Source organism: Strix aluco, chromosome 2 (assembly GCF_031877795.1).
Source record: "Strix aluco isolate bStrAlu1 chromosome 2, bStrAlu1.hap1, whole genome shotgun sequence".
NCBI lineage: Eukaryota > Metazoa > Chordata > Aves > Strigiformes > Strigidae > Strix > Strix aluco.
In genome coordinates, this window is record NC_133932.1 from 101,743,053 (window position 1) to 101,815,141 (window position 72,089).

Sequence of the window (72,089 nt, forward strand, 5' to 3'; positions counted from 1 at the left end):
TACCAGGCAAGAAGACTATCCTTGCTGAAAATTGAAGAATTAATTTTCTAGTTCTGTATCTCAGGATTAGCGCTACTTTTTATACAAAATGTAAAATGCATTGATTTTCCAGACAATAAAGTTTCAAATCCAGTGCTTATGCTTCCAGGAGAAGGTTGAATGCTTTCCTGACTTCTCTCATTCTGACACATAGGGGAAATGATCACAGACATTGGGGACCATGTGTTTTTTTACTTTGATCGTGCCAGTGAGGTGGAAAACCTTGAGGAGGAATGAACAGGTCCTGCGGGTCGACATCTGGTTGTTGGACTGGTGTTGATAACAGGGGTTGGCTTTTACAATCAAGGACCCCTCTTTGAGAATAAAGAACTACTTAGAATAGGTGGGATTTACTTTACAAAAGTGTAAAGGGTCTTCCAAATTAACAGGCAAAGACACAATAAGAGGAAGAAGGTCTATTGGTCATTGTTTGTCCCTTCCTTAAAAAAAGAAATGTGTATTGGTTTTGAAAAAAGACTGATTCTGGAAAGTGTGCTGGTCCTGTTACACAGGAAGTTCACTGGATAACAAAGTGCCTCCTTCTCTCCTCAGAAGCTGCTAACTCTATAAATGTTTCCCTGTGGTTTTCTAGGACAGCTTCAGAAACATAAGTTGAAAGAATTCATTTGAAAAATAAACTTGCATGAACTCATTTTGGCAAACTGTGTGTCCCTACATCTGTGGGAGTTGGAGTTTTCCAGAGAATGGCAATCCCAGAGTGAATGTTTATCAAAGAAGCATTTCAGAAGACCTCCTTTTCACTGTAAAGAAACATGAATAACTATGAAATGTTTTAAATATATTAATTATATTAAATATTTTTAACAACTTGTCTGTAAGTAAATTTAAAAAAGAAATTCACTGCTTTACAAACTACACATAATCCAACATACAGCAAAGACATTTTAAAATGTTTTTTAAAAAGTCGTAACTGTGAGTTGATTATTAAATGATTTGAAGGGCTGAAAGAGGGAACTTGGAGGTTTGGCATTACCAAGCCTCCAAATCAACCTTCTGGTGGAATTCCAGCAGGTTAATTTCACCCTTACATTTTATTATAATCTTTTCAGATGGGTAATTAAAACCTAAAATAGAATAATTCTATTAAACAGAACCAATTCAAACCACCTGTTGACGAATGGAAGAGTTTCACATTTTGTCTGAAGTCAGGACACTTTATACAATGTATTGAAAAAATATAAAGTCATGATTTCAGATGGAAAATTATCATTCATTTTATAAATCAGCACTGTATGTTAATGAAGACCAGATTAATGATCCTATGTCCTATTTTTTCCCTCTGAAAGACACAAAAAGTGATTCTTCTTCTATGTTGTTTTATACTGTTTGCTTACCTGTGGTTGCACTGAGTAAATAAATAAATAATAATAAAAAAAACACAACAAAAAGACAATGAACTTTCCTGTTCTAGATCAGATACAGAAGTGTGTAAACCACTCATTTTTATTTACCAGAAAGTACATTAAATCTCCTTTTGCTTACCCAAGACTTAGGTTGATTATGTCATACAATAGTGATAAAATATTTTATAAGGGATTGTAGTAAAAAGTTCTTATTGTTGTTGCTGCAGTTAATGTTGATTATGTTACACACTGTAGATTTAAATAAATCTGAAGACAATACAAGTACAGAGATTAATTTCATTATGATTAATTTTTAAATGATGTTGTGCTTTTTTCTGTAAACTAGTGAATCACCACAGTTTTTGGTAGAGTTTATGGATTTTTTATGGACTCTGGTCTTCATTACGTGTGAAATTCTATAAAGTTCCTTTTTTTTTTTTTTTTTTCTATAAATGTACAACACTGTATCTTTTATGTTCTATTCTTCACAGCTTTTCATGGTTTTTTATTTTTTGTTCCTTTTCTTTACAGCACCATTTTTAAAACACCACCACCACCATTCCCATAATTTTTAAGTAGTTTGCTTTTGTGAGAATTAGGCGGGAAAAAGATATAAATACTATACACAAACCTGATATGTTTTCTTATGGCCATGACTAACTATGGTATACAAGTGAAAATGTTCACTTAAAAATTTCCCACCATGCATCCCCATGACAAATGCCTAGGTACATATGAGTAAGATCCTGATTTTTTGATGCTGAGTAAACCTTAACACAGGTCCATTGGATAGTTATTAGTACTAGGCACGCAGGTAACTTCAGGTAGTAAGGCTTATAAGTTCCTTCTGAAACAAGGTGGTGATTTGCTACAATTTATGCAATTATTTAATTTAAATAAAGGTATCCCATGTACAAATATTTAAAAACTGTAATGACTGAAATTGGTACTTCTGGGAAACAGTACCTCTTTAGAATACTGGTACCTACAAATAAATCTTGGTTAATTTACAGAATCACACAATCACAGAATCATTCAGGTTGGAAAAGACCCTTGGTATCATCGAGTCCAACCATCAGCCCTACTCTACAAAGTTCTCCCCTACACCATATCCCCCAACATCTCATCTAAATGACCCTTAAACACATCCAGGGATGGTGACTCCACCACCTCCCTGGGCAGCCTATTCCAAAGTCTGACCACTCTTTCTGTGAAAATTTTTTTCCTAACGTCCAGTCTGAACCTCCCCTGTTGCAGTTTAAAGCCATTCCCTCTTGTTTTGTCACTAATTACCTGTGAGAAGAGACCAGCAGTAACCTCCCTACTTACGCACCAGACTCTATGCATTCAAATAAATCACATTACAATACCTTGCAGGGAATCTCAAGGCCAAATAACATTTGAAGGTGGGGGCTGTCAGGAACTGCAGGAAGAGGAGTCAGATGTGAACTTCCACACTCTTCATTCACATGTATGCTTTGTTAAAATAGACTTTTTTCTACAAGTAACCTACAATTTCTGTGAATGAAAACATGGAATGAACCAAATAAACGGAGTGTAAAGTCTGTAGAAAAGGTATTAGAACTATCAGTAGTGTTTTGATCTTTGTGTTACTATTAGGAAACTTATATTTTCTTCAGCTTACTGTGTGGAACAGATTAGGGATGGTAACTATCAATATACTTGATTAGAATCCAATTAATAATTTCAGTCAAAATATTGGAGATATTGGAGTTCAGCATCCAAAATCGATGGTACATTTTATTTCCAAAATTTTATAACAAATATTGTAGAAACACCAATTTGTTCACCTTACAAAAATGTCAGGTTTTCTCTTTACCTTAAATATTTTTCATTTTCAGATTCATCTATATTTGAGCAAAAAAGATCCCAAACTGAAAAATTTAAGTATCCAAAAAACTTAGACAATTTCATATTGAATAGGAGGAGATGTTTAAAATACATATGTTTGCATTTCTTTCTGTTTCTTTATGGTCAAAATCCTGATATATTTCTATTTCAGTTCTCCTGGCCAGTTTCTTTATTTTACATAGCCTAAGCACTAAATTTAAAAAGAATCCATTGTTTACACCACTCTATCCTGGATTCCAAACATTAACTTTCACACTTTTTGCTTGTTATGAAAGTTTATTACAGGTTATTTTCTTTGCTACAGTCATATTGCCTTTCATTTCCTAAGATTTATAGGAAGATTTCTTTTTTTAAGTATTCACAAATACTGCAGTTGTAATCACACCTGATTAGTTAGTTGAGTGCCAACCACTTTATGTGGGAACAACTGTATAATGTGAGAGCAATTAAGTGATTAGTTTATTCCTTCTAAGCTTAAGCAATATCAAGAGACCAAAAACTACAGGTTATGAAGTAACTGTTTTTTTCAGCAACTTCATATGTTGTCACCACGTGATATTAACTGTTTTACCAAGTTATTAATAAATTGTGCTGGATTCTGAAATAGAAGTATAATTTTTGCAATGGTATAATTGTTTTTTTCTGATGTGCTGGCCTTAGGGTAAATCCTATGACTACCTATACTACAAGTGGTGCAGAGATTTCCCAATTTATTAGAGAAAGGATAAGCTGTAGATCTGTAATCAATATAGTCATTTTAGTAGAGCTGCAACTAGTTAATTCCTCCTACCTTTGAGATAATTTCTTATAATGCTGTATAAGGCGAACAATTCAATACTGTTTCAGGATCTGAGCTAGCATCCTCCTTTTTGACAGTGTGTCATTTCAGATAGAGATTCAAGATTGCTGAAGAGCTAGTTTGGGATCTTCCACACTGTGTTGCATTATGCAGTGTATTCATGATCATACATGATTTTTTATCAGTTTCATTAATATTTTATAGTGGCTGTATGCAAACTGGTGTCAGTGAAAGTTTTGGTAAAGACTACTTAAAAATTGATTATTGACTTTAAGATATGATAATATATTACTTTTTTTTTTTTTTTTTTGTTTACATTCACCAAGTAACTTTACTGGATACAAAGAACCCTCTGCACTGAAAAAAGCCCAGGGGACTGCACAAGTGATTCTCCATGTTTCTGTGTCACTGTGCCCGAAAATGATAAAAAGAAATAGTTTCAGCTCCATAAAAAGTGGACAGATTTTCAGAATTTACTCATATAGGTTAATTATAACTGAACTCTTGAAAAATCAATTATTTGGTTGTTGAAATGGGAGCTATCAAGAGCTAACTCAAATTTGCCAGTTTTACTTTAGTGTCCATTTCTAAAAGCCAGAAATACTTTGCATTATTGCTGAGTGGTTGAGACACTTCTTCCAGTCAAAAAAACCACCCCAACTGGTTTTTTGCTCAGATTTAGTGGCAAATGCATACTTCAAGTATATAACCATGCTGAATGTCTTACTGTTCTGAATTAACAAGGCTCATACTATTTTCACAGAATATATAAATAGCACAGGAATGCTCTTTCGGGTCAATATAGAAACAATTTTGGTATAGTAAATGATACAACTACCAGTCATAATGTGCTGCTCTGCTTTCATTCCTGTTATTTTCTATCCACGTTGCTGACATTAGCAATTTCATTAGATGCAACTGAACAAACTTTCATGAATTTTATTGACAAGATGGGGAAGTAATTTTATCTTAAGTCTGTAGTACTGCTATCACAAAAAGGAGGAGATAGCCAAACATAAGCCTCTCTATTCCATGACTACTCCATGAAAAAGATAAAAAATTAGGTTGTTTGAAATACTATTTGATAATCTTTCCTTCACTAACACATTTGAAACATTTTGACAGTTATCTTGCAAGGAACAGGTCCAAACATACTCAAGGTTCAATAAAATAAGACTAATAGACACTGAAAGCCAGGGAAAAACCTCTGTTTATTGCAATGTCTAGTAAAACAGTGATCACATAATCTTACTCAGTATATGAATAAATCCTTAATTAGCATAAACCAGCATAGTAACAATGACTTCAACGCATGCTAAAGATTCATCTCAGCTCTTGATTAGTCTATAATATTTGTAGTTATTTATTCATGTATTGTGTTTATTTCCTTTTATTTCTATCAACTTTAGTCACAGTAAATGGATTTAAAAGCATAAATATTAATAAAATTATGTAACCATGCATGATTCATCTGCTCTGATTCTGGGGTCCAAAATTCATATCTAAGAATGAGTTATTCATCTTTTAAGGTAATTATAAATTATGGAAGGAAATACATACAGCCATTCTAATATGAGAGTCTAAGGATGCAAACTTTTTTTTTTCCTTTGTCTATAATTTTTTCTATATATTTGCAATATAAAAAGAAAGGATACCTAGAATATTTGCCTATTCAGAGTCATTTGCTGCAGATTAAGTAAAGCCTAGACTAGACTGACAGAAAGAAAGTGAATACAGACTAAGAATGTTTATAAAATATTACCAGAGACGAACACATAAAGCAAATATTATATATTTCATACCTGGCCTTCACTCTTAGCCTTAGTTTAAAATTATTTCAGGTTTTCCACTGAGTTCCATTCCACAGGTTTGAATTATACCAAGGAACAACTCCACATTTGATTGACCAAGATGATCTAAAAGATTATTTTTATATCTCTTCTGAGAAAATGTCTGATCTTAAAATATGGTGGTTATATGAACTTTCTGAAAATGATAGCTTTTCTAACAAAGTTAGGGTTCAAAAAACTTCTCGTCATATCACTTCACTGGCTTTTATTTAAGTTTTCTTTAAGTCAAATTATATGAATAAACCTTCAGATGGTTTTGAAGTTTTTATTCCAGTGATATATATGTGTGTGTGTGTATTTGTACATTTAAATATATGTACAGATAATATCTTTGCAGGTATTTATGCTCTTCAAAGACAAATAGATTCCATTCCAAAGATCTTCCTGTAAATATTATAAATGAGAAATCATATGTTGCAATACAGTTTTGACTATAGTTCATCTGTATGATTTCCTGGCAACTGTGCTCTTTGCATATAGGTTCAATTAGCTCAGGAGTTCTGGCATATCCGAAAGGCATTAGCTTCTCTAAGGGAGAATTTTTTCTTTTTGTTTATTTTTGAACATATTTCAGTGGTTCATTTAATTTTATTTTTGAATGGTTTGTGTATAGCTGCATTTTCTCTTGCTTGCCTTCCAAATCAGTGTTTTCTAGACTTAGTAAGAATGCAAGACTAAGAGAAGACATAATGAGGTGAACAGCACGGGCAAACAGGGTGTGGAGCATCAGAAGGTTGTGGCACATCAGTTTGCACAGCATTTTGCGCAGACAGGGTGAGCGGACAGGGCGCAGAGCATCTGGGTCTAGAACTTACCTGAGCTAGTTTCATCTTATTGTCCTCCACGAGTAGAATGAACCATGGTCTCAACTCGCATCAAAACCACCACCAGAAAGAATGTGGCAACCCAGATGGAGCTTCCATGCAAACATGCAGCGGTCCGGGTCCCAGGCTGCAGGGAGTGCCTGAGCCTGTGAATCCTGTCAGAGAGCAGCAGTGACAACACCTGTGTGCGCTGTGATCAGCTGGATGACCTGCTCAGCCTGGTGGCGGAACTCAAAGAAGAGGTCAAAAGGTTAAGAAGTATTAGAAAGTGTGAAAGGGAAAGTGGTTGGTGGAGTGGCAACTTGGTACCCCTGAAGCAACAGGACCAAATGGAGGCTCCAAATGAGGCAGGCAATCCCTCATCCTCTTGCTACCAGGCAGAAGGAGGGAACCTAAGAGATGGGGGAGGCTGGAAACAGGTCCCTGCTCATGGAGGTAGGAAAATCCTCTCCTGGCCTCCCTCACCCTCCATGGTATCCCTTCACAATAGATACGGGGCCCTGGAACTTTAGAGTGAAGAAGAGAAGGAGGAAGAAAATGAGACAAACAAGGAGGAAGAGCAACGTCCACCAAGGCTGGATCATTCTACAGCAGGTATTAAAACCAGATGTAAAAAGAACCCCAGAAGAGTCATTGTAGTGGGTGACTCCATTCTGAGGGTTGTTGAAGGCCCAATATGCAGACCGGACCGGCTTCATAGGGAAGTCTGCTCCCTCCCTGGGGCCTGGGTCAAGGACCTCACGGCAAAACTCCCTGCTCTAGGGAGACCCAAGGAATACTACCCTCTCCTGGTTTTTCACGTAGGTAGCGATGACATTACCAGGAGAAGTCCTAAAACAATGAAGAGAGATTTCAGGGCCTTGGGGAAACTGGTTAAGGGGTCAGGGGCACAAATTGTGTTTTCCTCCATCCCTTCAGTTGGGGGGATGGATGAAAAAGAATACAGGAGAACTCAACACATGAACTTGTGGCTCCAAGACCGGTGTTACTGTCATAACTTCAGATTTTTCAATTGTGGGTTGGTATACAGGGCACCAGACATTTTGGCTTTAGATGGAATGCACCTGTCCCAGAGGGGGAAGAGGATCTTGGGGCAGGAGTTAGCTGGGCTCATTGACAGAGCTTTAAATGCGATTTGAAGGGGGAAGGGGGCAAAACATCAGCCCATCTGAAGTGCATGTATACCAATGCACACAGCATGGGTAACAAACAGCAGGAGCTTGAAGCCATGATGCAATAGGAAAATTATGATATAGTGGCTATTACAGAAACATGGTGGGATGTCTCCCATGACTGGAGTGTGCCAATTGATGGCTACAAGCTCTTTAGGAGGGACAGAAAAGGAAGGAGAGGTGGTGGGGTGGCGTTGTATGATAGAGACTGTTATGATTGGTTTGAGTACAAGTATAGTGAAGACAGGGTGGAGTGTCTTTGTGTTAGAATCTGGGGGAAGCAAAACAGGGCAGATGTTGCAGTAGGAGTCTACTATAGGCCACCCAACCAGGACAGAGAGGTGGATGAAATATTCTATAGGCACTTAGGAGAAATCTCACGATTGCTTGCCCTTGTTCTTGTGGGAGACTTCAACTTCCCAGACATCTGCTGAAAATACAGCACAGCAGAGCGGGACCAGTCCCTGAGATTCCCTGGAATGTGTGGGAGATAACTTCCTGACGCAGCTGGTGAGAGAACCGACCAGAGAAGGTGCCCTGCTGGATCTCCTCTTTGTGAATAGAGAAGGACTGGTGGATGATGTGGTGGTTGGAGGCTGACTTGGGCACAACAATCATGAAATAATAGAGTTCTCTGTTCTTAGAGAGGCCAGGAGAGGGGGCAGCAGAACTGACATCCTGGGCTTCCAAAGGGCTGAATTTGTTTGGGCACCTGCTTGACAGGATCCCCTGGGAGATGGTCCTGAAGGGTATAGGGGTCCGGGAAGGCTGGGCACTCTTTAATAAGAAAGTCTTAATGGCTCAGGAGCAGGCTGTCCCCAGGTGCTGTAAGAGAAGCCGGTGACAGAGAAGACCACCCTGGCTAAACAGGGAGCTTTGACTGCAACTCAGGGAGAAAAGGAGAGCTTACAGCCTTTGGAAGAAGGGGCTAGCAACTCACAATATTTACAAAGATGCTGTGAGGCTATGCAGGGTGGAAATCAGGAGGTCTAAAGCCGAACTAGAAATTAACCTGGCTTCAGCAATCACGGACAACAAGAAATGTTTCTATAAGTATGTCAGTAGCAGAAGAAAGACCAGGGAGAGCCTCCATCCCCTCCTAGACGCAGGAGGAAACATGGTAACAAGTGATGAGGAAAAGGCTGAGGTCCTTAATGCCTCCTTTGTCTCAGTCATTGATAGCAAGACTAGTTATATTGAGGAGATCCAGCCTCCTCAGGCAGAAGACAGAGACTGAGAGAACGACCCCCCCGCAATCCAGGAGGAGACAGTCAGTGACCTGCTGCTCACATAGACATACACGAGTCTATGGGACCGGATGGGATACACCCAAGGGTGCTGAAGAAGCTGGCTGGGGTGCTCGCCAAGTCACTTTACATCATTTACCAACAGTCCTGGCTGACCGGGAAGGTCCTGACAGATTGGAAACTGGCCAAAGTGGCGCCCATATATAAGAAGGGTCGGAAGGATGATCTGGGAAATTACAGGCCTGTCAGCTCGACTTTGGTGCCCAGGAAGCTGATGGAGCAGCTCATCCTGAGTACCATCAAACAACACATGTGGGACAACCAGATGATCAGGCCCAGTCAGCATGGGTTTATGAAAGGCAGGTCCTGCTTGACAAAGCTGATCTCCTTCTACGACAGGGCGACCTGCTTATTGGATGAGGGAAAGGCTGTGGATGTAGTTTACTTTGACTTTAGTAAGGCCTTTGACACCGTTTCCCACAGCATTCTCTTGGCAAAACTGGCTGCTTGAGGCTTGGATGGGCACATGATTTGCTGGATAAAAAACTGTCTGCATGGCTGGGCCCAAAGAGTTGTGGTGAATGGAGTTAAATCCGGTTGGTGGCCGGTCACGAGTGGTGTCCCCCAGGGCTCAGTTTTGGGGCCACTCCTGTTTAACATCTTTATTGATGATCTAGACGAGGGGATTGAATGCACCCTCAGTAAGTTTGCAGATGACACCAAGCTGGGTGGGAGTGTTGATCTGCTCGAGGGTAGGGAGGCTCTGCAGAGAGATCTGGACAGGCTGGAGCGATGGGCTAAGGACAAGTGTAGGAGTTACAATAAGACCAAATGCCAGGTTCTGAGCTTTGGCCACAACAACCCCCAGCAGCGCTACAGGCTTGGAGAGGAGTGGCTGGAGAGCTGACAGTCAGAGAGGGAACTGGGGATATTGATTGATAGCCAGCTGAACATGAGCCAGCAGTGTGCCCAGGTGGCCAAGAAGGCCAATGGCATCCTGGCTTGCATCAGAAATAGCATGGCCGGCAGGGACAGGGAAGGGATCTTACCCCTGTACTCGGCACTGGTGAGGCCACACCTCGATTCCTGTGTTCAGTTTTGGGCCCCTCACTACAAAAAGGACATTGAATTACTCGAGCATGTCCAAAGAAGGACAACTAAGATCATGAAGGGTCTGGAGAACCTGTCATATGAGGAGTGGCTGAGGGAACTGGGGTTGTTTAGTCTGGAGAAGAGGAGGCTGAGGAGAGACCTCATCGCCCTCTACAGCTACCTGAAAGGAGGTTGCAGAGAGCTGGGGATGAGCCTCTTTAACCAAGTAATAAACGATAGGACAAGAGGTAATGGCCTCAAGTTGCTCCAGGGAAGGTTTAGACTAGATATTAGGAAGCATTTCTTTACAGAATGGGTTGTTAGGCGTTGGAATGGACTGCCCAGGGAGGTGGTGGAGTCCCCATCCCTGGAGGTGTTTAAGAGTAAGGTCGACATAGTGCTTAGGGATATGGTGTAGCTGGGAACTGTCAATGTTAGGTTAGTGGCTGTACTAGTTGATCTTCAAGGTCTTTTCTAACCTAGATGATTCTGTGATTCTGAGGAAAATAAAGCACCAAAACGAAACATTCAATGAAATATGAATAAGACATCATCCAGATTACTGAGTGGGGTACTGAATTTCCAGATTTTTTTCCAGTTTGCCCAGGTTGCATAAAAAGGTTAAAGGAAGAGTCTTCCTGATAGTCACAAATTTAGAAAAAAATGTTTCTGCCTTTGAATTTTACCCTATCTTTTCTTCTGTCTTCTAAGATTGGTGGTAGTGTATCCAGAAGTTGAAGCATGTGAGCGAGAATAGTTGAGTTTTGGTCATGTTACTAAATTTTCTATCATCTGCTCTCCAGGACAGAGGCAAACCAAGCACTTACCAGTCCTTGGAGCTTTTCCCAAGCAGAGCTGAAATTCAGTCATGTTTTGTCACTTCTTTTATCAGCAGTCAACAGAAATTAATGTTAACTTTGACATTTGATAACAAATATCCTGAGAAAAAAATAAATCAAACTGCCTTTATTTTATAGTAAGTCATGTTCTTAATTTCCAGTATGGGCATATGTAATTTTTCCAAAAGTTTAAAAACCTTTAAGAGGGAAAATAATTCACCTAAATTGTCTAAAATATATAGGTTTTATCTAAAATCTGTGATCATGACAAATATTCACAGATATACAGTGCTCTCTCATCTATGTCAGTGTAAATCAATGAGAAAACTTAAGTAGCCAAAGGAGTTATACTGATGCTTGGCTAAATCCAAATAAGACCTTCTCAACCCACTAAGTCCTACACCCATTCTACACAGCTGAAGACAGGCAGCAGGCTTGGTATACATTGAATAGATACATGCTATTGCATCTGTTGTGAATTACATTTCCAGTGCAGCAGAAATAAGCCAGGAGCATGAAAAAAATTAGTGCAAATGTGTGACCAGGCAGGTTTGCAATAAAGTAAAGAAGGACTAAAACAAATGGTGTTTCATTGTATCTTCTCATAGTAACTTTAATGCAAAATCTATAAATAATATAAGAACTAAAGGACATACACTGTACTTGATCTTAAATTAAGAGATATTGCCACCACTATAGAACATTGTCAAAGGATAATGGTCTCCTGCTACCAAACACTGAGGTGAAGCCAAGATGTTTATTTTCTAAGTTATTGATCTTATGACAAAATTCTATTACAATGATTTTACTTCTAATACACCAAATGATAGATGTATAGTTAATAACTTTATGTGATGGATGCTGATGCAGTAAATTGACAGCAGCTTGCACTGCTATCATTACCCTACTATGTATGGATTGCCTACAACTCAAAGAACAGGTACATTGCACCTTTCAAATGTTCAAAGACTGAGTTACCAACAGAAGCAGAGTTTTATCCCTATTATTATCACTTATTTTGATAATTAATAGACTTTTTTCCAGTAGCTGAAATATTTTTTGTTAAAAAATATTTCTGCTGTAAGACTGGATGGCATAGATTAAGCAGTTACCTGATTTAAGGTACCTTCAATCTTTATAGGTTGTTCAAATAACTGAACACAGTGTGAGAGGGTGGGGAAGCAATGCACCTATTTTGGACCAAATGAAAAGATGAGAAAATAAATAATCTCAGTAGACCCAAACTCACCTCATTGTGTATGTCCTTTCATACAGGATGTTGTCAGGGAAGATATTTATTTCCTCACATTACCAGAGTACAGGAATATCAGAGAATGAACTGTCATTTGGAGAATAACAATTCCCAGTTTCTTTTGTCTGCACATTGTGAGGTTAACATGTAGTTTAATCATGGAACAAATTGTACTCTCCATTATTTGTATAATCTCAATGTAATTCTCATTGATTTCAGTAAGATTTTGCATTCATGAAAAAAAAAACCAAAACAATTTGGCTTTTTATGTAAAGTTTTGCATTAGTTACACCTTTTTTATCCTGCAGACTGCCATGAGGCGGCATAGAATGTGATGGCAGAATGTTTGATGACAATAATTTATAACAAAATATTTTCAAGGAAAATATTAAGCTGTTAATAAAATAGACATTCCAATCTAAGCAGGAGAGATTCAGGATAGACAATACTGAAACAGTATGATAAGTTTCAGAATAATGAGAATTCTATTAAACATATTTTTAAGTTATTAATGGTACTTAAAAGAGTATCCAGTCTTCTCACAGGCACTAATTAATTTATGCTCATGACATTCTGTAAAGATAAACTTTTTCACACATGTAATAAAAGGAAATGAAGCTCAATCATTGATATCACTTTACCTATCTTAAGGTTATGATTAAGATAAAGCTGTCAATACAGTGATAAGTACCATCAGTGGTGCAATAATTGCAGTTACTATTAGGTAACTTAAACTTCTAATATCCTTCTAGTGAACATTTCAGATGTGCCACTATTTTGTGTAGACTGAGTATCTTGGCATGTGGCTTCTGCAAAGTGTCATCATGGGAATCCCTTCTACAAGCTCCATGGGATGCCTCATTCCACGCTTGGGCATTGGACATTTCCTGGTCATTCTCCAGGAGAGGAGAAACTAAGATGCACTTCCTTGAAGTGGTTCACGTACAGACCTCCAACCTTCTAGAAGATTATTTAAACATAAACATCAAAGGGTGAGACAAAGCAACCTCTTTTCATCATGCTGATGATAATACTCACTGCAAAAATAACTGAATAATGCTGCCACTGGATTTTGAACCCACCACCAGCTACAGTACAGCCCGCTGGAAATCTTGTTATTCTGTGGAAGCTAAGATGAGCAGACACTGTAGCTGTCACCTCAAGTCTGTTCTGAGGAAGGCTCAGTGCATCACTGCTCTTTAATGATTTCTGATTGATAATAATTCCTCAATAACGTTTAAGTACTGTTTTTTACTGGATGGCTTTTAAGTGACTATGTCTGCTTGTATATCTCTATCAGCTACAGTGACAGTATTTTACTGTACAATCTCCTGAATCAAAAGAACGAATTCTATTTCTTTTCACTTCCTGTTTCTGTGAAGAGCCTTTAGTGTTAATTCGTAGTCCTTAAGGTGGACAGCCATAGATCAGCTTTGTTAGTTTCTATGGAATCCTAATTACTTTTATGAAAGGTTTAGTTAATGGACAGCATTAAGAATGACAGGAAAAAGTAATCTTTGGCTGATGACTGTAATGTATGGTGTGAATGTGAGGAATTTCTATGTGGGGCATCTGTTTATCTCTTGTGTCTTACTACTTGCAATTTTAATATGTTGAATGTTAAAAAGGTGCTTAAAACCAGTGGGATGACCTCATCAAAAGAAATATAAAGAAATAAAGGTGAATGTAAAAGGATCATCTTGCAGTCTTTCAGAAAACAAAACTCCCACTGCAACTTCAACAGGAGTTGTCTGTATTGAATAGCTGGGTGATCAGAATCAGAGATTTTGTTCTGACTTACAATCAGTTTTTCTTCAGCTATAACAGTAGATGTTCAGAACTCAGTGTTTTCTACCTTGTGCTATTTCCTGTACTTTTTATTTGCAGTATATCCTATACTTAGAGTCAGAACTCCCACGATAAATGTAACTCTTGTGAGCAGTAAGTAGTTAGCAGTTCTTCAAATAATACACATAAATATATTATAACATCTATAACTAAGAAAAATGTTTTTAATAGATTACTCTTAATTGAGTCTAGAATATTTGTTACCATAGTCATCTATGAGAATTTGTAGAGACAGTCTAGGATTGCATGACAGAAAAATCCAATTGCCTGTTTAGTAACCTAATTTTCATATACACATAAGCTTTCTTAAACACAGAGCACACACAGAGACCAAAGGATAAATCAAGTAAACTTTTATGCAGAGTTACAATGAAATGCACAGAAGGAAAGTTACTGTGGATCACATGGTATGATAGCTCACAACTGAAAAAAACAGTTTTAGGGTTGATAGGGGAAATGGAACTGGGGATCAGAAACTGAATGAGGTTGCACAAAATGGCATGGTTGGGATAACTCTCAGCTTTCTGTGTATCTGAGAAGATGGATCCACATGCTAAGTAAATGAAACGACCACCATTGCATTCAGTGGATGCAGGGATAAGTGTCATGAGAAGAAACAAAATCTTTTTCATTCACTTCAGCTGTAACAAGCCCAGACAGACCAGGTAGCCATGCACAAGGAGACCTGCTTAATCTTTAAAAGCCAAAAATTTATAAGCAAAAGTCCACAGTCAGCTCCATAGTTTATCTACTGCAGCCGTTCCTAGATCTATCATGAAAGATACATAGAGCAAAGCAGTGACAAGGCTAATAAGATTTTAGAGGGAATATTACACTTGAATGACCATGTATCCATGTGCAGTTTTCTGTATTCAGTACTTCTCAGCCTATATGCCATTGTCTTTTGCTACTGCCATTGTTCACCAGGAGTAACAGAAGTTGCAGAATTTGTATGGAAAGCCTATGTAAGGACACCAAAAAAAATGCATATATGTTGGCCGTGCATAATGGAGTTCTGTTTCAAGTTCCAAATGCAGTTGAGAAATAAGTTTAACTAACCATATATTGACTGCTTGATGTTTTGGACCCAAAAATTCAGAAATAACTTGAGATTTTAAAACAAGGACTCCTGAATCACCAGCTTTCAATACAACATACCAATTAATACACCACTCAATGTGCCATCTAAAACTACAGATATGACAATTAAGAATCAGAAAAGGGAAGGAATAACAGAGATAACAGTAATTCAGTGTATGTCTTTTATTATTTTTGTGGATTTGTTTTGTCTTAAACATACTTCATACTTAAGAACAAATATTTACAAATACACGTGTACATTAGGGTTGCTATAATAGTTGACTTCATTCACAAAAACTGCCTTACCATTTTGAAATATTCAGAGAACGCTATATATTTAAAACAGACTTATTGGAGATGGACATCAATTATGACTATATCTGGATATGTTCATCTTTGAGTTAGATTGGAAATGTAAGACACCGACCCTGTAAAAGGACTTAGTTATACCATAAATCTGATAGTAGGCACAATAAAAAGACAAGCATATTTGAATTTGAATTAATAATTTAAAGGAAGAGGATGAGCTATGGGTACTAGATCTGTGGGTTATAATCCAAAATTACTCCACTTTTTAGGTAATTTGCCTATTTTCACTGGACTAATTTACTGCAGTTGAAGGACTGTGTATGACAAACTAGTCTACTTCTATGATTTCTGTCAAGAGTCTTTCACTTTTTTATGAATTGGCAAATATAATTTGCAGAGGGAATCAGCACTGTCTTTTTTTTTTTTTTTTTTTTTTTTTTTAGGTGAGGGTCTGAACATTCAAGCTAAAGAATAATTCATATGTGCTTGCTCTCTGGATAAATTATTATTTCAGCAGTTATAATATATATTAAGTGAAGCAGTTCTGTCATGAAGAAACAGTAATTAAAAATGCCCTTTACTCTAGTAGTGGGACAACTTTCCTACAGGTTGAGAATCCCAAAACTGAAATGAACTCTTCAGCTAAATCAAGGGCAAAAATTGGCTTTTATTGTCTCATACCTCTGGAAAACCCTTTAATTAACATCTTGTAGTGTACCCTGGACACAGCCTGAGCCATTGGACAAAAGGAGCAGACCAACATAATAATTTCTTCCTTCAGATCTATGAATTCAATTTTTGGCCAGGATCAGGGAAATCCAGCTTAAAAAAATTGAATTTGCTGAATTCAACTAGAATTGGAAAGCAGTTTAAAGACTGTACACACAAATTCCTGTACATATTTAGAGTCTGGCATTGGTAGACCTTGTCTGCCCTTTACAATTTTACTTCCTTTTACTGAAATGTCAAAGACAGCTTTTTGAAAGGCCTGTGACTTAAGCATGCTCATGAAAGTAAACTCTCAAATTACAGTGCATTTCCTTTGCAGTTTCATCTGAAAATAACGTTCTTTTTTTGTCTGTTTTTTGGCGTTATACAGTGTTGCATATTATTAACCAGTTGTTAGGTCTTGTTTTTCTTCTTCCCTCAAAAATATGCATAGCTACATTTTGTTAAAGAACTTGTATAAGCAACACAGTAGTAATGAAACTAAAAAGTGATCTCTCCAGTAAGAAAATAATATCCCAAAACTTTATATTTTTCTTTTCCATGAACAAAAAATATTATTTCTCTCTAAAATATAAAACAGTGCCTTTATTACATGTAGTCTACCCATCATTGTATAGAACAAGTACATATAGTTATCCAAAATATCAGTAGTGAACAAGCTTTCATTAATGTTCTTGTTAAACAAAGCATCAAACAATAGCTCTTTCACTTCACAATTATTAGATTAGTTCCCAAGGTGCTCATAATTTAAAGGTGAATTCACAGTATACTGTATATCAGTAGATCTATTCACAATGAGTATGGGTTAGGTTTCTTGCTCTGTAATGAAAATCTTCTCTTAGGTCAATTTTGTTTTAATTAAAAAAAAAAAAAAAAAAAAAAGTTGCTCAACATAGACTGCCCCAGAAGACAAATAAATTGCAACCTTTGGATAATTCTTTACATCCTGTGTGGGATTTCATTTCCTTTGAAGTCTATTCGGTTCAAGTTTTGCTGCTGACAGCTAAAACATGGTACAACTCTGATCAGAACAGATTACCATCCAACCTTTCATATTCTGTTCTCCTTATTATCCTGATACTTGTCATCATGTTTTTCCCATATCCTTTCACAGTTGCCTATTCTGTGTACAGTTACGCACATTGTTACATCACTGTGTTTCATTCAGCAGCCCTGCTGTGATAGTTTGGCCCTCAAAGGGAAAATAATGGTACTAACATTTCTGTCGATTTGGTTAAGCCATTTACCATTATGTTTCGTGGTTTACAGAAGAGATGAAAGCCAGGAGAAAATAGTATTAAGATGGAATAACAAAATGTCCTTGTACTATGACAGGCCTTCAAAGGAAGGGTATAAACCAGAAGGATTATTTTGTTGATTACAACGTACTCCAAGTGTCATTGTGTAACATCCTTAGTCACTAAGTACAGTACCTTACACCCATCAAAGTAATAACAATGTGTTGCATTATAAGATTAAATAAAAACACAACAAGCATAGAAGTACAGTATTTTATTAGGTTTATTATGTTTACCTGTCTTAGAAGCTTTAAAAAATATATATTTTCCTAAAGGATTATTAGTCTTCAGTTTCCATTTTCCCTTTCATTAAGAGGAACAATGTCTCTTCAGAGGAAGGCATGAAAGAAAGATTGTTCCTGGCAGTGCACCGATACATCCAATCTGACAATACTTGGTCCAATACAGTTATTGCAAGGAAGATGAAGAGGAGAGACAACAAGGATTGTGTATATCTAAATATGTGTGGGTAAAGTAAAGGGCACCAGTGCGACTTTTACTTACAAACCTCAGGAAACATAATATTCTGTTGCTATAATGCGGATATAAATACATGTTTCAATAAAATAAAATTACCTTTAAATGAGCTTTATTATAAAATAACTAAGAGGGAAAATAGATCTGCTTACTGCCTCCTGAAAGTGAGTAAATAACTCCCCATAAAATTATGATCTGGTTTTTTAACCTATAAATGCTGTATACTGTAAAAGATAGGATTAAAAACAGAGGGTTACAGTAAGCAGAGGTGTTTTCTCTTTCACAGATCCCTATTTGTGTCAACATTTCAAACCCAAAAGTATTAGGACTCTGTTACATGTGGGAGAAACATAACTTCCAGCTGAAGTGTAATAAAGTTTCTCTAAATGGAAAAAAAAAAAAACCACACCAAAATCACTGTATCTGCACTCTGATAAAAATCAGATGGTTGTTTTTAGAAAATGTCTTTATTTAAAAGTTTATAAAAGCTGCAGAGAACTGAGCTGAAGAAAAGAAGCCTCTGAGTTTCCGAAATATGAGTTTTTCATGGAAGTTTTCTCTTCCAGTAGTTATGAATTCTGACTTTCAGACAGTGTCCCAGAAAACAAAAACAAAAAAAAACCCAAAAAACCAAAAAGCAAGCAAGCAAACGAACAAACAAACAAACAAAAACTCCAACCAAGCAACAAACATGTTTTAGTGCATTCAACTATCTGCTTTGTTTTCTCTGTTCAGCTCTGTGTTTTTCCTGCTCAGTTGCTCAGTAACAAAATATCCATTCACAGTAAGTGCTAAGGGGCTCATGTCAGGCCTTCCAGATAGGTTTGTCTGCTACGATTCACTATCATTCAAATACATATGTATACGTATCTATATAAAAATATATGCAGGGAAATACACTGTAGGATCAGAAAAGACAATTTAGTTATCAGGCTCTCTAGTATAATTCTACATTTGCAGAATAACTCACTTCTTTATTCACCATTTTTTTATTCCTTTAAGGTTAGTTTGTTGTTTTGTTTTGTTTTTCTTTTCTGAAATATAATCAATATATGTTATAATCCCATCTTTGAAAATCTAAATCACTGGTCAGATGTTTTTACTTCCCAGAAGTCAATTTTCAAAGATTTTAATTTCACTTTGATGAGGCTTTGGGAATAATCATGGGTGTTCTATGAATATATCAATAGAATTTATTTTCCTCTTTCATATATTCCTTCATTATTGAAAAAAGTCCATTTTCAAAAAAAGGTTACATAATCTCTGAAAGGCCTGAGAGACAGTGAAACTATTAACATTCTACTATTCAGAGTCTGCTATTATTCTTCTGTGGTGCACTATGGATCATAAGCACTGCAGCAGTTGCTGGACCAGAGAACAGTTTTCTTGAAGAAGTAAGGACGTGACCAGGAGATTCCAAGACCCCCTTATCCAGTTTTAGAGCCCTGCTGAGCAAAGATCTTTGTTAGACAATTTCCATTGCTAGTCTACATTTTAGGGGGTAACTCTGATTAAACCTCCTTGTGTACAGATCATTTCCTTTAGTTGTATGCAGGATCTAGGATTTATCCCTTTACAGGGTTTCTATCTATAAGGCTTATAGATAGAAAGTACTTGAAAATGTATCCTGAAGGGCTTCTTTTTTGTATTGTGTTCCAAGCAAGGTTTTCAAACAGATAAATATTATTTTCATATACTTAATATGTTGTTAAGTAATACAGCTACTATGTTAATACCAATCTTAAAATCTTTATGTTATAGAACTATTGGAGAAGATACCATAAGAAAAAGTTCGTCTCCTCGCCTCGCCTCATTTTTTCTTTTTTTTTTTTTTTTAGATTAGGTTTCTGGAAAAAAAAACAATAACAAAACAAACCAGTAACACCTCCCTCCATCCCCACCTGAAAACACAAGGATAAAGCTCTTTTTTAAAGGATTCAGATAATAATTCCAGTAACAATCCATTTTGCTTTTGCTTGAAATAATTGTGACAGAACTGAGTGTTTACAGCAATCTAGTAAGTGCCACAGCTACCACCTCTGAACATGCCCCTTGAAACAAAAGGAATACTATTTTTAAATGAGTTCAGTGGGCTGCAGGTCATGCTCAATGTCAACAGAAATTGTTGGAACTTATTCTCAACCTTGCCAAAATACTCAGCACATAACAGAAGTGAGTCTTAGTTTCCTGTCTGGAAAATTAAGAGAATAGATAAATAATACTATGATGTAATTTGAGATATTAAATTCTTCAAGACAAGTAAAACCAAAATTTATTTGAAGTGCAAAGTTCAAAGAGTCATGCATTTAGTTTGCTTCTTTTTTTTTCTTTTTTTTTTTTCTATTGCATCCATCGTGTTAATTAATTAAGACCTAATGATAACTAGAGAAAAATGTTTAATCTTTATAGGTTTGCTAGTAAGACCACTGGTCTCCAACTGTTCCATGTGGCACAGCATAAAGTCTGCTCTCCACCCAGAGAAATCCTATAATTTGTTTCAGATGTGTGACATCTCACAAATATGTGTTCCTGCCCTGCAGTCTCCATGGAAACATTGTCATTCAAACAAAGCACTTGATTAATCAATAAAATTATATCAAAGTAAAAGTTAAATTAAGTATTGTGAAGAGTTGCAACAGATGTGAAAGTAAAATAAATGTGTGTATTTTTCCCATCTTTGAAGGATAACTCTATAAGCAGTAACATCTTCAGGATTTGTCAATCTGAGAAAATCACTTCTAGCTTTCTTGCTATCCTTTTGTTACGGCTTTATTTCTTCATAGAATCAATGACTGTGATGTTATACAATGTGTGTCTTATGGGCTGAATTAAAAAAGTGTTCACGCCTCTGTGTATTTTAGAGAATCGGAACTTGGGAAGAGTTGCCTGTCAACACTGAAGCATCATTGAACATACAAGATCATAGAATCATAGAATTACTTAGGATGGAAAAGACCTCTAAGATCAGCAAGCTGGACCATAAACCTAGCATTGACAAGTCCCTCATTAAACCATGTCCGTAAGCACCACATCTACACGTCTTTTAAATACCTCATGGGATTATGACTCCACCACTTCCTTGGGCAGCCTGTTCCAACGCTTGATAACCTTTTTGGTAAAGAATTTTTTCCTAATACCCAATCTAAGCCTCCCCTGGTGCAACTTTTTCTTCTTGTCCTATCACTTGTTACTTGGGGAAAGAGACCGACACCCACCTTGCTACAACCTCCTTTCAGGTAGTTTTAGAGAGTGATAAGGTCTCCCCTGGGACTAAACCACCCCAGTTTCCTTAACAGCTATTCATAATACTTGTTCTCTAGACCCTTCCCTACTTTCTTTGCTCTTCTTTAGATGTGTTTCAGTACCTCAATGTCTTTCTTGTAGTGAAGGGCTGTCATGGATGGAGTGACACTTTTCGCTTGTAACAGAGAAGTAGCAATGTATTTATTGATATAGAACAGTGATTTAACAAAGTTTGATAGTAAATGTGACAAGGTTTGATTGCAAGGTTCACTTAATATTTACTGCATAGAGGACAGGGTCAGACAAAACTATCAGGGAGACTCTCCTGTTGAGTTACATGGTTGAGGAAGAACGACCTTGCTTTCTAAACTCCTTCTCAGAGATGAATTTAGGTGCATCTGGATCTACCCCTAGTCCCAGACTTGGTCAATGGTTTATGGCTAAAGGATTACATATATGTGCACTCAATCCTTTATATCACTTAGCTAAGCTGTCAAAGTTTCATCATGCTTATTCCTAATTCACTTACGAGGTATTTGGTGCAATAAGGATTCCCTCAACCTTGAGAAATAACCTTGAGTGGTGTCCCTACTCAAGAGGAGATCCTGGCATGCAGCCCACTGCCATGCAGGATAGCTCAGTGGGCTCTGGGCTGTGCACTGTTTATAGAGTAAGATGATTGACTTATAGTCATACTTGCATATCAGATGAATTTTGGTTGGCACATGTTCAACTAGACCTCAGTTGTTGAGCAAGATTTATGGCCCTTATCTATTGTGTTGTTATCTGTCTCTCCAGAGTCCAACTTAAACCAGATGCAGCCATCACAACCAGATGCAGCCATTATGATCTCCACCCGCAGTTATCACTTGAATAGGGTTATGGAAAATACCGGTCGGGGGAGTGGAGGGTGTGTGTGGGAGGGGACCACCACAAGTCCCAAAATTGAAAACAGTATTCGAGGTGCTGAATTAATTCATGGTGAATCATGAATCCTCTCATCAGAATACTGCCTAGGAAGATAAACATTTTACAAATTGTAGGTTTGGAGTTTGAACTACCAAATATAATGTCAACATCAGGAAAGGGACCTCTTGTAGAGTCATTGCTTCCCACGAGAAGTCTCTTTCTATTTTTCTTCTCACTAATTATTCCTAGTGACACACTTTGCCCTTGGGCTTCACCATAATTAATTAAAGGTAATCAACAAGAAGTACCAAGAAACATGTTTTTGTGAATGAACTCAGTGAAGATGGGAATATGACATTACTGTGATTTAGGGCTCACTTGCCTTGTATGATATTGAAAAGGATTATTTCTCTCACCTGTCTGCTACTTAGTCACCCAATACAGTATTTTGCTTCCCTAACCTTAATACATGGAATATATAAAAGCCAAATATTTTAAAATAAGCAATTATTTACATGTTTTGGAAAATTACTTTTTTCCTAAGAATAAATAGGGACTAATCATGATATAGAGATGTACTGGGTTGACCTTGTCTGATTGTCAGAAGCACACCAAGCTGCTCTCACACTTGCCCTCAAAGAACAAAATATGATAAAAAAGCTCATGGATTGGGATAAAGATGGGGAGATCACATACTAATTACCATGACTGGCAAAACAGACTCCACTTGGGGAAAATGTTTTCATTTATTACCATTAAAAATGGTGAGAAACAAAGACAAATCAAAACAACACCTTCCCCCCACCTCCCTTTTTCCCCAGGCTAAACTTCACACTTTCATTCCTCACTCCCTTCCCCCTGTCCCACAAAGTGGTTCAAGGAACGTGGGGAACAGAGGGCTGTGGTCAGTTCATAACTGAATTGTGGTCAGTTCTCTCTGCTTCTCCTTCCTCTTCACACTTTTCCCCTGGTTCTGCTTCCCAAGGGCCATAGTTCCTTCAAGAAATATCCACCTGCTCTAGTGTGGTCAATATCAAGACTAATGCTATCCTGGGCTGCATTAGGCAAAGTGCTGCCAGCAGGTCGAGGAAGATCATCCTCCTTCTCTACTAAGCACTGGTGAGGCCATACCTGGAGTACTGTATCCAGTCCTGGGCTCCTCAGTACAAGACAGATATGGACATGCTGGAGAGAGTCCAGTGAAGGGCCACAAAGATGATTAAGGGTCTGGAGCAGCTCACATATGAGGAAAGGTTGATGAGGCTGGAACTGTTTAGCCTGGAGAAGAGAAGGTTCAGTGAGGATCTCAATAATGCATATAAATACCTGCAGGAAGGGTGCAAAGAGGATGGAGCCAGATTCTTTTCAATGATGCCTAGTGACAGGACCAGAGGTAATGGGTGTAAACTGAAACACAGGAGGCTCCATCTGAATGTCAAGAAATACTTTTCTTCCTGTGAGGGTGATTGAACACTGGCACAGGTTGCTCAGGGAGGTTGTAGAGTCTCCCACCTTGGAGACATTCAAAAGTTGCCTGGACATGGTCTTGCACAATTGTCTCTAGATGGATAGTACCAAATCCACCTTGTTCCTTACCAACAGTGCTGAAGATATCCATTATTTTCACCTGTGTGAGTTTAGTGTTCAGCATTTGGTGCCCTGCCTAGGAAATCTTTTCACAAATAGGGACTTAGCATACCAAAAAATCAGGACTGTCTAAGGTGTCTCAAGTTGGGTACTGAAGCATTAAAAATGACTTGTTACTTTGAACTGTAAAACCTGATATTACTGAATTAGAAAAATGTCTGTCCCAATGAAAAAGATTTTTCAGAGAGAAATGGCTTTTCAGAGAGAAATGGTGAGAAACCTTTGAAGGGAAAGCCTCCCCATCTACGTAAGATTTGAAATAATTTACCCACTGCAGTGAAAACTCTAATTATATAGTATGAATTCTTGCATCAAAAAGCCAAGCAATTAATCAAGTCTGTTACTAACTCTTCAAGCCACCCCAGCTGTATGTGAAGGAGGTGTGAAAAACTAAAGTTCAGTAATCTAAAAAAATACTCCAACTTTATTCTTTTCTTTGCTGGCTGGGAGTAGTTGTGGAGGATTCACAGTAGTATTCATTCTGTGGGTGACTTTTGAGATGGGCTTTTCTGATCTAAACCCAAATTGTATTCTAAAATTAAAACACAGGTTGGATTTGGCATTTTCTGTGCCAAGAATTTTCTGAATCAGACATACGAAGTAAGCTGCAGTGATTTTCTGAGTCACTTATGTTTTTAGTATTTTTTATAATTAAAGCTTTTGAGAGACTCAGTTCTAAGCAGCTGCACTAGACTAACTAGCAGGTGCTCATGCCTCTACTTGAATTAGTTTCTGTCCTACTGTGATAGCTATCTGGGCTGGAGCAAAAATAACATCTGTAAGTGAACATAGGACAGATCATGATCTTTTATGATCCCTCTAGCAAAGAATGTGTAATCTCACTTCAATCAATGCATCAGTTTGTATAGTAAGAAAAGAATAAACCAGAGATGTCTAAGATTATGTAAAATATGCATGCTTACCTGTGGTAATTAGGTGGTTTAGCTTAAAGTGTCCTGTTGTTTCTGTTTAAATATACATAGACATAAAGTCCTGTGGTTTTAGCATTACAGATTCATTGGTTTTTATAGACATTAAATACAAATTAGTCTTAAGGAAGAATATGAAAAGGAAAAAGCCTTTTGGGGTGAAATAAAAGGGTATTCCAAGTGTGAAGAACAGTTTTGGAAAATACCTCAAAGATTTGAGCAAAAGTAGATAAGGTAGCAAGAGAAACAAAATCCTGAAATACAAGCAACAAATAAAGTATCAATGGCCAAGGTAATGAACAATGAGGACAAACATTTGAGTAACAAGAATGGTTGAAACAGAGGGGTGAGTGGAAAACATAAAGGGCAAAGAAGACTGTGGAGTGTATTGTGTAAGTAAGAACATAAAAGACATGGCACTGATCATCAAACTGAGTATTTCAAATAAAGGATGATGAGATGGAAGAAACAGATTTTTAAAGAATATTTAGACAAAGGCTAAGGAAACAAAATATTAAGAGCAAAGGTGAAAGCTGAAGAGGTAGAACACCAAAATCATAAGTGTGCATACGAGAGAAAAAAAATAAGTGAAGCAGATGAAGTTTAACACAAAAGTTAAAGAGGTAAAACAGTAAACACAGAAACAAAAGGGACTGAGAACCATACATGGGAATGAATGTCAAAGTAATAAAACATGTTTCCTTTCAATAAAATAGAAAAAATAGAATTATAAGTTACAAATGTATTAAATATAACCTCTACACCATTTATTGCATTTAGGACACTCATCTTTCCATTCAGGAGAGTCTCTGGTTGTCTCTTTTGCTTGAAGTCTCATACCCCTGAGCTATCAGATGACATTTGATAGTTAGGATCTGGTAAAGATGTTTCTCATCATCTCTAACTTCTGTTTCGTATTTCTCAACAAATTGGTTGACCTAGTTTGTAAAGAGGAATTTGGCACAACTGTCTGAGTTTCTTGTTCTCTCTTTTTTCAATCATCTTGGCTATTTCCCTCTCCTGCTCATGAAACTGATGATCATCCAAGCCTTTATCTGAGCACAAACACTTTATAATTTCTTCTGGGTTCGTTTTCCTTCCATTCCCCTACCCTTGGATAGCTCCCTTCTTTACAGAAGAAGATCTCATAATCATTGCTAGTCTTTCTGCAACTTACTATGTAATCAAAGTTTCCTGTACACCCAATATCTCACATATAGACTCTTCCATTTCATCTTTCCCTCATTTTTTAGAAAACTTTATAGTAAATAGACTAATTAGGTCAAACCAAAAGAATGAACCCAGCTTTCAAACACCAGGCTTCAACGATGATGGAAGCTTCTTCAAACTATTTTTAAAGACCCCCACTGAAGAGAACGCCACAACTTCCACAGGTACATTCAGACTAAATTTAGCATCTGGACATGAAAGCAAATTGGCTGAAGAATGGTATTTTGGGATTGTCTGCCCTTAGCAGTTTTAGAAAACTCTGCTACTTGTTGCAGTAGTGATTTTGATACGTAAACTTTTAGATGCCAAATGTGCAAGCCTTAATGGTTTCAAAGTTTTAGGAAATATATACACAGCACAATGAAAGACTAAGGCTCCCTTAAAACATCTGAATTTTGGCACACAGAACTGAAATATTCAAAATTCATGTCAGCTTTCTATGAACATGACTATGGTTTATCATGTCGTTCCTTAGTTTTCTAGGGAAAATTATGCCTGTTCTTTCCATCTTTTTTTTTTTTTTGTATCTCTTATTTCCTAGATCATTTCTGCACATTTTTTTGGGATTGTCCTCTCTTCAAAAATGCTCAAAATGTTGGAAGTTTTATTCCTTATGTTTTACATGATAAAGCACTGTTCATACATCCTAATAGATGCCTTTTGAGTGTTCGCCTCTTTCTGCTAACTACCTAATCAATAATCTAGTATTTGAATAGATAATTATTCTGTCTAAGCTTATGAAAATGCATATGTCCCTATTAATTTTATTCCTATTTTCCAGTCCATTTCTCCAATTTATGGAAATAATTTGAAATTCTAATCCTGTCTTTCAGCATCCTAACTATCCCTCCATTTCATATAATCTGCAATAATAATCATGCTCTCTATTTCATCAAACAGGCCATTATTGAAACTTTGGATGCTCTAGTTTAATGTTCGATGGGATATCATTATTTATCATTATTTTGAAACTGAGGAGGGAATTCTGTATTATGACTGCTCTACAGACTTTCATGATGAACTACTTCAGACAAACTACACAGACAAAGCATATACTTGATGTGGATTTACAAAGTGAAAAGGTTAGACACATATCTGAAAGCTATCAAGTTTCCTTCTGTCACCTGAAGCAACTGACATTCTTCAAAGACCACAAAGCAAATAGTAACATAATGTTTTCAATATTCTCAGGAAAAAAAAAATAAAATAGAGAGAATATATAACACATTATAATACATAGTAGTTAGCTAAATAAGAGCTTATGTAACAAGTATATTACACAGAAGAGTTTGAAAATGTGCCTGGAAATTTCCTAAAGTATTTTCTAAATTTAATGTTTTGTTTTACTAGAACAATAATAACAAAAAAAAAAAAAAAAAAGAAGTAAAATTTAAATAATTAAATAAAATTCCTTTGAGTGAGACAGATTAAGAAAGGGACTGACAATCCATTTCCCTTATAGTCATTGAATCTCTACATGTGGGACCTTTCTGTGCAGTCTTTTTCTCTAATAGTTATATGTGGGTGCTTCAAGCAACGAACTCTACACTTTCTCCTCTTGGTCTCTGAGAAAGTAATAGTGTCACATCAGATTTGACAGTGTATCTGCTTTCTTCTATTCTTAGGCATCTCTTAGATTGGTAGTCATATCAACTAATAGTATATATTTATAAAGTTCTGTATATGTCTCAGCCAGTAATCCTAAACTCTATATTCAGTCAATGGAAAGAAACAGATGCTTATAGAGAAAATCGTAAAACTATTTTGTTGTCTGTCTTAGGACATTCTGATTAATTTCTTTCCTCTGACTGTAAAAGGAGTCTTTATGATTAGTTCTATATCACCGAAGTCTTCACTTTTTCAGATGAAACCCTCTCCTATATATTTTCATCAAGTTTCCTATTTGCAACCCCTCTGTCCCTCTTTCTTTCTCACTCTCCACCCTTGTACCTATCCTGCCCTCCAGTCCAGAACCACTTCCTGGATGAACACACTCAGATGCCACTGGGGGAGGAAACATTTCTGCTCTCTTCTGTCATTCCACATGATCTAGAGTGAATCTGTCAAGACAAGCAAACAACCAGATGTCTTTCTTGTCACATTTTAATAACATTTACTAACATTTACTAACACACAATCCACACACTAAACTTACAGCAAATAAATAAAACAGATACTGTGCCACAGTGCTCTTAACTAGAAATGACTACTACAATTCTTCATATGTTTTCTTTCCAATTGAAAAATGGGAACTAGTGGGAACAAAATAAGACACATTTATAAATCTATTTATTTTAGTTAAAATAATGAAATTGGATGAGACTAATGTCATGATAGTGACTTTATAGGCATAAGAAGCAACTTTTGCAACAGAGTAAGTGATTTTATGCCTTTGAGTCTGGATGTTGACAAGAACATTCATGAAGATTTCACTGGTTTCTATAACGTATCACCTATGATGGAGACATTCTTTTTGTTGGCAACTAGATAATTTAAATAACTCTCACTAATTTTGTGATGATCACTTATGCATGACTGGCTTGTATCAGATGTAGCAACAAGACTGTAACAATATGAATAAAAAGTTGTTGTGTGTTTTTTTTCCCTCTGGGTATGATTTCTATAGTGTCTTTTAAAAATAAAATAATCTAAGAGATATCTTACAATTATTAAATTAAAATTTAAAAATAATAAAGAAAAGCCAGCCCCACCCAGATTGTTCCAGCAGTAAGGTGTAGTTCTGGAAATATAAAGTTTAATTTCTCCTGTGTTGCTAAATTATATGAAAATATTCACACAGGAATGAAAAGTAGTTTTCAAACCTTTTCAATGTCCAGACCAAGCATATTTTGCATAGCAGACATAGTTCACTAAGCTAATGGAAATATATCGAAAATAGGCTTGTTTTTTAAAAAAATAATAATTATAGTTTGTGGCCCCTAAGAATCAGTTCAGAGTCCATGCTCTGCAGAAATGACTAGAATGATTGGTAACAGTAGTAGTTGTGTGCTTCAACAATAAAAACACTGTCAAGGAAATGCTATTCACTTAGTCCCCCAAAATGATACTCCTGAAGTAAACTGATTACAAGGAAAGTAATGCTGAAATGCACATAGGAAGAGATGTTCTCAAGAAAATGCAAATGAAAATAGTTAAACAGCTTCCGTTATTAGCAAGAAAATGTTATATCTCCTTCAGTGTAATTGATCGTACAAAGTTCAGCATTTAATCAAGTCTTGAGAAGTGTCTCTAATATTATGCAAAATCTTAACATATTCATAGCTCCAAACATATCTGAAATACAAGTTCAAGATGTGTTTCAGGTGTACAGCTCCTATTTTAAATGAGTGGCAGATTACTCAGCTTCATTCATTGCAAGCCAACTGTAAAAAAGATGTTGAAGTCAATTCAGAAATACCTTAGTTCTCTCAGCCAGATTGAATGTCAGCTGTTTTCCAAAGCAATGAAATTAATAAAAATTATTCTGTGGTAGAGGCAAACAATGCAGTAAGCTCAGATGTCCTCTTGTTCACTAATCACTCAGTGTCAAAGAGAAAAATAAAGGTCTGCTTCATTGGATGCCTGTGCTCCAGTCCTTGCATAACCTGTACTTACCTAGCATTGTTGCTTGGTTCCCAAAAGCTCATGAGAAAGCTTTGTGCAGGATACGATTCCAAACACTTTAGATCTTGGTAAAGCTAGCCATAATAAATTAACAATAAACACTGTTTTGTATTGAACTTAGTTCCATTCAATTATTAAGTTAAATTAAATTATTAAATTTAATGTCAGTTGAGCATCTGAAATAAATGTTCAATTTATTCTGGAATTTGCTAATGCAAATGTGTTTTTTGATGTCTGTGCGAAGGATCAATGTCATTTTCAACCTTTGACACAAACACCACTAGTTCTGACTGTACTATTTCTTTTCTTGGATATATCAGTGGAAAAAATAGTTTTGGAAGTACTTTCATAGAACATTACTGTTAGAGGGGACAGCTGGATTGGACACAAATTTTCTTGCACAGTTCTCAACCCAAAGCATCCTCATATTTCTTCCCTGTTTTTTGAATCAGATTTTTTTAGCAGTTGCAATTTATTGTTTTTTACATGTAGGTTTGTTATGTTAATTTCTCTTCCTTTTACGTTATTTCACTTTCCCACAATTTACATTTTTGCTTCTTTTGTTTTGTGTTTTTTTGTTTAATTCAAATGCTGCTTTGAGTCTCTGGTAATGCTTTTCTACTGTCTTTTCCCCAGATCGAAATGTCATCTGTGTAGACCTCAGTAACCTATATGACATCAAAAAAATGTTGCATTTTTTGGTAAAACACCTTGTGTACTGAACACAGCCCAAATGGCAGTTTGAGAAACAGTGTTTCCCAAAGGGGCTGTTGAATGTGCAAAATATATCCTCTGTTTTACCAAGGGCAGCTAGCATAACCCTGGAGATGCACAAAGCATTTTTATATATATATATATATATTTGGCATCACCCATAACCTCCTTTGAAAGCAGAAGAAAACCTTAACAAACATACTTAATTCATTTGGTTTCTGTTTACAAGCTGACAATTCTGTCAAAAAAATGTCAATTCTGACAATTTTTCCTACAGTGGTCAACAACTATATACATTCTAGTAGTTTGATACAGAGTGATTTCCAGAACAATATTCTCATTATAACCTCACACATAGGAACTGTGGAAAGTCTATGAAATGGGAGATATTTAGCCTTCTTCACTACTCTTCTAGATTGTAGTATTTCTCAATCTTTGGAAGATCTATTCAGACATTTCATCAGGTGTGACATTACGTAATTTCTTGCAGTGAATGCACTCTTGATTATGCATGGGGTATGAAACATTTTCATTTCAATAAAATTTATTTTATTATGAAAAATCATCCAATACTGGTATATTATAAGTTGTACACATACATTTGTTCATATGTATAATTCATATATTCCTTTAATGAAATTAAGCTCATAATTGTCAGTTCTGATTTTTTTTTTCTTTGTTCTTTCCCCACCCCGCCTCCAATTTATCTACCACTGGTGGTTCACAGACTCATTTTTCCCTTGGATTTCCACCTTAAAAGTAAAAATGTTTGATTTACTCTCTGGTCAGTGTCACATTCATCTTCTGCCTATAGTATTGCTCTTTGTTCTAATGAAAAATTCCTCTGAGCTAATTGGACTGCTGTGTTATGAATTTGCTGGTCTTTGCAAATGTCTCAAAGTAATCTTAAATTCTTGTGCTTATATTGTGTTTCACAATGCTTGTATTTTATTTCTAAACAATTAGTATTATGATATTTGGGGTGACTGTGTCAGTATTTGTCATTACTTAGCATTTGTAAGCTCCTTTGTGGACTTTGCTTGTTTGACAGTCTTTCTGACGTTGGTTTCTTTCTGAATTGAAATTAATCCATTTTATCAAAGCTAGAGTGAAACTTTTGGGTTAGAATGGGTAACCTTCTCTGCTTGGGAAATAATAATTGCCCTCTGTAACATCTTTCTCCCTCTCTTTCTCACAGAATTTATCTATCATAGAGAGATTCATAGCTTGGTCTCAACTTTTGAAAGAGCTGCAAATTGCATTTTAAAGCAAACATTTTTCTGTGAATTTAATAATATCATTATTAATGTTACCTTTCCAATACATTCCCATTGCTGTCACTGCCCACTGCTGACATATATTGCATAAAAAGTTCTTGAGTCCTCATGATTTCTGGAGTTTCAGAATAGTTGGAAATTGTAGCTACCCTAGATTTTCCATAAAGCTGTTTTCCTAATTTCTCCTCTATAGCTGTGCTTCAGATCAAGGAATAACAAAGTACTGCTGCAGTTAGTGTTTGACTTCTACCTTATTGTTACTGCAAAATCTTAGCTATTACAATACAGAAAACACACTTCCATCTAGCTCACGCTAGAGGTGAGAATACCAAAAAGGTGTCACAAATCTTTTCACTGCTTTTTATTGCATTTAAATGCTGCTCTGATGCTGATGGGCCAAAAAACCTCCAAATGAGCCATTATTTTACACATATGCAACATGCTGCTATTACATAGAAAGTAATTTTAAGGAATCACATGAATACTAATCTCAAATATGTGAATTTTTGAATTTTGTTTAGATTTACAAGTAATCTTTGTATTGCAATTAAAAACAAAGATATTTTGTCTGTTTGTTTTCTATAAAAAAAAAAAAGAGAAAAACCATTCATTTAACTCCTCTGATTGCTAGAAGCTGAACTGGGTAATTCTGAAAGAGGAGGTACTAATGAATTCATTAGAATGTGAGAGTTTGAGTGAACATAAAGGGTTCATCTCATATTCATCAATAAGTTTTGAATATCTCTCTCCTTAAAATGGACAGTCCTAAATGTTTAAACACCCCGTTCTATTATTGCCAAATAGAAATTAATTACATTCATGTTGAAATATTTTAAATAAATTATAATTATGGTTATTTTAATAAAATATAAAAATAGATCTTTTAATCAAAATAGTATTGTGGATATTTTTATTTTATCAGAAAAAAAAAAAAGAGAAAAATTTGTTTTGTGCCAAATTGAAACAAATCTAGATGGTTTAGTTTTTCAAATTGGACTGCTGTGCCTACCCCTTCCTCCCTCAACTGTTTATACAGCTTTAGAAGTAAGCTACAAATGTTCTTTATGAACTTTAACAGTGACCAGGTAAGTAGGGGAAATTCCGTCTGTCGCTGAAGCTCATTCTTATCTTCAGATACTACCATACTCTCCTCACAGAGATATTTGTTATCTCTGACTTATACATGCAAAGAACAAATACTTGACATGGAAAAACTCCAGATTCCACCAAAGAGAAACTAGCTGACTTTATCTGAGGGGTAATATGTTGGCACTGGTAGTGTGGAGTTGTCCTGGTTTTTGTTTGTTTTTTTTTCAGACATACTATCCAAAAACGTCAGTTATGGTCAAAGAAGATGTTTTAAGAATGTAAAATGTATTCCTTTGGCAAGTGATTTTATCCCTCCCCCAATAATCACATATTGTTCAATCAGAGCAAGAAATTAATGCATCCCAGCATGAGTTTAAGTGTCTGAGGCCTTCTAAAAATGTAAACATGTTGCTTCTCTTTATTCTAGCTTCATAAACCAATGCTCTACTCCCTCAAGGTTTGTTATTTCAACAGAGAGTGAACATAAGAATGAAGAACTGGAGTTTTTATTTAATTCAATTCTCTTCTAATCCAATTTCTTGCAATCACAGTGTTACAGAGGCTCTCTAATAAACAAAACAACCACCAAAAATTAAAAATTTATTGTCAACACAATTAACTAGCCCTTCTCAAATTACAGGTTCGAATGTCTGTGAGAGGAGAACAGAACAACTTCCTAGGGTTTAAGAACAACTCAAAATGCATAACAAAGCACCACTGCTTAGGGTTTAATGACAACCCAAAATACAGAACAAAACACCACTTCCCAGGGTTTAATGACAACCTAAAATGCTCTATTACTCACCTAACAAGTGAGGGCTCTCAACCTTGAGGAACTTCTCAGGGCAGCATCCCGACCCAAGTCACCTCAAGGGGTTTCCTTGGTCAGCATCCCAACCCAAGGGGAGTGTCCTCAACTGCAGTGTGCTGCTCCAGGGGACAAGCTCAAAATGGCTCCCCCAGAGGACTCCATTTATACCCAGGCCCAATCTGACCTGTAGTCAATAGTGGCTCCTATTGGCCAAAGGCCCCAACTACTGTGAAGCCCAGAGAACAAAGGCAATCAGTAGCTGCTACACTTCAGCAGCCAAGAAGCCCTATTTTCATTGGGTGGGTGCACCTGCCACACAGAGTCAATGTGTAGTGTTACAGAAATCCTGGAAGGTTCACAGATGCTCATTTTTATACTTCAACCCACAACACACTTCCATGAACAACCTACAAAAATTCGTACCACTATGTAAAACAAGAAAACCAAAAAATCACCATTAAATAGGAAGGGAAAAAAAAAAAAAAAAAAAAAAAAGAGGTAAAGAGTATTGTTAATGTCTACTGCTCTTTCACTTCATTAGAAAAAATCTTCATTCTAAGAAGTGGACGGTATCACATGCTGTAGAGACAAGTGAGAAATTTTAAAAAAATCTCTGACAGTCTGACCTGCTGAGAACACTTTGCCTAATGCATTCCAGGATACCACTTGCATTCTTTGTGACAAGGGCACATTGCTGGCTGCTTGTCAGCTTCATGTTTACTGGAACCTTCAGGGTCTTTTCTGCCAAACAGGTTTTCAGCTGGGCAGCCCCCAACATACATTGGTGCATGGAGTTATTCCTCCCCAGGTGATGTAGTTTGCATTTCTCCCTGCTGACCTTCCTGAGGTTCCCATCAGACCATTTGACCAGCCTGTTGAGGTCCCTCTTGGTGACAACACAACTCTCTAGTATGTTGTTGCCTCATAGTCAGCTTACTGTCCACTAAGACCCTGAAGTGCTTCTCTGCAGAGCTGCTTTCCAACCAGTTGGTCACCAGTTTGTACTGGTGTATGGAGTTGTTCTTCTCCAGGTGCAGGACTGTGTTGAACTACATGAGATTCATGTCAGTACATTTCTCCAGTCTGTTAAGGTCCCTCTGGATGGCAGCTCAACCCTCTGGTGTATCAGCCACTACTCCCAATTTTGTGTCATCAGCAAACTTGCTGAAGGTGCACTCTGCCCCATCATGTGGATCATTCATGAAGGTGTTAAACAGGACTGGACCCAGTATTGACCCATGGGGTACACTGTCAGTTACCAGCCTCCAACTAGACTTCATACCACTGATCATCATCCTCTGCACCCAGACATTCATCCAGGTTTCAATCCACCTCATTGTCTGCTCCTCCAGCCCTTATATCAACAACTTGTCCATTGAGGATCTTATGGGATACAGTGTCAAAGACTTTTAGTTTATTGAGCTGAATTTATTAAGCATAACTTTCCCTTGGTGAATCCATGGACGACTACTGATGATTTTCTCAAGTCTCCAGGATTAGTTGCTTCACCAGTTTCATCGGTTTTTTTCCTCCTCAGTATCTTCTCTGAAACACTCTCTACTTGGTCATCTTTATTCTGGTTTGAGGACCCTTGTGGCTTAAGAACATAAGAAGTACCCTACTACATGCCCTATATGCTAATGGTCTTTCCCCTCCAGTATCCTATCTTCAGCACTGGCAAAAGGAGAGGTGATTTAGGGTGACCTCACAAACCTGATGATTGACTCTGCTGCATTCACTGTATAGTACTCCACGCTCTAGTATTGCTCTTTTAGGGATAGTAGATCATTCTTCCTTGCTTAGTTCAGTATCCATGTAAAAATTCAATTTAATTTTGATTTTCCATCCTTTTGGCAGCTTCCCAAATGTTTTCTGGAGTTGAAATAAAAAAGCCATTCAAACATTAATGTTATCTTCATGATGAAACTCTGTTGCTACAACTAAATGACAGAAAATATTGCCTGCTACATATGTAACAGAGTTAGTACTTTTCTGATGGCTTCCAGCTATACAATGAGTCAATACAGCATGAAAATTATCCACAAATAAGAGTATCTCTAAATTAATGAAATCAATATCAATCTATGGTTTAGGATTGGTTCCTCTATATGTGGGAGAGATAGTACCTTACTAAGAGTCAATGTATCAACAATACTAATATGACCACATTTTTTGGCTATCAGGGAAGATTTCCTGGAAATTCAAGTAATTCACAGAAAAAATTAAGTTTGTGGATTAAGTGCAAAAGGTGAAGATTTCAAACATCTGTTTTGTTTTTATTTTCTCTATATTTTAAAAACACTTATTTTCCTTTTCTTACATGCTATTCGTCTTTGTCCTTGTTTTCTTTCATACTCTTGGGTTGTTTGTTTTTTTTTTTTCTTTCATTACAAAGTTCAGGGATATGTAATAAGGACATTAATCTTTTGTAAGCAGAGTCGCTAAGCCAAATTGGTCAATCGGTCAATTGAATTTCCACTAATATAAACTCAGCATTTAACTATCAATTTACAGATGTAGATTTCTTCATTCTTATATCACAGGTCAGAGGAGAATTCAGTTTAATGTATTATTTATTTTTATTTTACCACAATTCATTTACTCAATATTTTATTTATAAACCCAAATAAAAAAAAATTTGAAAAAATGTAAAATATTGAAAAATAAGGCACAGTGTCTTTGAAATGGTAGTTACTTTCTGAAACATTAACCCTAATTGGGGAGTGAGTCAATAAATGAATACACCCATTGAATAATGAATCAATAATGGAGTTAAAAAGAAGGAATCTTTATCATATAAAAACCAAAATATAATATCCTAAATTTTTTATACAATAATTTGTAATTCATATGGTAATGCTAATTGTATCTGACATAGCAGTTGTAATTAAAATGTTTTTTCATGTAGTTATTTATCTGTAGGATTTCATCAAATTATGTTTTGAACTAAGTTGTTCTGTTTTAGAGACAAAACCAAAACTAATTAGTTATGTGCAATTTTCCTCCTTACATTAAAAAATAATTTATTTTTCATATTCTATTAAATTGCTTCATTGCAAAAAGTGTATTTTCTGGAAATATTTTTGGAAATATTTTGAAATATTCCTAGTAAAAATGTGGAGTAATATTTTTGAGATAATTCTGTAAAATATTACTGGATAGTCTACCGATAAACTGCTGAAGGTGTAAGTCATGCTCAGTAGTTAAGTGATGTGTTTATTTATTTTGAAAAGTGTATGGCTCATGCTGTTGGCTATACACTGATTGCAGGTAAATGATGAGGACTTTTAGCACTCTGTCTCACGGTAATCAGCCTGAGAAATCTGTCAAGGATCCCTGGCAGAACAGGGTATCTTGAACGATTAGTGCCTAAGTGTCTTAAATGAAGAACAGGAACTCTTATTTGTTCATGACAATATGGTATTTTCTCAGACCAACAGATATATCAGGCTTTTTCATTCTTATGTAACACAGTAGAAAGAAGATTTAATTTTTTTTTAAAGTTTTACACAGTTGTTTGAAAGTATTCCTACTTCCTGATGGGACCTATTGTTTCTAAGTGTCATGATCAACAGGTTAACTGTCATTTTAAATCTTCTCGAAGTGGTCTCTGAAGGTTTTGAGGCCATAAGTCTGCTGAGTACATGTATTAGATCTTGAATAAGACCACAGCACTTAGTGTATCAGCCATGGACACCTCAGCAGATTTAGACTGGAGATCAAAAGTTCACTGAGCAGAGCTTTGAAACGTACTAGAAAGTAGGTCCACCTGAACGGCAAAACTTGATTTTTTCAAGGTAGAGATGTGAAAATTTTCTCGATTCAGCAGCCCATAAACAAAGGTAATAGCCAGATCCTACAGAGCCTTATTACCTTGTATGCTAGCATGGTCTAGAGGAAGCTGAGAGTGAGCTCTGTGTGACAGAAATAGGGTGGAGGTTATCTGTAAGCAGGATAAGCATTTCAGAGAGGAAATGAGATGGATAACTTAAAAAAAAGAGGTTATGACTATCAAAATTATCACAGAAACAACTGCTTGGATACAAAGGAGCATGAGGAGACTGGAATTAATAAATGGGAATTTCTTCAGAAAGTTTGCATTTCTTTATGTACATTAAAATCCATATTTTTCCAAATTTTATATAAAATTATTTTAGCTATTATATATTTTTGAAAAGATAATGTTTAATATTTTTTCAGAATAGATGTAGACTTTTTAACTGATTTGGTAGACACATGCATAAACACACACACACACACACACACACAACATGCACACAGAATCATAGAATCATAGAATCATTTATGTTGGAAAAGACCTTTAATATCGATGAACCCAACTGTAAACCTAACACTGTCAAGTCCGCCACTAAACCATGTGCCTAAGCATCATGCCTACAGGTCTTTTAAATACCTCCAGGGATGATGACTGCACCACTTCCCTGGGCATCCTGTTCCAGTACTTGATAACCGTTTCAATTAAGAAATTTTTCCTAATACCCAAACTAAACCTCCCCTGGTGCAACTTGAGGCTATTTCCTGTTGTCCTATCCTCGTTACTTAGGAGAAAAGACCAACACACACCTTACTACAACCTCCTGTCAGGTAGTTGTAGAAAGCAATATCTCCCCTCAGCCTTCTTTTCTCCAGGTTAAACAACTCCAGTTCCCTCAGCTGCTCCTCATAAGACCTGTGTTCTAGAACATTCACCAGCTTTATTGCCCTTCTTTCTAAAGGACACACTCCAGCACCTCAATATCTTTCTTGTAGTGAGGGGTCCAAAACTGAACACATTATTCAAGGTGCAGCCTCACCAGTTCCTTGTACAGCAGGACAATCACTTCCCTAGTTCTGCTGGCCACATTATTTTGACACAAGCCAGGATGCTGTCCTTCCTGGACACCTGGGGACACCGCTGGCTCATATTCAGCCAGTTGTCGTCCAACACCCCCAGGTCCTTTTCTGCTAGACAGATTTCCAGCCACTCTTCCCCAAGCCTGTAATGTTGCATGGGGTTGTGGTGACCCAAGTGCAGGACCCGACACTTAGCTTTGTTGAATCTCACACAATTGGCCTTGACCCATCAATCCAGCCTGTCCAGATCCCTCTGTAGACCCTTCCTTCACTCAAAATCAACACTCCTGCCCAATTTGGTGTTGTCTACAAACTTACTGAGGGTGCACTCAATCCCCTTGTTCAGAACATTGATGAAGATATTTAACAGAACCCCAATACAGATCTCTGGGGAACATCACTTGTGACCAGCTGCCAAGTGAATTTAACTCCTTTCACCACAACTCTTTGGGCCTGGCCATCCAAACATTTTTTTTTTACCCAGTGAAGAGTATGTCCATCTAGGCCATGAGCATCCATTTTCTCCAGGACAATGCTGTAGGAACTGGTGTCAAAGGCTTTACTAAAGTCTAGGTAGACAACATCCACAGCCTTTCGCTCATCCATTAAGCTGGTCATAAAAGGAGATCAGGTTAGTCAAGCAGGACCTGCCTTTCATAAACCCATTCTGACTGGACCTGATCATCTGGTTGTCCTGTGTGTGCTGTGTGATGGCTCTCAAGATGATCTGCTCCATAACCTTCCCTGGCACCAGGGTCAGGCTGTCAGGCCTGCAGTTCCCCAGATCCTCCTTCCAGTCCTTCTTGTAGATGAGCATCACATTTGTTAACTTCCAGTCAACTGACATCTCTCAAGTTAGCCAGGACTGCTGATAAATGATGGAAAGTACCTTGGTGAACATTTCTGCCAACTCCCTCAGTACCCTTGGGTGGATCCCATCCTGCCCCATAGACCTGTATGTGTCTAAGTGGTGTAGCAGGTCACTAACCATCTCCCCTTGGATTATGGGGGCTTCATTCTGCTCCTCGTCCCTGTCTTCCAGCTCAGGGGGCTGAGTACCCCAAGAATAACTGCCCTTACTATTAAAGACTGAGGCAAAGAAGGCATTAAGTACCTCGGCCTTTTCTTCTTTGTCACTAAGTTTTGCCCTGCATCCAATAAAGGATGGAGATTCTCCTTAGCCCTCCTTTTGTTGCTAATGTAATTACAGAAGCACTTTTGTTGTCTTTTAGTGGACAGATTAAGTTCTAGTTAGGCTTTGGCCCTTCTAACTTTCTCTCTGAATAACCTCACAACATCTTTGTAGTCCTCCTGAATTGTCTGCCCCTTCTCCCAAAGGTCATAAATTCTTTCTTTTTTGCCCTTAGTTCCAGCCAAAGCTCTATGTTCAGTCAGGCTGAACAAGTCTTCTTCCACGCCGGCTCATCTTTCAGCACATGGGGACAGCCTGCTCCTGTGCCTTTAAGGTTTTCTTCTTGAAGAATTTCCAGCTTCTCTGGACTCCTTTGCCCTTCAGGACTGCCTCCCAAGGGACACTGTCAACCAGGCCCATAAAGAGGCCTGGTCTGCGGAACAGTCTGCCCTCCAGAAATCCAAGATAACAGTTTTGCTAACACCCCTCCTTACTTCTCTGAGAATTGTAAACTCTATCATATCATGATTGTTATGCCTAAGACAGACTCCATCCATCACATCACCCACAAGTCCTTCTCTGTTCACAAACAGGTGCAGTGGGGCACCTTCCCTAGTTGGCTCACTCACCAGCTGTGTCAGGAAGGTGTCTTCCACACATTCCAGAAACCTCCTATAGTGTTTCTTCTCTGCTGTACCGTATCTCCAGCAGACATCTGGTAAGTTTAAGTCCTCCATGAGAACAAGGGCTAGTGATTATGAAACTTCTCCCAACTGCCTATAGAATATTTCATCTGCCTCTTCATCCTGGTTGGGTGGTCTGTAGCAGACTCCCACTATGATACCTGCCTTGTTAGCCTTCCCCTGATTCTTACCCATAAACAGTGAACCCTGCCATCATCATCAACAAGCTCTAGACAATCAAAATACTCCCTAACATGTAGGGTGACTCCACCACCTCTCTTTCCTTGCCCATCCCTTCTGAAGAGTTTTTAACCATCCATTGCAGTGCTCCAGTTGTGTGAATCATCCCACCATGTTTCTGTGATTGTAACTATATATCATAGTTTTCCTGCTGCACAGGGGCTGCCAGCTCCTCCTGTTTGTTGCCCATGCTGCATGCATTGGTGTGGATACACTTCAGTTGGGCTATTGATCCTGCCACCTTTTTAGGGGAAGAAGCCCTAAGTTCTTTGTGACTGTTCTCAGAGTCTTCTGTGGTTTCTAACACATTCATAACCCTTGCATCTTTGCTGCTAGATGAATCTCCATCCCCTACATCCACTGAGATTTGTGGCAGGGTTTTTGGTAGAGGGGGAAGGGATTGCAGAGGTGGCCCATGTGAGAAGCTTCTCAAAGCACCCTCAGCTCCAAGTCAGACATGCCTCTGGCCAAGGCCGAACCAATTATTGACAGTAGCTGTGCCTGTGTGATAAAGTATTTAAGAAGAACTTGGGAGGAGGAGTGGGATTTGTGAGGAGAAGTTGTGAGAGAGCCACCTATGTAAACACTGAAGTCAGTGGAAGAAAGGAGAAGGAGGAGGGGGGTAGGTGTGCCAGAGCAGAGATTCCTCTGAAGCCCCTGGTGAGAGGGCAGACCACCCCCTGCAGCCCATGGAGGTCCATGGTGGGGCAGATTCCCACCTGCAACTTGTGGAGGACACCACGCTGGTGCAGGTGGCTGCACACGAAGAAGGCCATGGCTGAGGGAAGCCCATGCAGTTGTATTTCGGAGCTGAGAGGACTACAGCGCATGTCAGGGACTCACACTGGAGTAGTTCATGAAGAGCTACAGCCCATGGGAGTGACTCATATCAGAGGACTTTCATGGAGGACTGTCTCCCTGATGCTGCAGCAGGAGAAGAGTATGAGGACTCCTCTGCCTGAGGAGAAAGGAGTGGTGGGAATGACTATATCACCCATTCCCTGCCCCCCTGGGGCACCAAAGTTGTGGTGGTTTAGCCCCTGCCGGGGTCTGAGACCACGCGGCCGCTGCCCCTCCCCCACAAAGGGAGTGAAATACAAAGCCCCAAGACTGAAATAAGGAAAGGTTTAATACAACAGTGCAATAGCAACACAACCAACAAAAACAATAACAGTAATAGTGATAGCAATTAACAGAGCAAAATAGCTACCAAATACAGCAGTGGAAAGCACGATGTACTAAACCACAAGTGCACCACCACGTGCTCCCGCGCCAGGAAAATGTGACCTGCCAGGATGTGACGTCCGCATGGTATCTGAATAACCCGGCTAGAGCTCCCCCCCTCTGCTGGGGAAACTTAACCCTATCCTGGTTAAACCAGGACAACTTCAATAACTGTTCTCAACATGCAGGAGTAGATGTCTTCAAAGAAGAAATCGAGAGACTATTTTTTTTCTGCAATGTGAAACACAGACTATCAATTTAAACAACAGGTTGTAATAGTTACTCTCTTTTTTTTTTTCTGCTGTCAGTTACTGTTTGGTGCTTCAATTCTTAGCATGCATGCCCTATACTTTTTCTAGCTGTGTGTGAGGACAAAACTTTAACTTTTTCAGAGACCAGGAATGATTTTTGTCCCTATAGTATTTTTCTCCATTCTGCATCTTCCTCCCTGTACTTACTGGAAAGTGTGTAGTCTTTTTACTCCTTCTGCTACACAAGACAGTGCAAGGCCAGAGTCCCAGTGCATAAAATTTTATAAAACCTTAAATGTTGGCATGTGTAATCTACAAGAACTTCATTGTTTCCTTTCATCTGTTTTTGTAGGCATGTTGTCTTATGCAGGGGAGCAATCTTATTAATAAGGATATACAAGAAAGTAAATGAGACAAGAAAATAAATGAGTATTTACCAAAGGGGGTGGGGAACAGTACAATCCTTACTAATTGGTTATGATTGAAGTTTAATAAGCCATTCGAATGACTACATGCCTTGGATTTACCTTGTCAGCTGAGCGCTAGAAGTTGAGTGACTGTTCAATTCCCAGGATGGACTAATGCTTAAAATGCAGTAGAATTGCTTGAAAATTTATAAACTTCATTATTGGAATATAAGTGCAACATGGCAGATGAGTTATTACAAAGTACACTGAATGCATAGATTGATTATAGTTATTTTAGCATTTAAAGAACATTATGCAAATGCTCAGCCAGCCCTTTAAATGGCTGGACTGAAATAAGTATGTCTGTGCACTAAAGCTTCTTAATGCTCTACAATAATGCTCTCATTGCTCTATTTAGCCTGTGACTTAGTAAGTGAAAACATGAATGATAGCACCAAGAAATGGGAAAAGATATATTTCATTTTCTCTGGCTTCAAAGGCTGGAACGTCTTTGTGAGTCAGCATGTGTCCTATACACAGTTTTACTTTTCAGCATGCACAAAATACAATGTCTCACTGCCTATGAGTTTATGGAATCTCAAATTAGGCACCCTTATTGGGAGACAGGCTTTCTAGTTTAGTGAAATGTAGCAGCATTATTCATAAGTACCTCACTATTCTAATGAAGATTTTTAAAAATAACATACTAGAACTGATGTTCCTAAATCCATTTATTGAGTCATGATGCATATCATAAAGGTGGTATCATTTATTACTTCTGTGAAAAAAACCCAACCTATTAACAGAAGATCAAAGGTCTTCTGTCTGAACGGTTTTGAAGATTCAGTTTTATAGATTGTGGATGACTACCTGTGGGTGTTAAGAAGCAGCAGGATTCCTCCCAGAGCTTCCCCTGTGCTGCAGTGAGCAGAATTAACACCATTATGTCTTACATATGAAATACCACCTTAATGTATTCCAGAATTAGTGTTCTTCTTTTTGTTTCACATTGCTGACTCATACTTGGTTTCAAATCCACTCTAAGGCCAAGATCCATGTCTGCATTTTTTGTTTTGTCTCTTAGCCCTCATTTTTAATTTGCACCTTAGGTTTTGGTATAACCGTTGCATTTCTCTGTATTCTCTGATTGAAATTCTCTGAATTTCAGTTCACTCATAGTAAGTAGTGGGATAATGTGTTCTGCACTTATTGAAAAGTAAATTTGTTGAATTTTGTAGAAATTTGTCAAAATCACATTATAATCTTAACCTGTCCTTGAAAATGACTGCCACCTCTTCTACTGTGATGTCACCCATATACACATTTCATACATTCCAACTATTAATGAAAAAATCAAAGACAGTTACGTCCAGGGCAGATCCATGAGGAATTATATTTAAAACGCCCTCCTAGGATATAGGTAAACTATTAATAACTACTTCAGAGTAAGTTTTAGATGGGTGATTAAACCTTAACTGCGTTTTCTTGGCTTGGTTATAAGAATGCCATGCATGGCAGTGTCAGAAAACTTAATAAAGTCAAGTTGTACCAAACCTACTGCTTCTTTATGCACTTGGCCTGTTAGCCTGTCAGAGAAAAATTAGATTAGTTTGACATGATCAGTTCTTGACAAAATCATGCTGTCCATTTTTATCACCTTATTATCTTTGAGGTGGTTATAAATTGATTTCTTAATAATTTTTTACAGAATCTTACCAGAAATTGGAGTTAGACTAACACGGCTACAATGCTCTGGGTTCCCTTTTTTCTTCTTTTTTTCCAACTTCTTTTTTGAGTTTAGATATTAGGCTTAATCGTATTAGAACTCTGGATCCCACAACTACCTCAAAATAATTTTCCAGGGGTCTAGACATTTTGTAAAATTTATTCCTTATGTAAAAAAATTAATTTAGCCAAGCTGCACAATTTGAATTTGCCCACCCCAATTTATAAAAAGATACTCTATAGTGTGTTCTTCCTGTATGCTGTTCTGTACTTCATAACACTTCATAAAGTTTATTTATCTATATATGTAGTTAAAGCATATAACAACTGTTTATTTGTATGTTTTTTAAAACAAAGAAGTCACCATTTGTCTCAGTCTTTGTCTAATATACTCTTTGCTATGTATCCTTGCTTCTTTTTTTGTCTTATTTCTAATTTCTTCTAGGGTTTTCTGTTCCTTGCTAATGGAAAGTCATTTTGCACCTTAGTCTATCTGATTTCGTCTCAATATGATTTTGTCTCCTTTAGTCGCATTCTTAGACATCTACCCTTGTTTCCATTCTTCATTTGTATATCTAATATTTATTTTCATGTCCTTGAAGAGTTTCTGATCCCGTATTGCTCTCTTAATATGCTTTCTTTCTTTCCTGTGCAATGGGATAGTCTGCCATTATGAATATAATCTCAGCTTTTCCATTACTGCCAGTTGTCTCAGACTCCATCATACCTTAAACACTCTCTCAATGAGGCATCTTGTCTCTTAGTTCCGAGCTGTCCATGTTGACTTTTCTGAATTGTATTATCTTTACTCTTCTTCTTTTCTTCTATCATCATTCCGTAGAAAAGTCATCATTATTCGCTTTTAAGTAATTTTCATTCAAGTCACATTATACCTGTAGATTCTCAATCAGTATTTCTGTATGGGTTAGAACAAAATCTAAAATAGCATTTTCCCTACCAGCTGCTTTGCTTTATAAAGTAAAAAATAGTTTTAGTAGAATACTGTTGTGACCAAGAAATCTGAAACCACTAGTACTGTCTTTTGCAGCAGTACATTTGTTCCCTGTTCATTAACATCTGCCTGAGCCTAAACTTTCAGTTGAGAGATGTGAGAGCAGCCAGGCACTGGTTTTCCTTCCCCTATTACTCAAGGTATTATAACATCTTCTGATCTGACCATTGCAGTACATGGCGCATTGCCAGTACCTACATGGAAAAACAGTAGGAAAACTGTCAGGTGTTTGGGTGAGTATCTCAGACCTATATGTAAATCCAGATTTTGTCCCTGGAAAGGAATCAGTGTGGATTAGTGCTTTTTCCTGATAAGAAATCTTCCAACAGCCAAGAAACTTTGTATTCTGTCCTGTGGAATATGAGCTGTTAGGTTTCCTAACCTGGGATTCAAGCAACCTTTTTTCCCCATCAATTTTGTTGTAACAATTGACATGTAGTGCATATTAACAAAAAAATAACATTTCAACATTGGTCTGACACTTTTTGGATCCAAAAGCAGATGTTTTTTTCATTTCTATTTGTATTCACTGGAGATTTGGAGGTCAGATTACCACAAAATAAAACTGATGCTTGCCATATGGCAGCAAAATCTGATTAGAGAAGCTCAAAAGATTTGAGTCAACCTCAAATGGTAATATAAACCACATTTAGATCTAAGCACTGCCTCCTCACTCATCTTTAATATGTAAGCATAGTTAACATGTGAGTGAGCTAGTTTGCTGTGACATTTCATAATGTTATGTTCCAAGAGAATAATTTTGTAAGTTCATATGGTGATCTCAATGAGTCAGCTCGGATTTGTACTTTAGGACATGCCTTAGAATGAGCACACAGCTATTATCTCGCAGATGTCTGTGGTAAAATTTTTAAAAATTACAGATGCAACTGGAATGAACAGGGAATCAATTATGAGCCACAGAAGTGAGCCACAGAAGTTCTTTCAGTGTCTGACTCTAATTATATTAATTATGAACAAATGCAAGATGTAAAAAATGCCAATTCCAATAATCCAATAAGGCAATCTATTTTTTTTTGAAAAAGAATATTAAGCATGTATCCCTTTAAGCAGTTAATTATAAAGTCAGAGCTCAAACACACACTTCACTTGATGACTACTGCAAAATTTTACTTGTTTCTTCGTTATATATAGTTATATAATTTTATTTAGTGCAACCAAATTTATTACAAGAAGCTATTTCAACTTACTATAAACACAACCATGTGGCTGCTTGCAACCCTAGCCTAGTTAGGATTCCATTTAGGTTTATCAGTTTATAGATTTTAGTGAACTTAATAGTATGGACCTTGCTTTCAAACTATAAATAAGAGATTAATGACCCCAAAACATTTATTACTATAAGACATGTCCACAAAGACAAGCTTTTGAGAAAGAGAGCCCTTATGAGAGAACATAGATGTCCAACAAAAGAATAACATGAAAAAAGCTCTTAGTTGTGAGGTAAAGATTATCTAGGCCTGGATTTCATGCCCATATCCTCATAAATCTATGTTCTTGTACTTTTACGTTAAGTTTAACTAATGTGACAGAAACTTTATGTACTTTTATTGTAAAGAGGATTCACAGAATGTGCTTAGCCTACCCAGTAATATAAGCGTAGAAACATATGAATATGCATGTAATATTAATGTAGAATGGTTTACTGAATCTTGATCATGTATTTGTTTGAAATATCTGACTAAACAATTAACGTTGCATTTTTTGCTTGTAACATGCAAATGGCTTGTGATTTTAGATTGTGTAAACTCTTAAAAATATAGTGAATTGCTTTCATCAAGTCAACAACCTCTTTAAAAAAAGACAAGAAAAATCAGCAACACAAAAAGCAAGGAAAAAAATTTAGAAAACTAGAAAAATTATATAAGAACTGTGAGCATCAAGGTTAGACAGTTTCCAGAGAGATCATTTGTCCCTACTGTGGTTGAAATAGGCCTAAAAATTCAATCCCTCTTTCACTTCTAATGGGGTTGAATCAGACCCAAAGAGAGCACTCTTGGTTGACATAGGACATCACACCTGTTTTGCTTCAAAACCAGAACCTTTTCAACTTGCAAAGTTACCAGTGATTTTGACATTAATCACCATGTCTGTTTTCTTGTGACTAACAGCATAAAGATTCAGCTGTAAATATGGATCGGCTGTATTTTCAATCAGTATAGATCACTTTCTGCAAATCTTCTACCTGTGCATAGTCTGTGTATATACATATTCTGGATCACAACTGCTTTACAGCTCCTCTGCTGATTAAAAAAAAAAAAGCCAATTAAACAACCAGACTGCTACAGTTTTTAGGAGACTATAAAGTAATCTTAAATTGTTGTTGTTTATCACTAAAACCTACTTGAAGAATATACATTTTTATGATATTAATTAATGTTTCATTGAATGCAGAACCATGTGTCTGAACCTACAATATTCATGTATATTACATCATATTCTGCAGAGTTTACCAGAGAAATTCAGCGCATCTCCTTGCAAAATGGTGTGTGGACTATAACTTCTAACCAAAGTGGAGATATTACAGACAATAGCAAGGAGCAGCAAAATCAATTATCAATTATGCCATGGATGATTTAGATGAGGTGATTTTGCAAAGCTTATTTATATTGCTAATAAAAGTAAAAATTCCTTTCACTTACAATGCAGTTAATGCTAATAGAGAGAAAAAAATTCTTTACATTGAGAAGCAATTATAGCTGAGAGAGACTATGGGCTTCAAAACTGCTCTGTTCATATAAATTCTTATCTCTACAAAGTATAAAATATTGAAAATAATGGAGAATTTTGAGTGTCATTTAATATATTAGTCCTTAGTTACTTTCTGTTCCTCTCCTGGTATAGCTTAACTGATGGAAAAAAAAATAACTCCCCCAAATCCCCAACTAATAGCAAACAACATTTGTTATATAAAAATATACATATATTGTGTACATATACATGTACATTTATACATATATATGTGTATGTGTGTGTGGTGGTTTGACCTTGGCTAAATGCCAGGTACCCACCAAGTCGCTCTATCACTTCCCCCCCCTTCCCCTTTTTTTTCTCAACAGAGCAAAGAGGGGAAAGAAAATAAGATAGGAAAACAAAACAACCCTTGTGGGTAAAACAACAGCAGTTTTAATATAAGCAAAGCGAAGCAAAGGTCCGCGCGTGGAAGCAAAAAAAAGAAAACAGATTTATTCTCTACTTCCCATGAACAGGCGATGTTGGGCCTTCTCAGGAAGCAGGGCTCCAATACGCGTAGTGGTTGCCTCGGAGGACCAAAGGTGACGCCACCCCCTTCCTCCTTTCTCCCAGGTTTATACTGAGCAGACGTCATATGGTATGGAATATCCCTTTGGTCAGTTCGGGTCAGCTGTCCTGGTTGTGTCCCCTCCCAAGATCTTGCCCACCCCGTCCCACTGTGGGGGGGGAAACGTCAGAAAGAGCCTTGGTGCTGTGTAAGCACTACTCAGCAGTAGCCACAACACCAGTGTGCTATCAACACCCTGCCAGCTCCCAACATAAAACACAGCACCATGAGGGCTGCTACAGGGGAAAAACCAATTCTGGCTCAGCCAGACCCAGTACAGTCTGTCTCTATATGAATGCATACATTAGCAAGCAGCCTTTCAGTACCTACAGGGGTCCTACAAGAAAGTTGGAGAGGGACTCTTTATCAGGGAGTGTGGTGATAGAAAAAGGGGTAATGGCTTTAAACTGAAAGAGGGTAGATTTAGATTAGATATAAGGAAGAAATGTTTACTGTGCAGGTGGTGAGGCACGGGAACATGTTGCCCAGAGAAGCTGTGGATGCCCTCTCTGTGTAAGTGTTCAAGGCCAGGTTCAATGGGGCTTTGAGCAACTTGGTCGAGTGGAAGGTGTCCCTGCCCATGGCAGCGGGGTTGGAACTAGATGATCTTTAAGGTCCTTTCCAACCCAAACCATTCTATGGTGATGAAATAACCCGTCAGGGAATCTTTCTGTGGAAACAGGATTTCATGTTAAGACAGGCACAGATGTCCTGACCCAGATTTTCTTTTTGTGTAAATACCTTCATGACAGATAAAATGCACAAAAGAAAACAAACAAAAAGCTTAAAACATTTACATTTGTTTTGGTTATACCATTTTTTTTTTTTTAGTAGGATTTTCCCAGGCAGGAACCTAGGTTAGGAATGAAATGGGACTCCAAGAAGAGTGAGTCAGTAACACGGTCTTCTGGCTCTGTCTGGGGCAGAATTATGGTGTTGTGTTTTAAATTTGTGTCAAGTCTTTCTCTTTTTGTCACTCTGACCCCACTGCCAAGTCAGTAGACTGGGGATGCACAAGAAGTTGCGAGGGGACGCAGCCAGGTCAGCAGACCCCAGCTGACCAAAGGGATATCCCACAGCATATGATGGCATGCTCATCAATAAAAGCTCAGGTAAGTGAGGAGGAAGGGGGGATGTTTGTGGTTACAGCATTTGCCTTCCCAAGTAACCACTATGCATGCTGAGGCCATGCTTTCCAGTAAGTGGCTAATCATCTGCCTGCTGATGGGAAGTAATGAATTAATTCCATATTTTACTTTACTTGCATGTGCAACTTTGCTTCACCTGTTAAACTGTCTTAATCTTGACCCATGAGATTTCAACTTTTGCTCTTCCATTCCTCTCCCTGATCCTGCTGGGGGACAGGGGACTGAGTGAGCGACCAGGTGAATGCTTAGCTGCTGGTTCGGCTCAAACTACCACACACAGATAGTAAAAATACCTAGGAAGAGAGAATAAAAACATTTTGGAATTATTTGCTCCAGGAATTATATGCTTCAGGACACAATCCATCAACAAATTGAAAATCATTAAGAAGATGTTTCAGTAATTAATTTGTAATAATATTTCATAAAGCTCCTAATGCATAGTTCTAAAGAATTTGTCAGATGTTACTCCTGGAGAGACACTGCTGAGGTACCTGCAAAGACGGTGTTCATTCTACTCTCAATTTAAACACTCTTAACATACATGCTACGTTGAGTAACAGTTGTGAAAATACAGATGAGAGTAAATAATTTTTGAATAAGAAGAAGGTGCATATCCACAGCAAACAAATTTTGCCACCTGTTTCAAGACACAGATCATGCCCCCCATGTTTTTCTAGGCGTTGCTGCTTTCTTTCCTATACCATTCCAGATTAATAATACTGATTGTCACTCAAGAAGAAAACAGGGAAGGTAAATTCCACCATCATTAATCATTGTAAATCTGTTTTGAAATTTTTTTCTTACCGAAGTGAAGACAGAGAAGAGCATAAACAACATTCAATTACATACAAAATACATTAACAGGTGGTGATTCTTAAAAGAATAAAGGGAATTGAAAACATCTTGGTGTAACAACATTCTGCAACACAGCCATATGGCAGATTGATAGTGTTCCCATCCCTTGTACTTTAGGCAGTCCACAGATATAAACCCATTATTTCTGGAATAGCAAAGTGTTAAGGTAGGTCTCTGTTGTACAGATTTTGGATATCTCCTATCAGCAGTCTCAGATTGACAATATCATATGTATGAATTACACTGTTGCGTGTTTCACTCTTCCAATCTTAGGAAAAACACTTCCAGCATGGCTACAGAAAAGTAGCTCTATAGAAAAAACAGCAAGTTGCATTGGATTGTGAAGAGGTATATTTTGAATATCTTAATTTCTCAAGATCAAATCTCTTAATTGTGAAAACCAACACCTTGCACTCAGATGTAAAAAAAAAAAAGTACATTAGGAGAACCTCACTTTTTTTGCTAAAAATACTTAAAAAGGAGGTGTTGTGATTTTAAAACTATGTAAAAATTGCATTAGTTAAAATTACTTGTTTTTCACATTAAATTTGACAGGCAATTTTTCTATAAGAATGGCAACCACTGTAATTACTTTTAGTATTTTGGAAAAAGAAAAAAAAAAAGAAAATAAACAAGCTATTTCATTTTAAAGAAGATACTGGACATGAAATGAGTATCATAGTCACCAAAACTGCTACGTGACATTTAACATTTGGATTTGCTTCAGGAAGGTATGTGCCTTTGCATCAATGGACTAATACGTCAACATTCATGTTGAGATACATTAGTAATCAGAGCTTCACATCAATGTATTATCTCAACAGTTAGTGGTATGGTAGGTAATATATTCTTAATAGTAAGAAAGTGTCACTCCAAAGATTATATATTCCTGATATCATCATTGACACAAATGAATTTAATTGCACAGCTCAAATATCCTATTCCAAAACATCTTTTAAGCTGGATGTGTCAAACAAGCCAATGACAGGAGTGAAGAATACCTGTTAAATATACATTTTCTTATCACACTTAAGAAGAAGGAGCTGAAACAGCTCCAGGACATGTAAAATAATGGCTGCAATAAACTCTACAACTGAGTCTGCAATACACAGAATAAACACTATGTATCAAGAAATTGATGTAAAAAGACCATAAATGCCACACAGGACTATTAAATCCTCAGGGTGAAAATCATTGCCAGCATACATTCTGGAAGTCCAAGAAGAGCTTTTTAAGTACATTCAGTAAAAACAAAATCCTGCAGCCTGCAGTTCAAAATGTGACAGACGAAGTATTGTCCTCTAACTATTCAATTCTCATTTTGTCCCAGAGTCTATCATAGAATCATAGAATAGTTTGGGTTGGAAGGGACCTTAAAGGTCATCTAGTTCCAATCTCCCTGGCATGAGCAGGGACACCTTCCACTAGATCAGGTCGCTCAAAGCCCTGTCCAACCTGTCCTTGAACAGTTCCGGGGAGGGGGCATCCACAACTTCTCTGGACAACCCGTTCCAGTGTCTCACCAACCTCACAGTAAAGAATTTCTTCCTAATATCTAATTGAAATCTACCCTCTTTCAGTTTAAAGCCGTTACCCCTCTTCCTATCACTACACTCCCTAATAGAGTCCCCATCTTTTCTGTAGTACTGGAAGGCCACTGTAAGGTCTCCCCAGAGCCTTCTCTTCTCCAGGTTCAAAAACTCCAACTCTCTCAGCCTGTCCTCACAGGGAAGGTGCTCCAGCCTCCTGATCATCTTTGTGACCCTCTTCTGGACCCCCTCAAACAGGTTCATGACTTTCTTATGTTGGGGACTCCAGAGCTGGACACATTACTCCAGGTGGGATCTCACAAGAGCAGAGCAGAGGGGCAGAATGACTTCCCTCTACTCGCTGGCCACACTACTTTTGATGCAGCCCAGGATGCGGTTGGCTTTTTGGGCTGAGAGCACACATTGTTGGCTCATAGTCAGTTTTCCATTCACTAATACCCCCAAGCCCTTCTCTGCAGGGCTGCTCTCAATCCACTCATTGTCCAAACTGTATTTGTGCTTGGGATTGCCTTGACCCATGTGCAGGACCTTGTACTTGTTGAACTTCATAAGGTTTGCACAGGCCCAACTCTCAAACCTGTCAAGGTCCCTCTGGATGACATCCCTTCTCTCCAGCATGTTGACTCCACTACACATCTTTCTGTTGTCATCAAACTTGTTGAGGGTGCACTCAATCCCACTGTCCATGTCTCCAACAAAGATTGTGCTTTAAGTTGGGCCCCTGATGAAGCTGACTTAATGGCCAGAGTGGCTGGAATTCCTTTGTGCTGCTCTTCAGGTGCTCTCCTGATGATCTGTAAACCCTTTCCAGGCTCTGGGCATCTATTGCTGGCAGTGGCATCAAATTGGTAGGAGTGGAATGGATTTAAAATATCTTTAACAATGTAGAATTCTAAATTCTAATTCTAAATTTTTTAACAATTCTAAATCCTTTAACAATTTAGAATTTAAAAGCTCTTTAATATTTGTTCAGATTAATACACAGGATCATGGACCTGCAAAACATGTTATTTGCATGCTGATGAATTTGTGAATATTTTGGCTTTCTGTAATAATAGATGCAATATTTCAATAAAATAATTACTACAATTATAAATATAGCTATATAATAGAAACACATCTATATTGTATTATGTCACAAGTAATTATATACTGTATAGTGTAATTATTAACATTTATATAATTATCTATAAATGTGTGTATGCATAATTATAAATAAAGTTTTAGCTTAATAACAATAATACATAATATCTTGCACCACAGTAATTCATAGGAAGTTTTCCCTGTATTGAAATCTTTCCTTTGGTTTACTTTCTTGTATGCTTTACAATACTCTTTCTTAAATTCCTCTAGTCCTCTAGGATCACTTTTCCCCATTCAAAGTGTAAAGCCAAAGATAAGAGCAGACCCGAATCCCTCCTTTTACAGCTGCTTTGTCAAATGCAAGAAATCTTCAGAAAATTTAGGTGAGCCTGAGGTTTCATAAATTTTCCCTGAGTGTCAGAGAAATTTGCTTTTGTGGCATTTCTAGGGCCAGTTGATAGCATAAGAGACATGTCTGGAGAAGACTGGCCGTAGGTCCTGCTCCAGTTGACCTGCTCAGGTATTAGTTCTGTGACCACAGCTAGGGTAAACAAAAGTACTTTTACATGGAGCAACCAGTCTCTATGGCTTCACAGCTCTGGCATTTCTTGTGTTGGATTTCCATTAACCTGAGGACCTTCATATCCTGTTTTGCACAATGTAGATGCATTTCTTTTTGAGTAACATACTTAAATTAGCTACTATCTCCTCAGGAAAGTGATATTGGAATCCATGTAGACATGAAATGATGCATATGATCTGTGGATCATCTTCCAGAATTATCTACTCTGTGCTAAGAAGAAATAAAACAAAGCAAAAAGAATATCAGAATTATTAACAAAAGGTTTTGGAACAAGTTGAAAACTTGTATAAATCCAAATCTTGAATACTGCATTCCTTTCTGATTGTCCCAACGCAAATGTATCTAGCTAGATTACAACAGTCTCAGAGAAAGTGAATCAAATGTGCAGTCTTACAGTATCCATTCATGTTGTGATTTTTGTGTATTTCTTTGCCATAGAGTCTTTCCTCCCATTGAGACCAGCTTTATGTCAGTTCTAATTACATTCTTCATTGAAAGCATGAATAATATGCATCCTGTTCTCTATCTCCTCATTTTTGAATATTGATCTCTGTATAAAGAAATATTAAGCAGCTTAGGAACTCTTCAGTTTGAAAAAGGTATGACTAAGGGGAGCTATGACAAAGGCCTACAAAATAGTGACTGGTATGGTATAGATGATGAATAAGGCATGATTATTCAGTATTTGTCATTAAATAAAATAACTGGACAATATCCAGTCATAGGAATATTCAAAAGATTTGAAAAAATGTATAATTAAAATATAGACCTCATTGCCAGAGTATTGCAGTGTTTAAGATTAATAGATTTGAAAAGAAAACTAATAGAAAACAGTTCTGTCAATAAATAGTATAATAAATATGGTGATCCTAACCCAATCTCTCAGAGACATGGTGAACAAATAGGTTTTTAATGTTATGCTCAGATACGCCTAAATATGATCTTTACTGTAACCTATTTGTGAACAGGGTATTTCCCAAGGGTGTTTCGGCTAACTGTAATACAGAATAAGTTAAATTTAAAAGGAATCAATCCACCACAATCTCAAATACAAAAACGGATATACAAAATCACATACACAATTTAATTTTCAAAGAATTACAATATCTCTAGGTTTTAAATGGGAAAGACATTCCATTTTGGTTTAGTTTTTCTTTTTTATCTTTTATTACTTTGGCAGAAAACACTGCCTTTGCTTTGTACAGTTCTCCCTGTAAAGTATTTTAAGTTTGATGTCCTTCCTATTACCACTAATGAAGATTCTATATGGTTTTGGATCAGGAACTTACTATGTGTGTAAGAATTTATTTTTTTTTTGTCTTCAGAATCCCATAATCATGAAATGATATTTCAGTTCTTACCTGCTACTACTGATAATTTTGGGTTATGCCTCAATTGATGAATAAATCATGTTTCTGCAAGCAGGAAAAATAATATGTGGTACTTAGCATGCACCTAAGGGTAGAAACAGATATAGTCAGACATTCAGTAGGTAAACTAAACAGAAAATATACACAAACATTAATTTAAGGACCCTGGCTAATGTTTATTCAAGCTGTAAAAATATTTGTCATTCAGAAACAATACAAAAATAAAGAGGAAAAAGATGTTTAAATATTAATTACATGCTGAATGGAATGTAGATAGCTCACGGAACCTGGTTGCTTAGTAAATGGTACATTAATTTTCCAGAAAGGCCTTATACATACCAATGAAATAGTAATAGACATCGCAAAGGTACGTACCTCAGAGATTATTTTTTCACTCTCACCTTATAATAGTAATAACAACCTTCAGGGTCTCTACCATAAGCATTTCTAAGATGCTTATCATCCTGATATGCATGTACTTGTTATCCGACCTTGTTATGAAGCATTTAGAAATGTGTAGAAAAGAACAAAATCATCAGAACAGTTTCCTGGGAATAATGACTAGCTGCATTTATTTCCTTCCTTGTGATCAATGAGCCCCAAGAAATAGCTTATAACTCAATTGCTATTGTTTAATCTGCAAATGAACTTACTCTATCCTGCCTCCTGCCAAGACCCTGATGTATTAGGGGGCAGCTGTTGTATCAAGTGGCTATATTTAATCTTAACAGAGACATGAGAAAGATCCTGGGTTTGTCCCTGGACAATTAGTATCAGTTCATGATCCACCCTCTCTGCCAGATTGATGAACATGTCCAGAAGTGTTTCTGCCTCCTATATATAACTTGTAGATACTGGACTCTTCCTCCACCATCTCAATCATCCAGCTTGTTCAACATGTCTGTCATCCAGAAGTACATAGCAGGTCCATGTGTTAGATCACTATATGATACAATGCAGTGAATTTAGCAGAAACTTTTTCCCTGTTGTGGTTTGTACTGAAATATTTCTGCTCAATTGATGTTTTGTGTGTCAGCAAGGGTGATGGGTGGGCAGAGGGGCTGTGACAGTGTTCGGGAGATAAGCGAACATGTGTATGCTTGCAAACCTGGAGAGTGCCTTGTGTGTGCTGCACTAGTGACCACCTGCCTCTGCCAGCCCAGGAGGAGGAGGGGATGTGGCTGTCTGTGACTGTGGCTGGTGTAAGTCCTGAATATGGGTGCTGCTGGGGGCAGTGCTTTGTCTGTGGCTGTCTGTGTGATGAGCTCTGTCCCTGTCCTCTGTGTGTGTCTGTGTCAGCCTTGCTACTGGTTGAAGGGACGGCAGCAGACACATGCCTCACCCTAGGCAGAGACCTTGGGTCTCCAGGGACCAGGGTGAGCAGGAGGAGTCCATGGCCTGGAGATGCTGGAGGTGGTAGCCACTTGCCCCTTAGCATTAAGATAGTGGCTTTTGAAAGATAAGCTGGTATGGATGCATCCAAGTTAAATTTAGACTAGTAACTTTTGCACTGAAATCCTCTGTGATGAAAGTCTGGAAAAAGATAAGCCATTCCAGAGGTTGTTCCAATCACCTGAATCAAATGAGTTAAGCTTAACTGAAATGTAGAATAAATATTATGATTACAGTTCTTGCTAGCAGTACTGACAGTAGACTCAGATCCTATTTATGCAAATAGCTGACAGGTATTAATTGATCAATTAATAAACTAATAGTGATAAATTACATGTTAATATTTTAATATAAATGTTTGTAAACACATAAATTAATCGGATCCTGAGCTTGAGTGTACTTGTAGACTTTATTTGCAAACGCATCTCTCTATAGAGCTACATATTCCTCCAATGCTACATATAGACTAAGACATGATGTAAAGTAGTAAAACCAGTAACAGTACAGAGACAAAAAGTCTGAAACATTCTAAGTTAAAGTCCATGGGCATATTTTCTTCAAATGCAGAGTAGAATATAAATCAGCAAAGAATTTGCCACCGGGATTTCTGAAAAGGCCAAGTGTGGAAAGTGTGAACACGTTAACTGATCATATAAAAGGCTTTTCTATCACAACCAGGAAAAATAAGTGGACTGCATGGCTGATATCTCAATGAATTTGATTTGATCTCATCCAATTGCTTATTTAATTCTTAGACATGGCAAACAGTTTAAAAGCAAATTAACAATGTGTCATTTCTGTTTCACAAAACTTGAGTCAAGCAAATTGCCCTCCAGGTGTGTCCTGAATAACATGTTTGCTGATTCACTTCCAAAGAAAATTAGTGAGCTACACTGATTGAGAAAATTATTTACAATACAATGAAATATTTTCAGACAGATACTAATTTGAACACCGAAATGAGCAGTGACCATTCACAACAGTTATTGTATTTACCCACATCCAAAACAATTATAACACGACTCCATTCATTTTCAGAGTTGGTACAAAAAAAAAAAAAAAAAAAAAAATTTAAACACTTCCCCCCCCCCCCCCCCATTTTCCTTTATTTTCTTCTTCACAGTTCACACAGTTGGTAAAATCCACGCAGTTTTTCAGGGTTAAATCTTTTATCTTTTTTTATGGACTATTCTGCCTAATGAACTACATGAAAGTAATCTATAATTGTGGCATGTTATAAAGGATTTTATACTACCAGCAAGGGGAACAGCATACACCAGCAGAGCAATTTGAGGTAACAGGTTTCTCTTTCACTGGTAGCTACACCACCCTACACTTTTTTCCATGCCTCATTTGCAATGAGATAAACACTGGTGCCATGAGTAGAACCTGTATAACAGTGACTGAAACATAGTAAATACAACATAATTTCAAGTGGATTATTTCTCAAAGAAAAATACATATCTGGTGGGATTAACTACCCTTTCTGGGTGCCTGTCTCCCTCCACTGATGATAGCGGGAATTACAACAGTTTGTTTGGATTCGTTGCTTAATTTTTCCCTAAAAGATTAAACAAATTCCACCCAAAAAAGTTAAAAAAAAGATTATTTTAGATTAAGTGTATCAATTGTATAGGCACCACAACATATAACTGCATCTTCCAGAGCAAGTATAGACAGCTTTTCAAGTAATAAACCAAGACTGAAAAATTAATTCGCTAGTTATGATATTCATTTTAAAGTTATTCATGTAAGTCCATTTGTGGATGTGCTAGTAGCATAAAATCAATGACGTTAAATGAAGTTTTTCTGGACTCATGTAAGGAGCTGGGTAGGAAGTTAGGAAAGTGAAGGATGAAAGTGCTGTGTTGGCAGAGAAATATGCACTTTGAAAACCATTTTAACCTCATGAGTATGTATCAAGAGAGTTCCTCTTGGGAAGAATGTACTTCATGATAACCAGCGCAGGTGTAGCAGGGCACTGGCCTTCATGTACAAACCAGGGCCAGCCCTTGGTCCTGCTTCCCATGGTGGCGTGAATGATTATTCAACACCAGTGTCTGACAAATGTTTGTCCTCTCAGAAGGTGAAATGCTCTTTTCATCACAAACATATGTGATTTTCCTCTGAAATATGTTAAGGTAGTTTCAGAGTGGGAACATTATTAGAATTTAATTTTCAAGTTTATTTACACATGGAGTTTCTGTATATTTAGAAGTAGCATTTTCAGATGAGAACTTTATTTATCACATGTTAAATAATTTGATTTTCGGAAGAGCAATCTATCACTTTTTATCAAAATGAAAGTGTCTGTATCAACACAGACTAGAAAGAAAGAACTAAATTATTTTAGCCTACATAGATTGAACCTCATATAACTTAATTAGCCACTGTATTAAAGTAGCCAAATATATTTGCAAAAATTTTAGCCTTGTTGCAATAGAGTTGAAAAATAGACTGGTAGAGAAGGTGATTGGTACTTAGTAAAGCCTCACAGAGAAATAAAAAGGGTTGTGGAGATGAATCCCATTAGTACAGATTTGCTCTATACAAAATTAATTGATTCCAGTTAACCAAAGACTAAAAAGCTCTGTATGTCTTTTAGGCTGTGGAATGTTAAGAGTATATTTCAGATGAGCATAAAATAACATAAAAGGAATATTAACACTGAAACTGTTAACAGTAGTTTAGAAAGGAAGTGAAAGTCATGATTTATAATCTCTCTTATAACTCTCTAAAAGGCAGATAACACTGCTTTTCCACATGAAATTATTGTGTAATGAAAATCACCTGATCAGTTCTAATAGAATTCTCCATTAAGTACAAGTTGATTAAAATTTCTTCTGGTTTGTAGTCTATAATTGCATGTGATTTTTATGAAATTTATAAGCTAGTTTTGCATATGTAGAATGTTTTCTGGACTTTTCAATACCTAACATGACTTTCCTATCCTGTGACTTCCAAGCGCAATCAGCAAATACGTAAAAGATGCAACAAAAAAGTTATCGACACACAGTACGTAGCAATTTAGTATAACGTAAAGGTAGATATAAACGTTGTCATTTCAATTTGTACGTCTTAATTGATGTTAAAAGCATCTGCTGCTTCCAACAGCTCTGGGACAGGGGACTCCTCCTGCCCAGCCACTGTGCCCAGCCTCAAGACCTCAGGGTCTCTATCCAAGGCCAATGGACGCAGCTGTTAGTTTCCTGTTTGCAGGTTCAACCAGAAGTGAGGTTGAATGTGTATCCCACATGGACACAGAGGTCACAGACATGGCTGGTCACACAGATGGCCACAGACAAGGCGCTGCCTCTAGCAGCACCCACACTCAGGGCTCACACCAGACACGGGCACAGACAGCCACATCCCCTCCTCCTCTTGGGCTGACAGAGGCAGGAGGTCGCTAGTGCAGCACATACACCACACTCTCCAGGTTCACAAGCACATGCACATGTTTGTGGATCCTCTGAGCACCAGCACGGTCCCTCTACCTGCCCAGCACTCCTGCCTGGATCCCGCCCCCCCCCTTACCTCCCATGGGTCCCCAACCCACCAACTGGTCTCAACGGATGCTTGCTGCAGACATGCAGCACTCACACATTCATCCCACGTGCACCCTGCACTTACGGGTCCACTTGAATATCACCACAGACCCTCTGCCTGCCTGATACCCCTGCCCAGACCTGAGGCCTCCCACTCATTGGCTGGTCCAGCTTGGAGTTTGCCAGTGAATTCACACACACACCCCACGCACACTCCCTTTGGGAAAGGTACAGACACTCACCTCCAGCAGCAGGCATCCAGCACACAGGCTGTGACCCATGGTCACAATCCAGCCACTGACGCTGAGCCCCTCACTCTCCTCACCCACGCCCATCCCCTTAGTAGCTAGTTTTTGGGACACACACCATTCCCACACGAGTGGCTGAAGGTTAAAAAGATCCCACCGGCTCCAGTAGCTGACACTACAGGTCAGGGGTGCCCACAGTCAGACTGAGGGATCTGACTGCAGGAGATGGCACCCAGTCCGCTCACACCAGTCCCCACAGTAGCTGGCACTGAGCCCTTGCAGCACTGACAAACACAGGATGGGGAGTGAGATTACTCAGAGAGGTCATTAAGAGAAGATTTAATAAGAAGTCAGGACAGACTGGGGTGTTCGTTGCAGGGCTCTGCCAGACAAGTGTGCTCCCCAGCCCTGTTCTACAGACGTCCTGCCTCTTTTATACCCCTTTCTGTCTATTCTTCCCATTTCTTTGTCCTCGATCTCCTTCCCCTAACCTTCTTTAATAAATTTTGCATAGTCCCACAGCCCCTCCCTGGGTTATCCCAGTTCCTTATGTTCCTCCTGTTTCCCTACTTTGTATTAGTTATGAAGGCCAGTCTGGCCCCCTCCAAAGTTGTGCCTGCAGTTTCTTAATGGCTCATCAGTTAGTGACAGGAAATTTATGTGGTTTTTGCTTCTGTTAGCCCTTGCCTACTGGTTTCTGTCTCTCCGTGTTATCACTTCCCCCTTTACTTATTATCCCATATTGAATGGAAAATGTCCTTTACAGATAACCTGAATGAAGCCAATGCTCACACATTTCGTATACCCTTACAGTATGAATTAGATATTTTGTCCTAGACAGGAGATAAGTATCCCTAGACATAAAAAAAGGATCCATTACTGTCAAGCATATCTGTATTTCTGAAATATTTTGTCACAAATATCATGTGACAACATATATCCCATTGTTCAGATCAGCAGTTGGATGGTGATTCCATCAGTAAAAACGTAGTTGATTTAGACAACCTGAGGAAACACTATAGAAAATGTCTTAAAGTAGAAAATTATAAATCAGTGTACTTCACCTATTGTCTGATATAAGGTCACTTTGACTTTCTCATTATAGTAGGAAGGTGCTTAACTTAATGGGTCTGAAAATGAGTAACTTTATTATAGCAACAGTGTAAGACCTGTGAGATTAAATTTGTAATTATACCATGTCAAATACATTTAGGAAACAATTATTTTTCAAAAATATGTTTTAAACTAGAAACATATCATTATGTTATATTTCACATTATTATATCTTTTACTTAGTTCCTCGACTGAAGATTTTTAATTTGAAGAAAATGTGTAGAAGTTGTCCTTCTGGCTTCACACTGTACCAGCCCACTGTGACATAATGCAATGTAATGTTTAACATAGCAATGTATCACCAAAAAATAGTCAAAGATGCTAGTGTAATGTTACCAGCAATCTGCAGGGAAAAATAGACTGTAAAAAGATTACACACACTCCAGTCCTGTCAGAAAGTGAGCCAGTTAAAATTATAGACTACCTCTTCTGGTTTAATCCCATGAGTTAATTCTGGCTACACCCTCTGCATATTTAAAGAAATGCTGAAGAAGTTTCTAAAATGTCATTCAGTTCTATGTACTATTGCAGTAACTCATGTAAAACTAAGTATTTAACAGCACACCAGTATGCCTGGCTTCTCTGAGGTAGACACTTTAGCATGACAGGATTTACACTGGGTAAATATGGTGTCTTCAGATATCTGACCAGATCTTTACTTGTACTGTCATTAGTTCAGTACTTTACAATTAATTTCTACTTTTAATTTAGGTACTTGGCTTCATTATGGAAGATCTAAACTCATTAAGATAAACTTAGACCTCAGTAGTTTTAATTCTGTTGACTCCTATACTGCCATTACTGAAAATAAACACTATGGTTTTCTATTACAGGACTTAACAGCACTGGGAAATTTTGTGGACAACAGGGAAATTATTTATTTCATAAATATGAGCTAAGTTCATGGAGGAGGTATAAATATTTCATTCACATATTGTAATGTAGTATTAGATTATAGAAGTAAATTCAGATAAATTCCCCATGAGAAGGTCCCAAAACCCAAACCAATGTATCATGATATTGGGAAAAATGAATTCCAGTCTACTAGCTATGTATCTGCACTGCAGTTAAATAAGACAAAAGACCAGCTGTAATAAAATATATGCATATCATAAATACATGTTAATTTGAGATAATAATAAATAATTACTTTGTTACACAGCTACATTCAGTAGCATGACAAGCAGGAGAGCGCTATAGTTCATTATTAGATTAAACTGCAATGAGGACCAGCACTGATATTATGCCTTCCGAGAACAAGACATACATTTGTAAACATCTCAGCTTTGAACAAGCTCAAAGTAAATGAATGTAAGAAAACAAAAATATTTTCAGTGAGTGTCCTAGAAAATCATGTCCTTTTTCCACTTAACTAGAAAGCACCGATCTGGAAATAAACATATCTCAGGAAACAAAGGCACAACATATATACCATTATTTCTGAGTCAAACATTCTAATGTCTGTGTATATACATACATACATACATAAATACATATAATCTATAGAAATACAAATTAGCTATGCTTGTGTGTCTGTATGCATATAACAAATATATTTATAGATATAGATGGACAGGTAGATAGAGATATTTACAGGTATATCACTCAGTAATTGATAGATCCTTAACTAAAGATCCAAAGACCCGAATTTCAACATCGTTCAGGACTTGAAACAAAGGCTAGGTTGCTTCCAGCATGCATCATTGTAAACAGAGAGGAAATGATGCTTAGAGGTTATGTTTGTCATGTTACTCCTTTTTGAATCTCTGGTTACTCAGCATGCTACTTATCCCGCTCAGCAAATGTAGTCTTAAACAATAGGAGACTTCTAGGGGTGTAACAGAAATAGAAAATTAAGTATGACTATATATGGCTAGAAGGAGATCAAGAGAGAGAAAAGAGTCCACTGGTTTAGGAATTATGAAATGCAATAGCTAGAATAGCCATGATTCCTGAATAAGTACCACATACAGTACAGGTAGATTATTCGAAGAGTAAGCCTAAATTCTCTATTGTTAAGAGGACAATTTCCTGACAGCTTATATCTGTACTGGCATTTATCTTGAGGATTAGTGGCACGTCATTTTCTTTTTCTATTCAGTCTAGCTGTCTTATATACTGGACATAAACATAGACAAAAAACTTTATTATTCTCTCTACATCTAGTCTGTCAGCCTGCTGTGAGCAGGAACAGTAACAATATGTCAAGAAATGTACTTTTTATATGACCACATTAATATTACCCGCAGTTTGCTCTTAACTGTTTCTTCTTACTTCTAAAAACCTTAATTTCTAATCAAACTTGAAAATGTCATTTTATAAACAGCTTTGCCTGCTGGTAAAAACAAGACATATTCCTGCTGAGTTTTATACACACACATTCAGGTTAAAGTTAAAGAAGCACAAATGTATAACTCACATTAACTTCCATTTAGGTTTCCCATAGCAAGAAGCCAGTTCAAATCATTCACTGCAACCAGGAGGCAGCAGTGCTGAAACAGAATTTTTATTCCTCTTTGCTCAAAACCATATATAGTAACAACAAAGTAGGTTTTCTGTTAAGAGGTTTTGAAGGTTGGATAATGAGTTGAGTAGTTGACACTGAACTATCCCCAGTTTTACTTATCCAGTCCAAATGGGTGATCAGATGGGTAGTTTTTCTTTGTTCATTTTCCAATGTGAAGGTTAAAGAAAATAAAAAGAATATTTTTCCCTCAAACATCTTTTTGCAGTTTATCTTAATGGTAAACTGGCCTAGTACTAACACTCAGCCCCAAACCCCTTCATTTTTAACCCATTGTATGTATTGTTTCCTTCCTTAGTTACAATTGAGAGGAAAGAAGAGTAAGAAAGGAGAGAAAATTCAAATGTGATCTTTTCATTAAATGTATTGTGAGTTGAACTGGCTCAAATAATTGGTCTTTTAAACTTCAGGAGGAACATGAAGATATTAGGGACAGTGCAGCAGTGGCCTGTGATGCTTGTAAAATGCTCAACAATATGGGTTCTAGGTTTGGTTTCTGTGGGAGTTACGGCCTCAGTCTGACCACCTTACTCTGGGCATCTAAATCTGTTTAAGGAACCCTGCAGTTCTTGTTTTCTCTCCTGTAAGTACTCTGTTATATCAGCTAGTTTAGGGATGTGTCAGGACACAAAGGCACCTCAGATGGTACTGGCTACTTTTTTATAATCAAATAACCTGGACTGTGGCTTTTAAGCTCATCATTTATATGGCACTTTTCCTTCTTTCCATGTCTTACCTATCTTTATTTTTAATATTAAAAAATTTTCAGAGGGAAAAATTCTCAACACTTCTCCTGCCCCAATTCTTTTGTGAGAATCTCAGTGAGTTGATGTTTCTAGGTGTGTGGGCCAAGGATAGAGACAGATCAGCTACCTGTTTTGACCCTGTCAGACTTTTAAAGACACCTGGAACTTGCTGGAGCTGGGGAGCTGAGTGCCTTGATGACTGTCAGAAAAAAAAAAAAAAAAAAAGGCAAACGAACAAAAAAATAAACACCAAGGGACAGGAACTAAATATAAGATAAATAAAAGAACAAAACATTTCTGACAGGTATTCTTCTCACAATACAGATAACTGCAGAAAATAGTAGGCAAGTCCATTAAATGAATGAACAACAGTTCTACATCCCTGAAAACAGTCAGTAATACAGCTGGCATGTTATAAGGAAAACATCAATATACTACTGATAAAAACAGATTATCCTTTAAACAGGAAAGAAGAAAAACATTGGGCAGTTGTCTGAATCAATGCTTTATGTATTGTCACTGAATAGGAAATGGCTCATTTATTTTGCTTTTAAAAACTATAGATATTTTATTTTAAATAAACTGTAAAGAATTGATTTTTCAAAAAAAGTGAATTTCACTTCACAGGGATGAGTAGGGGTTTTGAGGTTTTTACCTCAAAGAAAAGATGATTTTGGTATTACAATTTAGGGAAAAATGAAGAAGAAGAAGGAGAGGAGGAGGAAGAAGAAGAAAGAAATATAAACAACCATGACATCATTAAAGATGTCCATTTTGCAATTTTCAGCATGTGCTCTGACCTGTGCTGTGTTGACTAAGGCACAGTGAGTATCAATAAAGTGAGTATGTAGCAGAGGAAGTAATTTGAGAATATCTATTAATAAATCTTAATAATTTATGACACAGCTGCTTCTTCCCCTTATCCACTATATCAGTTAAACCACGACACACGGTAATATATTAAGTTTATTAAGATTTTTTAATAGATATTCTCAAATGACATTTTTGTAAGAAACCTAAAAATACGTACCAGAAAAAAATTACAGAAATATTATTCAAAAACTAGTTGAAAAACAAACTTAGAATATCACTTAGAAAGATTAATTTTGCTCTCGATTTCCAAAGTTGTTTAGAACCATAGAATCATATAATCATAAAATGGTTTGGGTTGGAAGGGCCTTTTAGTGGGAATATAAAAGAATTCCAAAGATGGAAATCTAGTTTGACACAATCTGTTCTTCACAAATCCATACCAGAGGTTTTGCATCACTTTATCGCTATATGGATGCTTGCCACAATTGCTTGTTTAATAATTTCTTGTACTATCTTACTAGAAATCATTTAGGCTCTTTGTTTTACAGCTTTATGAGTCCTTTCGCTTACTCTTTTCATAGATACATATTATGTTTGCTCTTTATTCTTCTGGGACTTCTTCCATATTCAACAATATCTTAATCAGTGGATATTGCTTCTACTTGCTTCTTAAATACTTCTAGGAAAATTTCTCCTGACTTATAGAGTAAATTTCTAACAGTTTTCCTGCCAGGAAATTTCTTCCTTGTGTCTCTGTTGACTTATGCACACACTCTATATTGTTCTTTCTTTGTAATTCTTTGCAAAGGTAATTATTTGATTATCTATCACAATTACCACTTTTAGGATAAGAAGATGCAGAGTGTTAAGAAGATGTAGTGTGTCCATGTAATAACGAATTTATAATTTTAGCCATCACCTCCTCAGTGTATTTATAGAACAATTATATTTTCAATTATGCTGTTTGATAGTTGCATCTCATTTCATAGAATCATAGAATGGTTTGGGTTGGAAGGGACCTTAAAGATCACCTAGTTCCAAACCCCCTGCCATGGGCAGGAATGCTTTCCACTAGACCAGGTTGCTCAAAGCCCCGTCCAACCTGGCCTTGGACTCTTCCAGGGAGGGGGCAGCCACAGCTTCTCTGGGCAACCAGTTCCAGTGCTTCACCACCCTCACAGTAAAGAACTTCTTCCTTATATCTAATATAAATCTACCTTCTTTCAGTTTAAAACCATTACCTCTGGTCTTATCACTATCATGTCTTTACCCTGGTGATTTTACATGTAAGGTTTCTGTCATTTCTACCAGTGTGTCCAGATTCCACTTTTTAATTTTCAAGTTCTCACTTACTAGATGTCTCCAAATGTAGCCATATTTGTTTCTTTTATCTTTCCCTCTTCCTGTCTTTACAAACTGTGAGGACAGCTGTATCTCTGCCTTCAGTATGGTCTCTTTTGGGAGCTGCTAGGTCTCTTTTTCCGCTTAGAAATAATTCCCAGTGGACATTACTTGCCAAGCCATTGTGTTTGTTGAAATTTACATTTTAGGGCCATTCTCATGAGTCTGTAGCTTTCTTTCCTTCTTTCTTTTAGATAATTTATTTTACTAGTTTGTAAGTGATTCTCTCTAATTTGCTTTCTGTATGCAAAGTCTTAAATAGTTCTCACTATTTATGTGAATCAAATTCAGTCTAGTCAAACTGCTATCTGTATGCTCATGTTTCCTTCCAAAGAAAGTCTTTGACTATTCAGCCATTGTCCATCTGTTTCTTCTGGGCATCCTAACTGTGGGCATCTAAGTCCTTGTAACATTTGTCCCTATATACCTAGATCTGATTTACTCTTTTGATTCATGGGCTGCATAACTCATTTTCTGTTCGGAGTGATGGTGATCATGTCTGCTCTGCATATCTCTATCCAGCAGAGAAAAACAGTTCTCCTTCCTCTCCACTGACACTTTCACTCTCTTTGCCTTGGTTATCTTCCTTAATTTCAGACATGTACTTATACATCCAAACATTGAAGTGTTTAGGTGAAGCTCAGCTTAACCCTGTTAGGCACTTAAATTTTTGCTGCTCAGTGAAATAATCTTTCTGAGGTAAAAGACAGGATTTAGTTGCAAGACATACATGTGGGGTTCTCTTCTGACCGTCAGCTGTTACCCTGGTACAACATGTGGTGTCATACATTTCAGAATTCGTCTTGGGTACACTAGACCCTTTCCAAAGTCCCAGATTATTAAGTCTGTTGTCTTAGATGTTTTGTAGCAAAGTGATTTTTATAGCAACTCATTCTAAAATATTTTGAATGTATCTTTTCTACACTCCTCAACAGTGAGGATGCCTCCAGAGAAGGCCTTATTTAAATAAGGTGTGGAAATACTGTTGAAATTCTGTCAGAGTGTAATAAGAATGGTTAGGTTCAGAAAACAGGCTGAGTGAACACAGTTTGAAAGAACTGGATTTTTGATGTCTAGAAACTGGAAGACAGGAAAGCAATATTCAACCATTTAAAAAAAAGCAAATAAGCGGGAGGCTGATCAACATGTTCTGAAGTGACAAGAAGCATGGAGTCTAATTTGCGATACATTATTTAAATTTAATATTAGAAAACAAAGAGGCAGTAATAAACACTAAAATCTCTATCTTGACTGTATAAGTTAATTGCCGGATGTCCTAAAAATGCCTTCATAAATAATACTTTGAGCTCTATATTTCTGTAAGTTCATGAGGTGTAAGTGTTTGTAAGATTAAGTGAACAAAACTTTTCAAACTTATAAAGAAAAAAAAGGTATATTTTTCTCATAAGGTAAAAATATTGGGCAGTATTGCATTGAATACACATGTTGAACTTAAATTTTTTAGGCCTATTAACTCAGAGACACTGTCCTAATATACCTCTGGAACTTTTGCTCTATCATTCAGACATAGACACATGAGCTTGTAATGCCATTTGAGAAAGCCTAGGCTGTCAAGCCTGGCCTCCAGTTGTTTTGTTTTACAAATTTTTAAAGAATCTCTTAACACATACTGTTTAATTTATGTTAGCCTTCTCATATCATGCTATCAACATTTTTGCTGAAGTTTTAGTTTTAGAACTGAATGTAGTTACTGATATTGGTTTGTTTTTTGTTAAAACCCTGTTTTTTCATGACAGAGGAAAACCAATTTGAAATAGTTGGAAAAGAAATTATGTTTTTCAGATTACTTTGAGGTACAAATAGACCTAGTTTCAATTAATGTTGGTACAACAGACTTCTCCCAGGCAGATCACTGAAAAAATATTTTTCATTTTCAGCATTAAGAAAACTTATTAAACTGCTTTTCAAGACCTTTGGAAGATGTCCACAGATTTTTCTGGGTTCTGAAACTGGCCAATTGTACTACATACAGGTAAATTTCAGAATTCAAACTACTGTCTAGAGAGTAATTATTTCTTTACTGTTTATATGTTATGTCAATGAATATCTATGCATATATATATGTATATATTTATTAAAAGCCCTGAAACTAAACAGGAGCATAGGCTACTAAGCATGCCATAGTGTCTGTCCAAGTCTCATGTTTGACTTTGATAACCATTTAAAAAATATTTTATATAACACAAGTAATCAACCTTCCTTCTGCTTTCCTTCCTTCCTGCCTTCCTTCCTTCCTGCCTGCCTGCCTGCCTGCCTTCTCTCCTGCCTGTCTTCTCCCCTTCCTTCTCCCCTTCCTTCTCCCCTTCCTTCTCCCCTTCCTTCTTCTTTCCTTCCTTCTTTCCTCCCTCCCTCTCTCCCTCCCTCCTCTCTCTTGCATTCTATCTTTCTCTCCATCTTTCTTTTTTCTGTTACTCTCTTTCCTTTTTCCACTCAAAGAATTATAAGGACTTTGAGCCTTTAAGTATGATTCTTACAACAAAATAAAGTGCAACACAGAAAGCAGAGATGTGTAGGCATAGGCAGAAGACTATGAGTTAGTTGTTCAGTTGCCAGTAACAGCAAATTATGTTGTGTGGAAAGAGTGCAAGCATTATACTCTCAGAACTTTTACAGATATCATCTGATAAATCTAGATATGGTATTTCAAGACATTATTGCTTTTTCCCATTTGACCTATTGATCTCTCAGACATTATTATCCTTTTAGAACAGTTGGCAGAATAGGACATATACTTCTACATCATTTATTTCTGTTCTTTTCCCTCAATGAAAATGTGCCTTTACAGGTTAGATCATATTCCAGAATATCACAGTTCATATTCCAAACTATCACATGTAAAGACTGATAACAGCTTACATTTCTGGATTTTTCAGAAGTCTGCCACAATTTGGAAATACTCTTTTGAAATTTGGTGTAGTCAATAGCAATGGTATAAAAAGGTGTGTCATCAGAAGCAATGGGGGTTTTTTTCTGTTAACCATATTCTAAACCAGGAAGGTCAATACCTAAATTCTAAATGTTTATCAAGAGGAATTTTACTTTCCATTATTGATGATGGTATTTATCTCACCTAAATTTAGGGCAGGATTCATCACATCTGACTTTAGGTATAGACATCTGCCTCCGAGAAAGGTGTCTAGAATTTCTTTATAGGTAATGGAAACCTAGTCAATGGACTTAATGGAGTCTAGAGAGTGATTCGCATCTCACCTAAGGTAGCTGATTCATCTGACCAAATATGATTGTCTGCATTAGGATGAGATCAATTGCTTTCCAGATTCCATTGAATATATCGACTGGATTTTCATTTATTATAATGAGAATTTAAACATCTACATTGTAGTGACCTACAATACGTGAGATTAATTACTCTCCTAGGGGCTTAGCTCAGCTGGATAGCATCTAGTGACATTCAATGTACCCTAAGTATCACACCTAGCCGTAAGCTAATCCTAAGCAAGGAAACATCTATGTCTCCCAAAGGGTCTGTTTTATAACAGCCAGCATTTTACAGTTCTCTGGAGTATCTCAGCACTAGATGCCAAAGATGGAACATCTAAAACCTTAATGGTTACCTCTAGATACTCATCTAGGGTAAACATCCCAAGTTCTCTTTATGGTTATGAGAGAGAAATAGACAAATAATAAGCAAGGTTCTTCCTAAACTTGTTCTTTAAATATATATCAGATAATATGTGCCTTAATTGATTAGCTGAGATGAGTCTCCTGACCATTGAAGCATCTCGTGATAGCACTGCTTGCCCATTTATTTTAGTTAAAATGTGTATACGCAAGTGTATGAGCTATCTGTTAAACAGAATGATGCTGGATGTTTCTGATTACTTTATGGCCATAATCTCAGTCAATTTTTTTTTATACAATGTAAGGTGTACCTACCTTATTAACAGTATCCATTCAGAAAAGTAATTCTTAGCTTCTAAACTGACTGATTTGGAATTAATTCCACCTACTCAAAACTAATCCCCTCTAAAGTGACTCAATTACTGCCACTTTGAATTACTTGAACTAAGACTCTAATGGGCCACATTTAGCCATCTTATACAGCTAAAGCATGATGATAACTACTCTGTTTTTCAGTTAAAGCTCATGAAATAGTATATGGGACGTGTAGCAGGTACCAGTGTGCTACCTCTATTACATAATGACAAAGTGTGATTTATTTATCTCGAAGAGATGCATTATGATGTTGAAGATAAAGTATCTTGAGTGTTCAAAACCTGACAAGATAGTTTGAAAGAGTTTTATGGAATAAAAAAAGTTAGAAGTCATGTAATATCATTCCCAGTATTCATAATTTCATACTGTCACCATTGCTGAACTCTAGTTTTATTTTGGAATAAGCTGGTTTGTCAGAAAATCAAAGCTAAATAATAAGCTAATCTATATGTATTGTGAATGGTCTCCTGGCAGTATGCATCCTGGATCAGGTAACAGGACGTGTTTCAAATCATAGAAGGGACCTGGGTCTCAACTACGTCCCACTTCCCACTGCCCCCTCCTGCATCATTGGCTACTAAGCCTGGAAAACCTCCAAGGGTACAGATTCCATAAGATTCCAAGCAAGCTGCTCCAGTTCTGCACTAGTTTGCTAATAATTTTTTTAAAATGTCCAGTCTGAAATTTCTAAGTCACGATCAGTGACCATAGTTGTCTGCCACTGAGGGAAAAAAAGGGCCCACTCAACTTTTTAATTGCTTCTGATGTCGATGTAAGAGGCTATCAGATTTCTTCTCTTTATGAGGCTAAAGAAGATCAACAGACACAATTTCTCTTTTGACAGTATATCTGTGCTTGATTATAGAAGTTTAAACTGCATCTATGTTTGAAAACAGAAAAAGAAAATTCAAAGTTGATACAAAGAAAAATTATTGCACATAACTGAAAGATCTTAAGAAGAGCTGAAAAGGATAAATAAAGTGGATTATAGTTACATTTGATGGTTGTTTTTCTTCAAGATAGATTTTCTTCTTCAAGATGCAAAATTATAAAAAAATACCTAGGGACTACTTTTGCAAATACTTATAATTTTCGTCAAGTCAGTTGGTTTACTTGTACAACTACAATTTTTTAAAACTATATTTAGTTAAATGTTAAAGTTAATGTTATTTTTTTATTTTCATTGTTAGTTGTTGTTTTAATTTGTTTCAGAGTGTTCCTACAGTATTATTAATTATTAATTAGAAAATAATGGTCTATATACTTAATTTACTCTTAAATAATAAGTAACTTTTAAAAAGATAAAATATGATGATCTTTTATGGCTAA